The sequence below is a fragment of the Lepidochelys olivacea genome (assembly GCF_965140295.1).
Source record: "Lepidochelys olivacea isolate rLepOli2 genome assembly, chromosome: 8".
In the NCBI taxonomy this organism is placed as follows: Eukaryota; Metazoa; Chordata; order Testudines; family Cheloniidae; genus Lepidochelys; species Lepidochelys olivacea.
Window position 1 is genome coordinate 24,724,214 of NC_140418.1, and position 72,089 is coordinate 24,796,302.

General features: G+C 37.8%; 1 protein-coding gene across 1 annotated transcript; it reads left to right on the forward strand.

Moving 5' to 3' along the window:
* Window positions 1-1,427: 1,427 nt before the first annotated feature.
* On the forward strand, window positions 1,428-57,275 carry GABRA1 (gamma-aminobutyric acid type A receptor subunit alpha1). Its single transcript, XM_084635661.1, has 10 exons — window positions 1,428-1,656; window positions 3,775-3,863; window positions 7,868-7,980; window positions 16,342-16,409; window positions 22,081-22,301; window positions 24,910-24,992; window positions 31,123-31,266; window positions 39,701-39,853; window positions 44,927-45,129; window positions 54,527-57,275. Exons 2-10 carry the CDS (start codon window positions 3,790-3,792, stop codon window positions 54,833-54,835), a joined length of 1,368 nt encoding a protein of 455 aa, XP_084491787.1. The 5' UTR covers window positions 1,428-1,656; window positions 3,775-3,789; the 3' UTR covers window positions 54,836-57,275.
* Window positions 57,276-72,089: the final 14,814 nt, after the last annotated feature.

A 72,089-nucleotide genomic window follows, 5' to 3' on the forward strand; every position in this document is an offset into this window, starting at 1 on the left:
CTATCAAAGCCCCTGTAGTGTCCAGAAAACCTGCAGCCACTGCTATTGAGACTGCCGTGTTCCAAGACTGAAAACCTCATTGATTTAAAAAAGGACCAAAAAGTAGCTTTTTAGGTGACCCCATTTCCCAGGCGTGCAGCAGGTTGATCTAAGAAGATGGTTATGCTAGTTATTGAGCAGGGCACTCATCAGCCTTAGGACTTCTCCTCACGGTTTACTATACCGATGCTAAACACGGTGTTCACTGAGGTCCTCGGCAGGACCATGGAGAGCTCCCAGTGCTTTGCTACTGGATGGACAGCTCCTACCACCTATTGAGACCGGTCCCCTGTAAGCCCTCTCCTGCATCACACGGCGACTGTACCTTGTTCCTAAGCAAACCCATTCCATTCATAAAATCTAAAGATGAGCCCCATACTCTGTTCTGCAAGCAGGGGGATGTATATATAGACTCGCGCGCAATCTTTCCTGGGCTATTATTGTGCCTTATTGGTCGTCTTATTTTGTTATTATTTTGCTGGGCTGTAAGGGATGCATGCTAAAACAGTGACATTGAAGAGAGTGGGGTGGGGCTTGGTAGGCAGGAGATATTTGTTCTAATTGATATAAAATAATCGCATCTCAGCTGTGTTTATGGTAAATGGCACAGTCTGGAAACAGAACGGGATCCAGATTCGCGCCCCCCCCAGCCCCCTCCCAATCTATCTATCTAGACACACACACGCACACACACACACGAGTTTCCATACACGGCTACTCCCCCAACCCCTGAAACAGCCTTTAAATATGTTCCTTCCATGTCGTCAACAGCAAAGACCACTCTAGACAAACATGTCACCTACCATTAAATGTGCATAAAGGTCTGGAACCCCCCCCCCCCCGCTTTAAACTGATTTCCTACGGGCTTCATCTACAGTGTACATCTACCTATGCCTGTATACATATATCTAGACACACAAACATACTATACTGCCTCCTCGATATTTCCTAGCTCGCCTTCATTCATATTTATGCAGCTATTAAATATTGGATCAAAGGGGGAATGCTAACGCAGCTCGGTTGTATTTTTAGTGAAAGCGCCTTAAAATAGGGTGTTTTGTAAATTGCAAGTGTCATAAGATTCCAAGTGTAATCTCCCAGCCCCCCACCGTACACACTCCCCCCGAAAATAATAATAACACTGCAGATTGTAGAAGGATTTGAGTCTGCAGCCAGAGAGAACGGGATTAGGGCGAGAGTACTGGAAGTTAAATTGTGCTGCATATAAAAATATGGGCGGATTGGTCTCTAGATGAGAGCTTGGTACCACCTTCCTTTCTAAAATAAAATCTCTCTGGCATGAAGTCACAGCCTCTTTCACATCCGGTTTACCCTGGGACGTATTACTACTGTCTTGGTAAAGAGAAAGCTTTTGTTGTGTAGCTGCGGTCTGAATACTGGGGAAAGAAATTTGGGTGTTAAATCTCTCACACCGAAGCACCGGCAGAATCCATGATGGCTGAGACCGAATGACTTGAGAAGCGGAGCCGGGGAAAGCAGCATAGCCTCAGCCGCTCTAAAGGCTCCTTACCTTCCAGCAGCCTTGATTTCTTGAGCGATTTTTCTCTGGCAGACTTTTTCAGGAATTCTGCGAACCTGTGCCCAGAGGGGCTCTAGGTAAGAGCTGCTTATTTATCGCTAACAGACCATAGATCGCTCGGGTTTTTCTGGAATCACATCTAAGTATATAGGTGACCAATTTTTTCCCCCTAGCAGGTACATTTCAAACCCCCCCCCATTCTTCCCCCACCCCCCAACCCCAGGTTGAGAATCCGCAGCGATCGGTGGGCATTTTTACATGAACAGATCTGAAAATAGTCCCTTAGAAAAAACATTTTTCGGGGGTTGGGGTGAGGGGATGACTTTCTCAGGGAGAGGTGGGGAAAATACAAAAGTTGAAATGCAGGAAAGAAAACATGTCTAAATCTGAGCCTCAGAACAAGGCATATCTCTCACCATGGATCAAGAAAGGCATTAAAATGCATCTTTTCCAATGGACGCTACTAAAATGATCAGAGATGTGTAGGTCTTTCTCCCATTTTGAATAGGAAAACTGAAGAATATTTAAAATAATGTCTGGGGTGGGGGTGGGCAGGTGAGGTTGGGGGAACTGGAATTGCCTAATGCTCTTTTAAACTGTATGTTTGCATTTGCTTTTTTAGGCTGATAGAAACTTTACTTCTCCAGCAATTATAATGTCTCTATGGTTTTATTTAAGGGGGGTGGTTGGGGAGCCCATCTGATCACAGAAGATAGTTGAGATTGATTCATTTTTGTTACACTGAGGAACCTTTTGCAAAAACAAAAGTTAACAGTAATAGGAGATGGTGATTTTGAGACTACAGATATTATCTTTATTATTATAGGGGGACATGATAACAGTGAAATTTAAATCGACTATCTCTATGGTTGTTTTCCTGTTACATCCGACTCACCTGTACCACATCCACCTAGATTAGCTCAAACCCACTGATTGTTTACCTTCTGATCATTTCACTATAAACACGTTAATTGCATTTCATTGCTCATCTGATGCTCTGTAATGGTATTTTATTGATTTAGATTGTCCCTGAGAGTGTGCAATGGATTGGGGTAGAATTATTTAAAGGTACAACAATAGGAACATATAGAGTGCTTCATTTTCTCAGATGTTTTAAATATTCCAATTCATTCCTCATTTTGACTCTTAGGGGAAAATAGAGGTTTTACATTTTTGCTTTTTTAAAATAGATGAACGCTGGAAAGTCACTGGATTCCAGCACATAAAAATATAGAGAGAGACCTGCAGCAGCATCTAGCCAGCCACTTGAATGTTGAACATTGATTCCACAAATACCAGTGAAGTTTGTTTTTAAGCTTACTGGGGGGGGGAAATATGTAGGTTCTACTCACTTTTTACTTTAATTACAATCTGTTTGGATTAAATCATAGGATAGTAAATAAATAAATCAGGAGCCATTTGGAGAGGCATGTAAAAAGACTCTTTATGCAGAAAATTTCCTAGTGTCAACCAGTGAGAATGGCTAGAGATTTAGAAGATGGTATGTAGGCATTTAGCACATGGTTTGATTAATAAAGTGTGTCCTTTAGCCTGACTGAAGTATTAGTGTGCATACTTAGCAGCAGATCGCAGAATAAGACTCCAAACATTACACTAGTTATACAATGATGCTTCGGTAAACAAGAGACTAGAAACAGGAATGTCTCTGAAGAAAGTTGTTTCCACAATACTCAGGTAAAGCACTTATAACCAGGGAAACTGCTCCACTCAGTCACTAGCAGAGATCCTAACTAACACATCTGCACTCAAGTAGGTAAAAAAAAGAGCAAGCAACAAGCAATTATATTTGGTTATTCTCAGATATCATGAAAAACCTCGACATTGTTAACACGGGAGGATACTGAACAGTGGCCTTTTAAACCTATTCTGGGGCCAAGCACTTTAATTCAGTAATCCATTTTTTTAAAAGTTGAAAAGTAATATAATCAAGATTAAAAACCAATGGCCATGTATGTATAAATAAACAGTAATATTTCCAAGTCCAGAAAAGGAAGGCAAAGAGGTGAATGGATGGGACATCATTTTTGTTTTTACTCTGAATGACGTGCCATAGCACTGTGAGGTCGTTGACTGACATCAGATTATTTAGCTAAAGTTACTAGAGTCCTGTTGTGTTTTCCCAAATGACTGTTTTAATGCAAGGGTTGTTGATTGTTATTTATTTTCCTTTCCAGCTTTCAGAGCCCATCATGAAGAGCATTCTAGCACTTTGTGACTGTCTTTGGGCCTGGACCCTGCTTTTGAATACACTGTCTGGAAGAAGGTGGGGAAAAATATTTTAAAAGTTTTTTGTTTGTTTTTTTATTAAAAAAGACATTTGGAACCTTTACTTTGTTATAAAGGCATAAGAAACAACTATCACATGCACTGGGCTCTACTAAATGTATTGGAGGAAGTTAATCCTTGTTCAAATCCCAGCTAAATCTAAATAATGAAGAGTGAAAGTAAACTACAATTTGTTTACTTAACATCTTTATGCTAAGATTAAGAAAGTCTTCAGCAGAAAGTATCTGAACCATATTCAAGCTAAATTATCAATTAAATACATATAAAATAATATATTGTCCCTTCTACTCAAAGATAAAGATTATGAGAGTTTATTCTATATTTCAATTGTGACTGTGAATCAAATAGAAAGGAAAGTGTAATTAAGGCATTTTATTTCAGTATTCTGGGCCAAATCCTGCTTTCACTGAAATCAGTGGCAAAACTCCCATTGGATTCTGGATTGGGTCCTAATTTGTTAATAAAACTGTTTTGTTCTTGCAAATCCTTAGTCATTAAAGTAGTTCTTCCTCATGAAACTGGCCCTTGTTGAGTGGTGAAGAAGGCTAACATGCCTAAGAATTTGCAGGATCAGGCCCCACCACAGACCCTTGGGTTTGAAAGTACATGCTGTTTAATCTATCTGTTAAAAAAAAAAAAAACTTTGTGGAGAGTTAGCATTAGTGCTAGTACCATTCATGATCATACAATTATCTTATTTGATTACTAAACCTATGGGCTAAACTTGAGTATACTTGAAAAGGAAAGTATAATCCAAAATTCACTGGAGGGGGGATCTCAGATATATCTTTTATTGTATTTTAAAACATTAAAATCCTATCTACAATCCTACCTAATGAATAAAGGTCATTATATTTTTCCACTGTCAATGATAAGCCTTAGAAAATATTTTGTACACACGTTCCTATGTCTTCTTTTACGTCTTTTATTCAGCAGCTCTAGAGAAATTTATCTCATGACCAACCAGAAAAGCTTAGATAGATACAAGAGGATAAAAAGGTCTATTTTGCATGAGTGTTTCTTCTAAAAAATAGAGATGTAAACAGTGTACGTATACAGTTTAACATACGTTTTGAACAAACAAGAAAGATTAAAAAAAAACTTGTTGAAAAATCTGTCTAAAAAGTAAGAATTTAAAGTATTCTTTGGGTATTTCATTTTGTTTTTTCATTTGCTAGTGTATTTTGGGAAATTATGTTTCACTGGAAATATATTAATTGTGTATATTCTAAAGTAAGAATTAAAATTCATTTGACTGCTTTTGAAAAATTATATGAAGTGTCACTATTATAATGACCTGTAGATGGAGTTAGTGTACAGTGTTTTATTGTACAGTGGTGTAATATGAAACCACAGTCACATAGAGTAACTTTGATATGTTTCTTGAAAATATACACACCCTCATTAAATATATCTGTTTATGAAGTCATTTTATCCAAAGCAACGTCACTTGCCTTTAATTCTAGTTTTTTGTTAAATCCTTGGCAAGTATAGTATTCTAATTAAATAAAATGTCTCTTATGTGGAAAGGTTACAGGTTTTCAATCAGATGGTTCTGTTCACAGAAAATAAAAATCAATGTTGGAGCTATTTTACCAAGAATGGTTTCCTGAGTTTGGATAATTTACAGTGGAAAAAATCACTGTTACTTGGAATTGATAATGTATTGTCTGTTACACTTGTGCAAACTGCTCATGTTATGCTGATATGTCGGTTAATTAAAACCAAAACACCACCCAACACATTTGCTTTTGGAAAAATAATGTGAAGAATAGATAAATGTACTTAAAATTCCACACCCAGAAATACAATTAATGACATAATTATGTTTTATCACATCCTCTCAGATTACATTGCCATTTGTCCATCACTCTTTCCCCTCCTTTACCCCAGGGATACACATTTATTTATTCTCATCAACCTTACAAAAGTGTACTTTCTTCTACCTTAATCTTGATGACCTTCTGCTCTCCTTGAGATATGTATGCACAGCAGTTTGTTTACTGACAATGAGTGTTTATATAGAATTTAATCCAGAGAAGAGTCCTGTACCACAGCTCTATGTAATGCATTTGGGAATGGATCCTTTAAAATATAATGCATATGGGGGAAAAGTGTAATACACCAGCGTAATTTGTTAATTAACATATAAGTAATATCTGAAAAGATGTCTGAAAATATTTACATCGGTCACTTATAATTTAAAATTATCAATTTAAAAAGGAACCCCAATCATACTAGAAATATTTTATGTTTATAGTAGCTGAAAGGAAACATGCTAGAATTTATTAATAATTTTTCATTAGGAAAGGTATTTGTCATTTTATTCTATTAATTAAAAACAGAACAGTAGATATCTTTGTTTAAACATTCTTACTAATAAAAGGAACATATGGCCCTCCAAACAATACATTAAATAAAATGGTGGTTAAAACGCTGTGAATATAGGTTCTGTTAGTTGTTTGAATCTGTAGTTTCCTTTATTCAAAACCTCTTTGGAAATTAACATAATAGTGATTTTTTCTGTCCCATGGAACAGGTCATGCAAACAGATTCTCCCCTCCCCAACCCCCATTTTTATGTATGTGGGATGTACAAACAAGACTAAATTGATGAGGTTAAAAGAAATAATAGGGTTTTTTATAATTTCATCTTTTACATAACCATTACTTCCTTATAAAACAATCCAGGCTGGTTAGAACAACTAGGGCTGGCAGAATGCTGACCCCCTTTACTAATGTCCATATAGGAAACATGCTGGCCAAGAGTGTAATAGTTTTCAGCAAGATGATATCACCCTACAAAAGGTGTTCTGCATCATATTGGTTACCTGAATCAGTAATAATATATGTGACAAAATTGTGTGCTGGAAAGCAATTTGGGTTCAAGGGCCAAATTCCACTGGGTGGACACATGCTTAATGGGAGTTTCCCATGGTAATGGATGGAGTAAGGATTACAAGATTTGGTTTCAAGGCAACCATATAGATGATTAAGGAGAATTAGTCATGACCTGTATTTGGCAAGGACTTTAGGTAGTTAAGAGACTGATTCTGATCTCATTTACACCTGTTTAATATCACATTAACTCCATTGAATAGAATAGGCTTCATCCTGATGTACACCAGTTTAAGTGAGAGTACAGTAATCAAGTTCAAAGACTTTGATTCTGCCATCCTTATTCAGACAAAACTTTCCACTGCCTTCAGTGGGACTTCTGTCAGAATTAGGACTAAAGCACTAGGAAACTGGGAGGGAAGGTTTACAGAGAAAGGTTTCCTTGTCGACACATAGCTTGATTACGCACTTGCATGGAATAATTGTAGTTGTTCTTCTTATATAAATCTGCTAATGGAAAAAGGAAAGCAAAAATGTACCAGCATAAGAAAGTGATAAATATGTATGTCTGTTAACAACAATTTCATCATATTGTGTTCTGGCTCTGATCCAATAGTAAGTTCCGCACAGTTGTCAGTTGGACTGCATGCATGTTTAGGAAGGACACATCTCTGTATGTTTAAATTTTCTCTTTATTTTAGCAAATATTATCAGTATTGAAATTCCATTCAGTCTTAATTTATTATGTATTTATTTTCATCGGAGCCCTTGATAACCATTATAAATCTAACACATTATAATTTGCTGATAAATACAAATGTCATTGTGGAATATAAACTGAAAAATTATAGCCACTAACGAATAATGAAGTAAGAAATAAAGGACCCAAGTTTCACGTGGTTTCTATTTGTAAAAATGAACTGGCGTTGACCTAAGCTTTTATTGCAAATGTGTTCTTTAAAAAGAAAATGTTTAAGAGAAAGGACCACGTAATGCACTATAATCTGGTATTATGGAAGAGATTTTGTCTCCATAAATCAGTATAAGCAAGATGAAGCAGATTTTGTAGGGGTTTTGTAGATTTTGTTTTGTAGGTTTACTGGTAAATTGATGATTTATCATGTTAACTGCTCTCTGATTTCAGCTATGGACAAACTTCATTACAAGATGAAATTAAAGACAATACTACAGTGTTTACCAGAATACTGGATCGTCTGCTGGATGGTTATGATAACCGCCTAAGACCAGGATTGGGAGGTGTGTGATATTGTCATTTTGAAGGTTGCCCCTTAGAGCAAAATTAAGTTTAAAGTGATTGTTTTTACATTCATATTTGTTTTGTATGTTTATGCAACAATTTTGATATACAAGGCATTTTAGTAAAACATCCATCTGTATACACTCAAACATACACACCTTTTAAATTATGACAAAATCTGTGGTTCTCAGTTCAACAAAACATTCCCTGAGTTTTGCATAAATGAGAAACAAAAAATTTGACCCAGGACTTGACTAACTTCAGTGGGCTATAGATCAGGCCATAAAAGCCCGATCTCTTAAAACAAACAAAGAAACTCCCATTGATTTCGGTCATAACAGAATATGACCCCAAGGGCTAGATTCTGCCACCCATACTTATACAAATGTCTCAGTAAAGTTTATAGGGTTTTGGCTAGGTAAGGGTATCAAGATTTGGCCCACCAGTCTTTGTAGTTACACAATGCCTATTACTTTTTCAGTTTAATGATCCAAGAGTTAAACTGCCATCCTTTCTTGTATAACAGTGGTGTTAAGACTCTACATTTTTCTTTAGCAGGAAATACACTGTACCTAGACTCCACAAACAGAATAGGAAATCTGCATTCAAATTGATACTTGTTCCTGTTCTGCTATAACACACTGATCCATCATTCGGTCTTATATGATGGCTTTCCAAGGAAAAGGTTCTAAATGTACAGGCATAAACTTGTTCTTTGCAATGATTTTGAACTGATGATCTTTGAGATGCCACAATTTGTTTTCCTTTCCACTCTCCAGGAAAAATATCCCATTTAACTTGTTTCCCCTCATCTATTAGTTTTCAATAGAGTTCCAAACAGAAGTATTTATTGTAAAGAACATTTTTCTCTAAAAAAGAATGAATATATTATCCACTAACCATGCAAAAAGAATCAGATATAAACAAGTAATTGCATTCAGTTTGTGTCTGTTAATTCTTTTGTTTTACCAGAGTCCTTGAACAATGGGTCAAATTCATTGACTTCAGGGATGATTATCTTCAAACTTCAAGAACCACAGAAAGAAATGTATTGTTCTATATTAAGGATTTCAAATGTAATTTTGAAGCTAATAGGCAACAAAACAAGTAATCACTTTGTCCACTTGATGTACTAACATTTTGCCTGCTTTCATGTAAATCCTTGGATTAGTCTAGAAATAAATATTCCTTTATCCTTGACTAATACCACTTTAGATTTCAGTCAACTGCTATAGTAACTGCATATACCATAGAAGGCAATGAGAAAGGGAATATATCATAAAACCTGATATCAGATGATCCCCCCCACCAATACAAATATTTGTGCACATTCTTAATTGATTTTTGCACCTACCATGAGTTACTTTAAAATTTTCTAGAATATGAACATAAATTGATACAGGGAAAGAAAAAAGAAATACACTCCTTTTCTTTGTTGAAATTGTTAATGGGATAAGATAATCTTATAATAATTTATTTTAAATGCAATTTGTCAGAGGGTGAAACCACCAGATATTGCTAGTGGGTGAACCCTAGTTTGTTTGTATACATAGGTCTATATCCTCCAGTACTGTTTGGAAACAATGCCAGTGACTACGGGCCTAATGGCATGAACAACTATGGGATGATCATTCCAGTGTAACTGGAGTCTTCCACTGGTATAGAGTCAGTATCGTACCTCCTACACCAGCTGCTAGTCCCCAGCTACTATATTATCTCCTCTGAGTCATTCACAGCTGGGCTGAGTTTGAACAGCCCTGAGTTTTCTCCAGCTTACACTGGGAGACCAGCCTGGCACAGAGCTGGCCTAGGATTCAGGTAGCACAAAACTAGCCAAGAATTTGGGCTATAGTATTTATTTATTTTGATCATGTAATATTTTTTAGTTGCGTGAATATCTTAACATCTCTACTCAAAAGTATTTCTGAGAATGACTGAAGAATCCTGAAGACTATGATAAAGAAAAAACATAAGAACGTAAGAATGGCCATACTGGGTCAGACCAAATGTCCATCTAGCCCAGTATCCTGTCTTCTGATAGTGGCCAATGCCAGGTGCCCCAAAGGGAATGAACGGAACAGGTAATCATCAAGTGATCCATCCCTTGTCTCTCATTCCCAGCTTCTGGCAAACAGAGGCTAGGGAATCATCCCTGCCCATGCTGGCTAATAGCCATTGATAGACCTATCCTCCGTGAATTTATCTAGTTCTTTTTTGAACCCTGTTAAAGTCTTGGCCTTCACAGCATCCTCTGGCAAGGAGTTCCACAGGTTGACCGTGCGTTGTTTGAGAACATCTTTTTTTTCCAAAATAAGTCCAAAATATACTATAATTGTGGGCAATAAGTTGTATGTTTCAAGCAAAAAGTAATACAATAATATCTTCCACTGCACTGCATATTCATCGGGGAGCTAGGATAAAGACTGGAGCACTGGCATGATGTGAGCGGTAGAGCTGCTGGATTTTGTACCAGTTAGAGTTTTTTTCAGTATGTGTGGCTTCATTCCTAAGTCCCACCTTGTGTTGGAAACTTTCCTTTATTCAATCTTCTTCTGGGATCTCCCTTTCATGGAAAACCTAAACAGCACATATGCTGATTTAATGTGGGATATGGAGATTATAATTGACAACCTTGGTAAGGCCACACATAATGTAGAGTGTACAGCTTTGAGCACTTTGACATTTCAAAAAAGGTTGATAAGTTAGAAAGAATTAAAAATATTGGAGCAGATGTCCCATTAAGTTAAATCATGGTAGCCAAATATGCACATAATAGAAAAAAAAATGGCAACATGGATATGATTTCTAAAAAGCAGCTCTACATTTTGCACTTGCAATTTCCAGGTTGTAAATAATTGTGGTACAAAATGAAGAGAGAGAAGGTGGGTGAGTTAATATCTTTTATTGGACCTATTTCTGTGGGTGACAGAGACAAGCTTTCGAGCCACACAATCGTTTAGATGTCTGCCTCTCTGACATCTACAGTAAATAGCAGCTGTTTTATGTCAACATACTTGGACATAAAACTACATTTGCAGTTATTTGTGCCTGGAAAAATCTGCAAACACAAAAGGAAGGTCAGGGGAGACTACATTTAAGATCAGCCTAGTGAATGTCTATACGTATATGAGGGGTAATAATTTATTGGAAGTGATGGGGCAAGGAATTGCATGGAGGAGTAACAGACTGGAAAAGGGAAAATCAACTTAGACATTTGGAAAAAAATTAAGAGGGAAATCAGTAAGATAATAGAATCATTTACTAAGGGAACTAGCTGAGCCCCATCACTAAACATGTTCAGAAGCAGACTAAATACAACAAATTGGTTCCTATGATCCTTTCACCTGCATGGTGTAAAACAGATCAAAGGTACACAGATAGCAATGGAAGGGAGGCAACATATGGACTGGAAGTGAAGCCTTGCCCTTAAGTGCCCAGTAACCCATCTGCCTGACCAATAAAATTTTTAGGTTCTGTGGTAATTTGAGTGGAGTGGATAACTGTCTGTGGGGATAGAGACAGGGAGTAGCTGCTTTAAGTGCCACTAGAGAAACCTCAGATTTTCCAGGAGGAATGAATGGTCCATTAATTTCTGATCTGGGGCTACTGAACACGGAGGCTGAGGCTGAGGACAGTTGACAGTTTTGGACTGGGAAGCAAGGCCACAGACTGGGCTGTGCCAGTAGTGGAAAGGGGAGACTAGGTTGGTATGCAGAGGGCCAGGCATTCTTCACAGATGCCCTGAGATCTATAGGGTGAGACCACATTCACCTATAGGGTTTTAGGCTGCTCCTTCCACACATGCGTGCATTCTTCCTTGCCGCTTGACGGATTCACTGGGCTCTGTAACATTTCAGCCTGGCACAATTATAAAAGTAACATGTCCCCTTCATAAGGTCTTCCATGGAAGAAGACATTAGTGGATTGTACAAAACAATCTTGCAGAAGTATGGGAAGAAGAAGGGTGGGTTTGACTGGAAGATCTAGCCTGATATCCCTTATGGAGTCTGATCTTTGTAGTTATTGCTCAAACATATATTAGAGATCCCATGTGGGTTACTGTTGCTCGAGTTCTATTCTATCCTTACGTTAGTCTACACTTCATTATGTAGCAAAATTATTTTGTGTTTGTTTCATGCAATGGGTAAAAGTTATTTTGTTGATTACTGTTTTGAGGCTCTAGTAAGAGTTATTGGGTCTAGATTATATGCTTGAGCTTCCTGAACACTAGCTAGGTATAATTACTGTAAAACCATATATGTGGACAAAGCATTCTGTGACTCTGAGAGCTCCCCTACCCCAGGACAAATTATTTTCACAATGTACATGATGTCTAGAGTATAAGCAATGACAATAAACTTTCCAAATACAGTTTGATAATAATGTTGTCAGTAAATATTCACGTTAGAGATCAGGGCAACCTATAGTAATTGGATCTGAACTCACCCACAGTTTTGGTTTAGGCCATATCTGAGTGTGAAACTGTGGTCTCGATCCATAGATGTAAAGGCCAGAAGCGACCAGTGTGATCATCTAGTCCAGTGGTGGGCAATCTGCTGCGGGCCACTAGACAGTTTGTTTACACTTGCATGGCCACCCGCAGCTCCCAGTGGCTGCAGTTCACCGTTCCCAGCCAATCGGAACTGCGGGAAGCAGCGGCCAGCATGTCCCTGTGGCCCACTCTTACTCACATTGAGAAGTCCAATTAAAATTATTTGGTGCCACTAAACGTGAATAAGGGTGGAAGAATCCATCCCTCTGATCCTGCCATTGTCTATATCTTTCAATAAAAAAAAATGCTGAGAATTATTCTGATCCTTGTCCTTCCCTATGTCTGAAAAATGCCTCAATGGGTTTGATGATCTATCAATGCTTTATATTTTGGTCTAAGTCACAACCTTGGCATGCAATGTGCCAAGGATTTGTTTGGAAGCTGTTAATTAATCTTCCACTTCTTGAGAATAATCTTGCAATCATTCATTCTCTAGTGAATTGCGAAGTTATATTGCTGTTAAAAATATCAGTTACATAATTCTCCAAGGAAGTGGGACATTTTCTGTGTATGCGTGTAACACAGTAGGCTTATTTCCTGTTTGCACAATGTTCATTTTTCATTTATTTCTCAATTTATGAGCCTATCATAAGCCCAGAAAGTAACAAAATTCCTGATAAGCTAAAACAAAGTATTTTACTTCCATATCTGTTTGTATTTGAGCCAGAAACTTATTTTACTCATTACTTTTAGGGTTTACATTGGTTTCATCTCAATATCATTAGTAAAACAACTGCTCCAGTTGCAGTTATGTTATACTGGATGATGTTTGTTTATATCTTGTGGGCCACATCCTCAGCTAGTGTACACTAGTTTACATCTGGTGAGGTTCTGGTCCAATGTCTATTTACATGTGTTCTGCCATCAGGCAGAGGCCCTTTTGAGTGTTCTGATATCTAAGACCAGCACTGAAATGTACGGCATATAATGAATTACAGTTGGTTTTAATAGTTTGCTGAGCAATAATCATCTGAGCCCTAACTCTCTGGTGTCTTAATTTTCTTTTGGACGGTTTCCTTGGTGTAAATATAATTTTAATCCAGTGAGTCAAATACTTGAAGATTCCTTTTTTGTAATGGCATCCTCAAATGGATTAGAGATAGCATAACAGTTCCTTCACTACCTCATCCCACTTCCTGGAAGTAGGGGTTATGGTCAGGACACTGGGGCATGTCAGAACATCTTTACAGACATTTGATCTATAGAATAGTTTGTGGCCAACAACTAAAGGTATTATAATGCTGGGAACCTTTTCAGTGATGTTTCAATGCATAATGTGGAATCTGAATCTTCTTTTGCTGCCGGCTGTTTTATCTTCAGCACATAAACTTTATTTGGTAAGAGGTAGAGGCTGGAAGTGGGAACAGTCTCCATCCAAGTTGAATATGTCTTGTAATAACCATGTACTTCTTCCAGTGGTTGAGGTTGTGCACTTCTTTAAGATTAAGCCAAAAGCCAATTAGAGTCAAGGGAGTCCTTAAATTTATTTAAGACAATTAAATTGCTTGCAGACCATGTTGATAAGGGCACAAATCCATTACACTGGGTGGTTAAAGAGGACATTTCACTATCCAAATGCTTTTGTCAATGGAGTCACTGTGGTATTTACATGTTACTCAGTCCTGATTATAAAAGTCTTAGAATTCAAAAGACATAAGGAAATTAATCTACAGCTGTAATATTATGCTATGTGTGACTACGAATAGCACATGGAAATTTCAGTCTTTAATTTCTTTAAATAAATATTTGAGATTGACTTTTCTGCTATTTAAATTCTCTGCTGACTTCCTAAAAAGATGCAATAACATTGTTTGTTACATTAGCTGTGATGATGTATTACATCACAACTAATATTACATTTTGATAATTAACCACTAAAAATGTGTGGCTATTTTAAAATAAGATTTTAAATATTTAGAAGTTTTAGTTATTTTCAATTAATATAAATAAAATTATCGTGCACAACTATTGCTTTCTCTTCATAACTTTTGGTTTCATGTATACAGATTTTGTGCTTTGTTAATGCTACTGTTTTTATTGTTGAACATGAGTTTATTTTTGCTACTGTCCTATCCCAGGTGCAATTAATTACGTTTATTAAAGAGTTAGTCCACCAGAGTTCAACAAAATGAAATCCGTTTGAACTTGAAGAGTGGTCTCTTAAATCAATAATTTCTCTATTATATTGTTTTACAACTTTGAAGGAATATGTGTATAATGTAAAATGTATGTGATATCTATATAAAATGTTTCAATGTGTCAATGAACAGGATGTGGGTGGCCAGCTCAGCGGTTAGAGCAAGAGTCAGCGTTCAGGAATTGGTGCCAAGGGTTAGGATCAGGTTACTTGGGTCCTAAGCTGGGGCAGGAACTATTGCAACCATGGGCACATGCTTTGAGCAGCTGCTCAACTGTTGCTGCTGCTGGGCTTAAGGGCCGGTCTGCCGACTTTTCAATCAATCAGACTGTGTAGCCAATCAGGCAGTCTACTACAGGACAGCTGCACTTGTTAGGTTGCCCAGAGATTGCCTCTGCTGCAGGCCCTGATTCCTGACACAAAGTCCTGTGACAAATGTCCTTTATCATGGACCTTTGATTACCTCTCTTGCTCTGTGTCTAATTAATCTATTTTCTCTGGGACTACTTCTAATATTCCAGGCCTCTCAACAACTGACATTTTACAACTGTCATTTTATTTGAAATCTGAGAAATGTATTCTTCCTTCTTCTACATTTGGAAATTCCCCCCAAAACTCATTGGCTGGAGGTCAAGGATAGGCAATATTTAGAACTGAATATAGATTCATAGTTTCCAAGGCAGAAAGGGACGATTGTGATCATCTCATCTGACTTCCTGTACAGCACAGTCCATAGCATTTCCCCAAAATAATTCCTAGAGCATAACATCCAATCTTAATTTAAACATTGCTAGAGATGGAGACTCCACTAGACACACATAGACACAGACACACACACAGTTTACGTAAATTTTAGAGGTTTCTAAGTTATTATTAATCTTTTTTGTCTCCCTTAAAGGCCTATATAGCTGTTCTCATGATCCAAAGGGAACCTGGCAGTAGGGATGTTGAATGGATTCAAACAGCACTGCCAATAACAACTTAAACAAAAATCTAAAACGTTGAAAAAACAGCTGTTTAAAATATGAGGCACATACAGAACCCATGAAGATGTGGTATAATGGTTTAATTGGCATTTGTTTGGAATGGCTCACACTTGTCTTTTTCACTCATGAGTAATGCAGCCAACTCAAACCCCTGCTGATAAAAATACCTTTATATCACATAATACTGTATTTGCTCTGTCTTTTTCTCTCTCTGTCTCTGTGTATTATATAAATATGTAACATACATGCATATACATAAAAGACAAACAGAGGTTTAATTAATGTAAAACTTCATATGGACACATAAGATAAGTTTTGAGTCCAATATTAGCTATTGAGTACTCTTTATACTGTTGAAACAAGCAGGTGTATTAGTCAAAGGTTCATTTAAAGAGTTAATTAACAGCAGAACTATGACCTGTCTGCAAAGAGATTTCAACACCTAGCATAAAAACTCATGTCTCAAAAAAGCTGTACGGTGACAGCGCATTGAAAAAAGGGTTGCTGGAAATATTAACTGTGAAATTACATCTATAAGCAGTAAATTATCGAGCCCACATTGTAGACCAATTTTAGAATAGCTAATCAAAGCCAATAAATTTTCTATTCGGGTGAGAGTTGTGGTGGTTAGATCTAATGAGGGCTGTTGATAGACACTCACTGTCCTAATTTCCTGCTTCATCAGAGCGTGTAACTGAAGTGAAGACTGATATCTTCGTCACCAGCTTTGGGCCTGTTTCCGACCACGATATGGTAAGTGCCATTCTATATTGTTACAGTAATAATTTTTAGGGGGGGTTCTATAATAACATGATACCTAACTTTCATTTTTTATATATATTTTGGTTCCAAAATAATGTCAGCTTTTGCACTTTACCGTAATTGTTAGCTATGACTGCATTTAAGTGCCCTTAAATTAGCAACCTCTGTGACTTGAATAATGGATTTATAACAGGCAATATTCCTGCACCATAGTATAGACTTCCTCTCATACTTAATCATTTTGAATGGATCAGTACCCTTGAGAGAATGATCACTCAGTCCAAATTGGCACACCGCTGATCCAATTGTCAGAAAAGATCATTATTTTAAAGCATGATAAACACTTAAGCCTACAGACTGAGGCCCAGGCTGTAGAACCCATGTTTTTAAATTAAACGCTGCTGATCAATTGGAAGTGAATTTCCTAGATATTGGCTGGTCAAAGAAGATTAATGATGAGAATCTGAATCATTCCTTTATGGTATGGATATCAAAGCCTAATTGCTGCATAATCACTAGGGAGTCACATGTTCAGAAACCTCTAGCACAGCTGCTGTAGGTGCTGGCCTTAAACTTAAAAAATGATGTAAAAGCAGGGGTAAGTTCCTTTACTTTTTTGCATATAAATGGAACCTTGTTCCCTTTCACATGTGAAGGGGCACTATTGAGAAGCCTTGGTCTGATGTATGGCTACTAAACCTTGCTATATCCTCACCATCTGTATAAAAATGAGTACTGGAAATATCCTAATAAAGTAGGCTTTTATTTTTTCCCTATTTAAATTAATCATCTATCTAATTGAAACACCAACGGAACTGGAAGAGAAAAATATAAGTGGAGGAACTAACACATCAAAGTAACTGATTCCTTTGGGTGTGTAAATTGCTGGGTGTATAAATTAGACCAGTCTCCAAAGTTACAGCTGCACTTACACAGCAGTTAATTAAGGTTCTAGCTGAACAACGTAGCATTCCATGATGGGATTATAGATAAAGTGTTTCTCCAAAAATTAGTTATTTTTCATGTGCCACTTTTTGGTACTTTGCCCAATGCCACCATTCTAATGTTGCTCGAAGAGGATGATAGCATTTACACATTACAACTGATTTGAAAACTGCAACAGATAGTTCTTTTAGGATGATATTAAAGCAGGCAGATGTGTCAGTGTGTTGGGCTGCACAAACTAGTTGACTGCCCCTTTAGATGCTCAGTCCTTTCCAGTGAAAGGTAATTCAGAAGAATGGGTGGATCAAGTGACCGATGTTCTCAGTGCACACACACTAAGATGGGAAGCAGCTGCTTTCTAGTGGAGAGTGGGGCATACCTGCACAAAGGCTGCTTGTATTGAGTGGATAACTCTAAAGCCGAAATAATAATTCAAAGCAAGTAATGCATTTGGTGAGTTTTGCCTTTCTTCCACTTGCATATAAACTGCAAACAGATTGTGAAATTCTTACATTTATTTGTTATTTGAAATTATAAGTAAATTACTTCAATGGCAATTTCTTGGACTGCAATTTGTTTAATCCTGCTATTAGTCACAGTTTGCACTCTGTTGATAAATTAGATAAGTCGCTTCAAGTTGCTTCTCTTCCCTGATTGGCTAATTGATATAACCAGCCAACACAAGGCAACCCAAGTATTTTTTTTAAATACTAGTATGAAATTTGAAATTAATCTTCAGTAAATAGTTAGGCTTTTAAACTAAAAATGTAGCAGTTTAGATTTCAAAAGTGATTTAGGATGCCTCTATTTTTGAGTGCTCAATATGGGACACCTTAAAGGGGCCTCACTTTCAGAAGGTGGCTGCCCAGCACATTCTGAAAATTGGGATCCTTTAAAATCTCTCAGGTTCAGCACCCCAAATCACTAGCCACTTTTGAAAATCTTAGCTGCTTTTTGCAAGTTGGTTCAGATGTTCATAGGAAGCAAACAGTAAAGGATAATGAACGTGATTCAATCAAAAATCATTTTAAAATTAGAATTAATATTTATGAACATTTTCCCCACTTATTTGCTTGGATAGACTATTGTCTGAATGTGGGTAGCCAGTTTCATTGTGGAATTCCAGCAGTGGATGCCACCCTGTTGAGCAATACATTTGGGGATCTTCTCATGGCATAAACTTAAGATCAAGACAGCTTGTAGGCTTATTGATATATATATATAGGACTATGCCAAAGCTGGACTTTCTGTGTTACTAAGATTTGGTTGATTCAAGTGATTTAATTATTGAATACAAGTTGAAGCTAATTTGACACTTGATACATGTCTATCTTTATATGACACTTGGCATTTGGGTAAAAATATAATACTAGAACCTAACATCATCTATTTTCAAAATTAAGCATCGGTGTATATTAAAACAAAGAACTAATATATCAACATCAATATATCTGAATTTATGTGGCACGAGGAACCACGAGGTATGAAAAATAGGATAGTTCCTAAAAATAATTTTATAAACATACACCACAGTCTTAATTTTCACTACACTAATCTTGGGCAAAGACATGCATTGATTTGTTAATAAAATGAAATTTACAGTAGAGGCTTAGAGTTTATGAACCAGTATCACATAGGCAGGTGTATTTCAATGTTTAAGGAATTGTTGCTAGTTATGTCACCTATTGCTCATCTACCTTTCAGGAATCCAGTAATACTGTGTAGCCTGTTGACACCGACCCTACTACTCCCTCTTAGAAACACCTAATACTAAATTTGTATACTAAGTAAAATGAACATGGAAGAAGAAAGAGAGATGGAACACATAGCATATGGTTACCATCACCCCAGTCATTTTCCTTCTATGGTCTGTCTCTCTTTCCCCAAATCTTCCATGGTTTTTTAGATGCGAAGCTCCGCAGGGCAGAAATTCTGTCTTCCTATATATTTCTATAGCAACTAGCACAATGGGGCCTAGCCTTTGGGTGCTCCTGCAATATACGTAAAATAATAACAGTACAAACAAACAAATAATAATAAATAATAGCCAGAGAGAGGCAGCAGATAGGATTAGGAAAACACAGAAAATATTAAATCATTTATTTTCTGGACTTTACAGGCCTTCCCGAAAGCAACAACCCTAAAATATTTGGCAATTATGTGAATTATTGTGTGGATACAAAGGGTTAATTTATTTTTCTCTGATTACATTCCCATTAATGTAAATGTGACCAATCCTAGCTGTGAATGGTGCAGTCTGATTCTTGTCTGGCTTGTTTAACTACATATTTACTAGAACTACAGCAAAGAGTTTTGGGAACTCTATTTTCCTGCTCTGTTAAGTCATGTCCCGTGCCACAGAAATCACACCCATTCTGGTGAGAAGATCTGACCATTTGATGTTAAAACTGGCTTTCTGATAGCTTTCATCTGAGAAGAATAGCTAACCCTAATGAAGTGTGAGCATAGCCAAAGCATGTTCATTTTTAAACGTCAGTGAATGCTCTGGGAAAAGGTTTTGCGGGGTAGAGGAGCCTATAGTCAGGAAGGGCAGAGTGCCTGACTAGATCCATAAATACTTCCTCTCTGCTTTTGTTCCTCTTCCATCAAATTATTTGGTCACACAACTGATCTTCTCTCAACTTCAGATCCCCCTGCACCAATATCCAGTGACTGATTGAGCTCCTTAGTCTCCTCCTTCCAAACTTTCACGTCATCCCATTGTATTCCCTTTCCTCAGTATCAGATGCGGGTGAACAATTGCTTCTATGCTGCAAGGCTGTCGTTTCCTGTGTTTATCTTTCACCACGCGTTTGAGTAGGAGGAAGTTTTGGGTAGAGCTCGGAGAACATGATGAAAGCTCAACAATCTCCTGTCACCTGCTGCTCATAAGCCACTGAGCCCTCTCACCTCTGCTTTGGTACAAACATTGGTGTGAAATCCTGACCCCACTGAAGTCAGTGGCAAAAGTCCCATTGACTTAAGTGGTACCTCATGTGAGCCTTGATCCAGCAAAACCCTTCAGCATGTACTTAACTAGAAGCATGTGAGTAGTCCCATTGAAGCCAAATAATCCTGCCCCCAGTTGTGGGATGGAGTAGGAGTCAGTAGGTGACTGAAAACAATAAAAATATTAATGTGATTAGAATTAAGCACATGCTAAAATGGCTTGCTGGATCAGGGCTTAAAGAAACATTTAGCCACATGTGACTAAACCATTTGCCTATGTGCAAGGAATTTGATTATGAATATCATACCAAGATAACAGATGAAACACAAAGACATACTGCAACCTTTCCCATCTAAATAACCTGTAATGCAGCTGATAGTTTACTGATTAGAAAACATCTCACAATGGTTTCTGCTCCATGAAATACTAACATTTGTTAAAAATAAATGGAGGAGTAAAGGTGGTCTGGTATGCGGGAATCTGGTGTGGAACCTAATTTCTTTCATTATTCTTTCCAGAGTGTCTGTCTTTCCTGATTGTATTCTTGGATAAATGTGTAGTTCTGTTACTTGTATGTGTAATATATGTCTATATATTTTGAGTGATGGCAGTGATTTTCCTTCATGGTTTGCCATTGGTTCTTTGTCAAAAAGTCTAAGGGGAGACTCAGTCTTCAGCCAAAAACAATGGATGATTGCACAGTGTAATTTTAAATCGTAGTGTTTTTCAATAGCTTCATAATAATCACAGCATCATAGCAGTTACAGATGGAAGAGATGTTTAAAGTCACATAGTTTAGCCTCATGTCAGTACACGATTATTTCCTAAAAAATAATTATCATACTTAATCATCATACTTAATCAATTATGTGATTTATTGTGTGGATACAAAGGGTTAATTTATTTTTGCAGTGCATTGTTCAAATATGTCCTTTTAGCCATTATTATTTCTAATATTAAATCTTTTCTATCATTCCCTGTTGGAAACTATTCCATGATTTTATATATCTTACTGTCTGATATATATATTTTTATATATTACAACTGTTTTGCAATTTCATCCTATTGCTTCTGGTTATGCTGCTTTGTGCCATGATAAAAAAAAAATCATTCCTTAATGAGTAATGGTTACTGTCAAGGATGAATTCTCCTCTCATTTACACTGATGTAAATCAGGAGTAATACCCTACTTTCAAACTATTGTAAATGAGGAGAGAATCAGGTGTCCCGTCCCATCCCCCATCTCCTCAATTGTTGCCTAGGCAAGCTACAAGTTTGGTCCAAATCTTCCCTTGACTTCTCTCTGTACAGTCCAGTGATTCTGTGCACTGAGCTCTTGCACTCTTTCCTCATAAATCATTTCTGCCATAATTTTCAGTGATCTCTTGAACTCCCCCACAACTTGGCTACATAGGGCTAGAATTGAAGGCAATATTCCAGGTGCAGTCTCACAAAGGTTTATTTTATACCAAAAGACAAATAGTTTCCAACTCTATTACATAATGCTTCAGCATATGCAGTCAAAATATCATATCTGTTGTAAACTCATATATTACTTGCTGTCCATAATGCTTTCTAAGTTTCTTCCTAACATTTGTTTAGTTTAAATGAGTACCAAAGCTGTAACCATCTTAATAACAATCTTTAGACATGCTATACTGGTCTCATAATCTTGCTCTTACAAAAATGCTAAACGTTTATCTGTCAAACACTTGTATGGAAAAATATGACATCTTGAGAGTTTTCCTGTTGTATGAATTGCTCTAGGAATATACAATAGATGTATTTTTCCGTCAAAGTTGGAGAGATGAGAGACTAAAATTCAAAGGACCCATGACAGTCCTCCGGCTAAATAATTTAATGGCCAGCAAGATTTGGACACCTGATACTTTTTTCCACAATGGAAAGAAATCAGTGGCTCACAACATGACGATGCCGAACAAACTACTACGAATTACAGAGGATGGGACACTGCTGTATACAATGAGGTAAGAATAAGAATACAGCATTTTTTCATTTCACTTGAAATTACTACTTTTTACAGTACAATTCCCTCAAACAGAATGGAGAAATATTTCTTTTTGAAGATAATTGTATGTTTGAATATTAGACTTATTAATTATTTTCACAATAGGCCACACAATAATTGACTTAAATTCAGGAGTTTACAATATAATTTTTTTTCTCATGCTATACCATGGCCATTTTTACACTCTCTGCTGTGATTTTTGAAAGGCACCTAAGGGAATTAGGCCTATAGCATCAACTAGCTTTTAATGGACCTGAAATTGGAGTTGCTTTTGAGAATCCCAGCCTAAAAGCACAATGAAGCCTGAAAGTTTGCTACTCACATTCTAGTGAACTGGGCCTAAAATGTAAAGATTTTTTTTGAGTACTATGGAAAACAGACTCTGAGGACTAGAAAAATGAGGGCACAGAGGTTTTTGCACACTTTCCTTGTTCCAGGGGAAATATAGGACATTATAGTCTAAAAATGGACATTCATTGTTTTAGACATAACAGGAAAACCAAGTGGTCTGAAGAATTTGTGAAAATATTGGGGAACATGTTGTTTCATTGATAGACATTACTCTTTTTATTAGCAATGTATCATTCTACTCATGGATAATTTGGATAATGATGAACTTGTGCTAAATGCTATTCAGCAAAGTAAATAACAAATTAATTCCATGCATTGTTATAGAACACAAAGATTTGGACTGAAAAGCTTTATAACAAACAATCGGAAAAGAATGTTGTTTTCTGGTTTGCTTGTATTCTTGTTTTTGGCATCTAGACAGTTGCCAGTCTACAGGTTTTGTCTATGATTCAAAGTATAAAATAATTCTTTAGACTAATCAAGCTGGTCAGATTGATACTTGTGTGAGTACTGAGATTTCTTTTAACACCTCTAAAAATGTTTAAAAAGGGGACAGGTGTCCCCAGTGTTTTGAGAAATCCAAATCTCCATGCTCCTGGGAGCATGTCAAATATGTTCAATTTATTCTGAAACATCTTTCAATACTGTCTAAGCTGGAGTCAGACCTTTTCGGCTGGCAGGGATACAAGTTCAGGTCAATTTTTCTTGTCTCCCCAAATTCTTGGATGTTGGGAACCTAATACACAAGAGCATCACTTTGCAGTGCACTGTTCAAATATGTCCTTTTAGCCATTATTATTTCTGTCTTCCTCACCTTTCACTTGTAAAAGTGCATGCATGCAATTGCTATATGGTATTCAATCATTACAGTCCTTTCCTTGCTGATGTGTGGTGCTTGACTTTTTCAGGGACAATATAAATCCTGTTGTCATAAGCCTTCTCTATTTTACCTGTCTTAGTGAGCAATATTTTTGCATCCAAGCCGATCAGATCTTTATTTTTATCAATCAGGAGCTTGAATTTATCCCAATATAATGCACCAACAACAAGGTTTTCATTTTAAGTACATTTCAATCCTCAAACCACATTAGAACCATTTCAATAAGGTCAGGATTTTACCCCAAGTGTTTATGTTGTTGAGAGATTACAGAAGTATATAATATGAAGGCAGTGAAAGTTTTGTCAGAGTAAGAAGTATGTGATCTATCTTAATATAATTTCTTAATGTCTGAACCTTATGTTATATAATGAATGTCTGACTCTGTTGGGTTGTCATTATCACCAATACATCTCTTTAACAAATTGGTACTGGACATTCTAAAGAACTGTGCTTAAAATGGGAAAAATGCATCTATAGAACTCCATTTCTATTTCATGTTCAGTGGAACAGTCAATTGCAATTTAAGAAGTGGGTGTTCAAACTTTCTGTGTGGCCTCAGGAATCATTTACTGTGGCCTACCAAATAAAATAATTTTGAAAACTTTATGGGGAAGTCTGTTTTCAAACCTACACGGCCAGTTCATTCTTCCTGGGTTGTCAACTTTCCTGCAATGTTTGCACCAATCTATTGATTTTGGTTCATTACCAAACTGAGGCAGATGTCAAGAAAAAAAGGGCCTAATATAATGCCCATTGAACTCAGTGGAAAGCATCTCATTAATGCCAGTGAACCATGTGTCAGGTCCATATTGTATAGTATCTTTTATATGAAATGAAGGCTTATTTTGCAACATCTGATGCCCGTGGCTGATGATATTAAGTAACTGGAAAATTGGCCAAACAAAAAGCTACTGAAGAGGAAACTAAACAAGCTCTTTAACATGTTGTCCATTATTGTCCTGATACTCCCATTACTCAGGCAAAACTCCCGTTATTGTTCATGAGAATTTTGCCTGAGTAAAGACTCCAGGAACAAATTAAACAATATTAGAAGACTTGTGGAAGATTTCAGGCCAGTCAAGCAACATCTAGAGCTGAGCAAAGATTTACAGCAAGACTGAAAAAAAAAGTCACATTTTAAAAAAGTTGTTCCAAACCGTCTTTTAGAAGTTTGTGAACGATGACAAGAATTCTTTGGATTTCTCTTGTTACTCACTTAGCAAATGTATTTTATAATTGTATTTATGACATATTCTTTTATATAATTGTATATATAATTTTGTTTGTTAACTGCATGAACCTATAATATTTTCTTTTGCTTATGAATCCATTGTAGATTGACTGTGAGAGCAGAATGTCCAATGCATTTAGAAGACTTTCCAATGGATGCACATGCTTGCCCATTGAAATTTGGAAGCTGTAAGTTTATTTTTAACTCAGGTTCCCCCTTTTAAGGCCACCTTACAAATATTTCACATCAGATCAGAGCAGAAGATTATTTAAAAATCTTTCCCATTTTTTTTAAATGAACATTTTCTACATGACTAAATATAATCCAACATCTTGTCTAGGCATCAGCCAAAGAGATAAATGGCTACACTCCAAAGACGTAGTTGCAGCATGGCATACAGAAACCCACTTTAAGCTTGACTGCAACTGAATTTTAGTTTGAGAATGAGTAAGATCAGTAATATAGATCCATGGATGGATGAACTGATTCAGATAAAAGTGAACCTCTTCCCCCCAAATTTGCACATTTTTGAAATCAAATACAAATCAATTCTTTTCTAAGATGTGCAAATATTTCCATCTCTTTTTAAAAATTGAAACTAAAGCAGAGGTATAATGAAAAGAAGGTGATCTTGTCGCACTTCTGGAGATAAAGCTGTTACAAATCTCATGAGAGAGTCCCATTCTTTCAAGATTTCTAGCTCAGATGAGCAGATTTATGGGTTGAAAATTGAATCCTGTTAATGTCAATTGGAGTTTTGCTGCTGTCTTAAATGGGACCAGGATTTCACTGAAGAAGTTTAGTTTAGGTAAGCATCCTGGCTGAGACCAAACTCTTGACTCTTTTGAGAGTCATCCATCACAAATATTCCCATTTTGCAGATAAAGATATTATTTTAAAATAATTTAATAAAGTACACATATCAAAAAGCTGAAGTGTGAGAAAGTGCTTGGATCAGAAAAAATAACAGGAGGATTTTATTTCATCTAGTTCAACATAAAAAAAAGATGACAAAATGAGTGCACATTTAATAGGATACAAATTGTTTCCTCAATGGCTATTTCTCTTTCCAGTAGAAATGGGTCATTTCACTGATAATGGATAATTATTCATTCAATTAATTCCTCACTGGGTACCAGACAATGTGATAATTTACTTTGAAATGAATGGTCCTATATTTACTCTAAGAAAGGATTGATCTATAGCCTCTAGGCAGCTACCAGTCTTCTACACACAATTTTGAATAGTGCTGGGATTCAGAGAATAAAAAGCTTAGTAACTTTTAGTGCAGCTGGCCAGAATTTGGTACCTTTTGAATGCCAAACTTTCTTTCAGCTCTTCCAGGAAACATTTCTCACTATCTCCTGTGAATCAGAAGAAAATAAATAAAACCTCCAACTATAATAGGGCATGTGACTACAAGTGTTCTGAAAAAACTGAGCCACCAGGAAGCCTACCAAATATGTTTAATTTGTTTTGAATGTTCTTTCAAGAGTCTCTATTCTAGTCTAGGCTCTCTCTGGCTGGCTGTTTACCTTACAAAGTGTTTGGATTTTCAGATGTACAAGGCAAGTTCTCACAAGCAAATGGGAAAGGAATTCTCTGTAGATACAAACAAAATAAGGATGAAAGCAGGATAGATAAAATGAATGCATGTACAAATATAGAATCCTTAATACAAAATTAAAATAAAACAAACAATAATATCTTTAGATGTATTATTTATGGCTCTGATCATGTTTCCTCTGCCCTATACTCTGCCCTATACTTCATTATTTTTATTATCATCAGTGTGTATGATTGCTCTTCAAATGAACTAACTAGGGAGTAGGGGTCAGATCCTGCAGTGATGTCAATGGGAGTTTTACCTAATGACTTCAGTAAGAAGAGTGTCTGCTATTTGGAGCTAGATATGAAGTGTGTTTGTATGTTCCAAGCTTCCTTCACAAAACTCCATGACCAAAACACACAGTGAACTTTAACAGCCCTGCTACTTCAGTCTCAGACTCTTGTGCAAGGCACTATCAAATATATTGACTGTTTTGTAAAATGTACAAGAAATGGTATCCCTTTGAGGGCACAAAATGAATTTCCTCTGAGAAAAGGAGTGCTGCCTTCCTGGCATCATTCCACTTCTGCTGCTCTGAAGCTCCCTGGAGACTGGGCTTTTGTAGTTTTGGAGGCATGAATAAAGGTTATAGCTAATCTGTGCAATATCATCTCAACACCAAACTTGCAGAGACTTTGTGAATCAGTTAATGGTGATCCAGTCATCATTAAGATGCTTGGTGAAGTAGAACCCCCACTTTAAGCTGGCTTCCAAGTGTGGTGGCTAGAAAAAGCTAAGCTACCAAGTCGCTGGCTTATATAGTAGCTTGGAGTTATTGTGGGGGCACAGGTCCTCTATAAAGAATTCCCTGGTCTTCAGGGATCTGAAATCACTACCTGTTCCCTGAAGAAGGTGAATCATATCGTGGGGGTGAGATGGCAAACATTTCTTCCTAAATGGCATGATAAGGAGAAAACTTTGACAGTTTCCAGTATGCTACACTCATTTCCCCAGAGAGGATGATATGGCCCTAGGATTGGAGCTAAGGTCTCAGAATTAGAACTTGTTAAGAATTTTTTGATGGAATGTTTTTTTCCTAGGAAAATGCTGTTTTATCAAACCACCCCCCCACCAAAGTTAGCAAAAATGTATCAGTTTTTAAGGTTTAGGATGGATTTTCTGGCCAAAATGAGAGCAACCAAGATCTCAGAATAGCCAATAGCCTGGTAGTTAGGGCACTCACTTTGCATGAGGGTGACTCAGCTTCAAGTCCCTGTTTTGTTTGACTTTATCCTGACTATTGGCTGTTCTGGGGTATAAAATTCAGAAAAAAATGTAAAAGGTCTTTGGTTCATTCCATTGTGGAACAAAAACAAATGTCAAAACCTTTAAATTTGTCATGAAACAAAATTCTTGTTTTCTGACCAGCCATACTTTGACGTTAAAGCCTAGTTTATTAGCCCATTGTCTCCCTGAATCTCAATTTTTTTTCTTCTATTTACCTTGCTGACACCCAAGCCTGGGGGGTTTAAACATACATAGATAGAGCAAAATGCATTCATGATGCAGTCTCATTTCCATTATTACCATATTAGTTTCAGCAGTTTCTGAATTATCTAAGAGTATTGGAAATCTTTTGCCATGCTATCCGGTGAGTGATACAGTTTCCAGGTCATTTTTATTTGGAAAAGAAACGTGTTATCACACATGAAGGTGGGAAGATGTCTAAACTTGACCATAGTTTTCTGTGGTGAGATTTATACTCAGGAAAAAGGAGGCCAGGCTTTACACTTACCCGTAAGTTGGGAGGTCTATTTCAATACTCATGGACCACCAACACTGCATATTTTGACTAAATCACATAGCGTGTCTGAATGAACCTAAGAGAATATTAGCCTGAATAAAGGCTTCTCGTGGTCACAAAAACCATTCCATAAACTAAAATCTTATTATTACAGCTAATGGCTTGACACAGCAGTGATTGCCCAGCAATGTCTGGATTGAATTGTGCTGGACAAGAGCTTTTTCATTTCCTCCATCATTATATACTTCTTTCTGGAACTGATTCTAGAAAGGTCTCACAGCAATGGGGGTGGCACATATATTCCATGGATTCTGCCCATGTTGTCAAGGCCAGTAAATGCTCCAAAACTAAAATAACTTGCCAAAATATCATCCTAAGCAGGAGGAGGTTCCAGTTGACTGCGGCACTTTATAACAAATGCTTAAGAGGCTTCTGGAACAACAGAAAGGCATATGCTGGCAAGGACGATATCAGAAAGGCAGATGTTCTCCTCACCTCTATGCACAAAATCTGATTGTCAGTTCAGTTAACATTTTCCATTCATATAAAACCAAAGTCACTCAGGAAAGCAGCAGTGGCAATAAGGGCATAGGTCATATGTTGTCATTTATCTAATACCTGCATCTCTACCTTCTGGGGGGGGAGGAGTTACAAAATGAATTTGAAATCAAAGCTGACAACTCTCTTCTCCACACTGGTTAGGCCTCAGCTGAAGTACAGTGTCCAATTTTGGTCACCAATGTGTAGAAAGGATGTAGAGAAACTGGAAAGGATCCAGAGGCGAGCGACAAAGATGATCAAAGGGATGGAATGCAAGCCATATGAGCAAAGGCTGAAGGAAGTGGGTATGTTTAGTTTAGAACAGAGGAGATTAATGGGGGACATGATAGTGGTCTTCAAATTCTTGAAAGGCTGCCATATAAAAGATGGAGAAAAATTGTTCTCTTTTGCCACAGAGGGCAGGACAAGAGGCAATGGGTACAAACTAAAACACAGCAGATTTTGATTAAATCTTAGGAAAAACTTCTTAACTGTAAGAACAGTAGGACAATGAAACAGACTGCCCAGAAAGTATGTGGAAGCTCCTTCACTGGATGTTTTACAAAGGAGGCTGGATAGCCACCTGTCTTGGATTGTTTAGACACAACAAATCCTGTATCTTGGCAGGGGGTTAAAGTAGATGATCCTTGTGGTCCCGTCTAATCCCATGGTTCTATGAGTCTATGAATCTGTAATACTGTAGTTATTTGAAAAGACAAACTGATTTTCAGAAGGCAGAGAACCCAAAACTCTCACTGACTTCTAATGGAGTTTTGGGTTCTCAGCACTTTTGAAATTCAGACCCTTGTCTTCCAACCTGTCCTCATACTCCAGAATTAGTAGAGTGCTTTCAATTGAGGAATAATATTTTCACCTTTCCATTATGCTGATACAGATTAATGGGAAAATGTTTGCATGTATGAATTAATTGCACAGTTACTAGGACATGATTTTGCATTTACCATGGTTTCCAATAAAGTTACCACTTATTTACATTGTTACTTTGAAATAATGTACGCTATTAATGGCTGATCCAACTCCAGTGGAAGTCAGTGCACTGACAAATGGCAACGGTCCCTTTAATGGTGCAGGAGCAAACCCCATAAAATTCCTTTTATCACCACTCTCTATCAACTCCATCTTCTCAGCTTCCAAGTACATCTTATGTACTGATACAGTAAGCTATTAGCCCACAAGTGAGGTCACGTAAATAAGATGCCAGGCTCTCCTAGCCACTTGCCACTCCCAAACTTGCACAGACATGCTCCCACACTAAGTGCTCTAAGTGAGGTCCATTAGATTGCAGAATACTATACCAGGAAAAATGATGGATGAATCATTTACAACATGAAGAGAAAAAAATATTCACATATAGTTTGATTTTTGCTTAGTGACCTAGTCATTACAGGACACAAATACTTGACTGGAACATGCAATGCAATGCTATGTGTGTAATACCACTGATTCATTTCTGTAACACACTAGACTTAAACTGGATTGCAGAGAATGGGAAGAGAGTCTATAGTGAACTGCAAAGCTTGTTTTCTTTCTTTTTGTTAAGTATATAAATGTAAGTAAGTGTGAACAAAGATAAGGACTTTCAGCACTCTCCAGAGATAGCAGGTATAGAAAAAGATATTCAGCATAGTTCAGAGTCATCCAGGCCCAGGCAGTCTCAGGGCTTGTCTATATGAGCAGTTAGTGCATGGCAAGCTGGAATGTAAATCTATCCCACACTATCCTGCCATGCACTGTCTATGCCGACCCTACTGCCAAGCACTAAAAGTTCCGTAGTGTGCTTTGATCTACTCTAATTTCAAAGCGGGGTAGATCAAAGCACTCTAGTGTTCTGAAGGGTCCACACAGACAGTAAGTGCATGTCATGCTAGTGCAAGATATATTTACACCCCAACGTGTTGCATACAAACTGATAATATAGTCCAGCGTGGAGGCCTGTCTGGGCTTAGATGAATTTGTGGCCTCTGTGCCACTTAAGTCTCATAAAACAGGGTGAGTGGGAAATGATGGTCTACAGATGGGGTGTCCATGCAGACGGTAGAGTTCTAATCATGCTGACGAAAAGGAGACCATTGAAGCTTAGCTGGGGGAGGTTTATTTGGACCCCGTGGCCCAACCCACAATGCATATAGGTACAGAGGGATCTGGCTGCTGTCTCCCATCATGGTCTGGAAGCTAGAAAAATGGAAGTGGTCCTTGGCATGCCCATGAATGAAGGGATGCAGATTTAATGCCTCATCCCCGCTTGGTGTTTCCTGCACAAAGTCTGATATACTCAGGCTTTTCAATATCAGGAATGGGATGGGGAAGAGATGGATTTCTTCCTCTTGGATTTAAAAGGCAGTACTCTACCTTTGCAATATAATGTAAAAGGCTAGGAAATGAAATATTTTTTCTTTTAAATTAGATGCCTATACCAGAGCAGAGGTTGTGTATGAATGGACAAGGGAACCAGCGAGGTCTGTGGTTGTGGCTGAAGATGGCTCTCGATTGAACCAATATGATCTTCTGGGGCAAACTGTGGACTCTGGAATTGTTCAGTCCAGTACAGGTGTGTAATAAAGCATTGTCTTGTTGGGCGTGAGAAAAATTTATATTGATAAGATGCTTTAACCTGCCAGAACAGAACTTAAAAAGTAAAAGAGATAAAAATTGTAATGCAAAGTGATTGTAAATAGGAGGGCATTGACATCTAAAATGGCAGTGTGTTCTGGTACAGTAAATATCTTCACACTTGAACTGATGGTTAAAATGTTTTATCAATAGGAAGCCTACAATAGTGACAAACAGTATCTAAGCAGAAGAAATATAGTAATGTATATCAAAAAGGAAGTATTCAACTCATTCTTATCATCTCTCTATCTTCTCACTGTTATAGTTTCCTGCTATGAATGGGGGAAAAATTACAAGTTGTTATGAGAAAGGACAATATCTTGCGAAGAAATATTTTTTTCATTATAAATCACTGTATATGGAGCTTATATGCCAGATAAAGGGCCATATAAGGGCAGAAGGCAAACCTGTTTGTTGTTTTAAATATATCATGAGAACTGAAGCACAGTTGTGGTTAGAATTAACAAAAGTTCCATAATTACAATAAAGTAGGCTTAAAATGGACTTCTAATATTAATAACAGAAAGACAAAATTTGAAATATAAGCACTCTAGAAGGGTGTTAAAATCTCATATTTCATCTCCCAAACAGTTACTTTGGGTGCAAAAATTTTGTTTTACAAGCGTAAATGCTGATTGGAAAGTCCAAATGTGGGATGTAGAAGTCTATTAAAAGGCACCAACTTTTATTTGTTCACCCATGAAATCTATGATGGAAGAATAGGCTTTTACTTAAGGAACCTGATCATGAGTCAGAAAATCTGGGTTCAAGTCCCAGCTCCACCACAGACGTTATTGTCTGACTTTAGGGAAGTCATTAAATATTTTTCTGTGCTTCAGTTCTAAATATATTATTGTATCTTAAAAGCTCTGAGATCCCCTAATTGAAGTTACTACAGATAAGTGCAAAGTATTTTTATTTTTGGTGCTACTTACAGATGTTTAAATCTGATCTGTTAATTTCCAGTGCAAAACTATTTGCTGTCAGGCATAAACAAACAATACTCACTCACCATCATAGTATCATATGGCTATGATTTCTGGGCAGAATGAAAAATTTTGCTCTTCCACTGCTCAGCATTCATTTCAAATAGCTTTAATTTATTTATTTTGGCTAGTTCTTAAAAGCAGTATTAAGCTGAAAGTTGGGTATCAACAAGCTATGACACTGTTGATGGGATTGAATGGTCAATGGATCATAAAGAATTGCTCCATTAGGAGAAGTACCCACATTATATTGAAAGTGACAGAACCAGTGGATCAATTACAGTAGTACATTTACACCTGAATAAATAAAGAGCTTTTTTAATGTTATTCACAAAAACAGTGCACTGAGAGTGAGCCCTCTAATACAGTCTTCCCGTGACTACACAGCTTCGGGAATTTACAAACAGACCTAGTGAGTCAACTACATTTCAGAACAAAAAAGGATCTGCTAGGATACTTGCAGGTCCACTCTAGAAAACTAAACAGAATGTAAAATTCAAATCACTGCTCAAGAATTATTTCATCAGTTCCATCAGGAATGATACAGCTTAAGCAGAAGAAATAAGGAGTTCAAGTGTGCAATAATATCAAAACAAAATTAAGAGAGCTGTTTAAAATGTATTAATAATGGTTGTTTGTTATGTAGTGCTAAAGGCGTACAAGGTGCTTCACAGGCAAATAAAAAGACAAAGGGTGAAATCCTAGCCTAATTGAAATCAGTAGTAGCTTTGCCATTTACTTGTGTGGGGCCAGAATGTCACCCAAGGTTTCTGTGCTAAAGGCCAATAAAAGTGATAAACAATAAGGATCACATCCTAAGCTCCTTACTCTAGCCACTGCTGCCCTGTCTTGTAGAACTGACCTCAACAGGGGATCTATGGGAGGAAAATTCTGTGAGACTTCCTCATGATGTTTCATCTGAATTTCAGTACCTAGTAGATGGGTAAGAAGGAAAGCTAGATTGCCCTCTCCCTCCCCGAAAGGACAAAGCAGAGGGTTCTGCCTCATTCCCATGTATCTTGGGAATGCCAGAGGCCAGGGATATTTCTGAGGAAGTCGTGTGCCTCAAGCCTTGCTTTTGGATGTCCTGCCCCCCTCGAGATCCCAGACAGTGCAGATTCCAACGGGGTCATGATGCTTGGCAATACTCCACATGTGGCTCTTTCTTTGACCACCCACAAAAGGGGTTTCCACAATACAGCATGACCTCTACAGCATAAATCCCCTTTAGGACTTCATGAATGAATGATTCTTGCCCTTCCTAGGCCCCATTTTTGTCTCTGGCTCACTTCCTCCCCACGTGTGTATCTGCGATCCCTGTGGAGGTCTTTTTGCAGGGTACCAACAAGGAAGGGATGGAGCCGTAGAGGAATTTAACCTCTCCCCATTCTACAGAGAAGGGCCAGATCTGAGTGCAGACGTAATAGAGAATGACTGAGGACTCACATTTTACTTAGCAAAACTCTCACTGAAGGGAATAGGATTTTACCTGAGTAGAAAATTATTAAAGATCTCTGGCTTTGAGCCTGTAGGCTCTGAGAGTGATTACAGTGTCATTCTGACAATATCAGAAAGGAACAATGCCCCTTCGCAAGAGACCAGAGTTGTGACATAAGGAAGGTAAAAAGAAATTCAAGAAGTACTGAGACAGAGATACTAAGGCTTCTTCTACAGGGAGAATTGCTAAATTTACACACTCAAGGGCCAGAACTGGGCTAGCTGCACCTGTGCAAATCCTTTGGTATAGAAGGGCAAAACCAATTTAAACCATGATTTGTTCCAGTATAGCTTAACAGGCTTTTTCTGCCTATGCTAAGTGATTGTTGCAGTGCATCTCCAATGGCTGAAATCTCTGGTGCAGAAAAGCCTAATTGAATCAGTTTTGCCGCTTAGGAACTATTTTGACCAAAATAGTTGACTTTTTCCTCTGCCCAATGGAAGGTAAAAAGGTACATAAAGAGTCAGAAACTTGGAAAGATACTTAAACCATGTAGTTAATACTAGATATAGTACATGATAATTCAATACAAAGGAGATAGGTACCTTATAAATACTTAAGAAAGACAGATAATAGATCTTTAAACAACCGAAGACAGACCTAAGAAATGTAATCCCACCACGATCATCATTTTTGGAGCATTCTCATAGGTAAACTGAATTATATTTGGAGATATTCCATATGGTTTTTTCCTACTTCCTCCTGCACAAGCATAAGTGGCTAAACATATAGCTGAATTTTGTACAGTGGATACCTTCTGGAACAAAGACCTGTTACTGTACAGATGCAGGGACATTACAAAGGACTGAAAACAACAGTTATTAAATCCTAAAAATAAGCCAGTTAAATAATCTTCTTTGCACCAAAGTTGCACATACGACAGAATCTTCTTCAGTTAATACCTGATAAAGGAATACAGTTGTGGAAGAAACAGATCTATCATTCACAAAGTCACTGTTTCACAAAGATCTGTAAGTGGAATCTTTTCTCCATAACACTTGCCTTAAACAAAATACTACTGCAGCTCAAACATGGTTAATAATCAAATATTGTTTTTGCTTTCTACTCCACTCAGTTATGGGAACTACCATCTCCTTGAAATGTAAACGTGGGAGTTACTGCAGCAATTAGAAAAGGAGTACTTGTGGCACCTTTGAGCATAAGCTTTCGTGAGCTACAGCTCACTTTATCGGATGTATTCAGTGGAAAATAGAGTGGGGAGATTTATATACATAGAGAACATGAAACTGTGGGTGTTACCATACACGCTGTAACCAGAGTGATCACTTAAGGTGAGCTATTACCAGCAGGACAGCAGGGGCGGGGGGGGGGGGGGGGGAAAGAAACCTTTTGTAGTAATAATCAAGGTGGGCCATTTCCAGCAGTTGACAAGAACGTCTGAGGAACAGTGGGGGTTTGAGGGGGGGAATAAACATGGGGAAATGGTTTTACTTTGTGTAATGACCCATCCACTCCCAGTCTCTATTCAAGCCTAAGTTAATTGTATCCAGTTTTCAAATTAATTCCAATTCAGCAGTCTCTCGTTGGAGTCTGGTTTTGAAGTTTTTTTGTTGAAGAATTGTAACTTTTAGGTCTGTAATCGAGTGACCAAAGAGACTGAAGTGTTCTCCAACTGGTTTTTGAATGTTATAGTTCTTGACGTCTGATTTGTGTCCATTTATTCTTTTACATAGAGACTGTCCAGTTTGACCAATGTACATGGCAGAGGGGCACTGCTGGCACATGATGGCATATATCACATTGGTAGATGTGCAGGTGAATGAGCCTCTGATAGAGTGGCTGATGTGATTAGGCCCTATGATGGTGTCCCCTGAATAGATATGTGGACACAGTTGGCAACAGGCTTTGTTGCAAGGATAGGTTCCTGGGTTAGTGGTTCTGTTGTGTGGTGTGTGGTTGCTGGTGAGTATTTGCTTCAGGTTGGGGAGCTGTCTGTAAGCAAGGACTGACCTGTCTCCCAAGATCTGCGAGAGTGATGGGTCGTCCTTCAGGATAGGTTGTAGATCCTTGATGATACGTTGGAGAGGTTTTAGTTGGGGGCTGAAGGTGATGGCTAGTGGCGTTCTGTTATTTCCTTTGTTGGGCCTGTCCTGTAGTAGGTGACTTCTGGGTACTCTTCTGGCTCTGTCCATCTGTTTCTTCACTTCAGCAGGTGGGTATTGTAGTTGTAAAAATGCTTGATAGAGATTCTTGTAGGTATTTGTCTCTGTCTGAAGGGTTGGAGCAAATGTGGTTGTATAGTAGAGCTTGGCTGTAGACAATGGATCATGTGGTGTGGTCTGGATGAAAGCTGGAGGCATGTTTCAACAGAGCCAGAAGAATACCCAGAAGTCACCACAATCTTGCAGAGTTTTTTGATGTGTACTCATGAGGTTTGGATTTGCCAAAAATTCCATGCATAAACAGGTGGCTGCCTTTTACACATATCCCTCCTAGCTTCCAAGGTTTACTGGGTGTTGGGGCACTACAAACATTCTCCAAGATATAGGATTTTTAATTGGACCAATCCACCTGATTCTCTCTCTTCTTTTCTGCCACTCTCATAGCCACTACTTTGTGCCCTCATTTTCAGATCTAGAACAGGATGGTGGTTACTTCCAAACTGGCTATAGAAAGGGGTTTGCATACGTCACACGTAGTAGGACTAAAATATCCTTTCAGTGTTCTGACTATTGTATGATGGCAAGGGAAGAATCTGACCTAACTATATCCTTTACCTTGCATGTAGCTGTCACTACTACATTGATTTAGCAAATGTTATTTATAAATAACTATTATTGCTGCTACTAGTACGTTTAATGAAAGAGGAGTCACTGAAACCTTTTTCATTTTTGAGATGCATGTGAAACTATTGTCACTCCCCAACAATCATTGCATTTCTTATCGATGTAGCAAGTCTTTAAAATGTCCTTTATTTTCTGCAAGGTTTTGTGAAAAGAAAAACAGATGCTTAAAGGACGCATACAAATTTCCATTTACATGGAAATCATTTTGACACCTTGAAAATATTGTTTTGCAGTGAAAATCATCAGTATTTGAGCTCAATAACTGTTACATTCTTATTTCTTTATGCTCCATGTGTTTGCTGAGAGGACACTTTTCTAAATGAGATTTTATTTCTAGTTAGTTATACTGTATAAATATTACTATTGTGGTTTAAAGGCCAGAAACTGGTTGATTTCTACCTACAACTATAAGAAAATATAAAATTATGGCTAATGATTTGTCTAACTTAAACCACCTGTCCCTTGGTATTACAGCACACACCTATGTGTGTGCTTTATGTTCTATTTTGAAACCTGGGGACCATTTAAAAAAGTAAACACAGAAAATAGGATAATAGCTCTGAAATAGCTGTTATTGACTATCTGTCATGTTCCCCAGTAGAGCTATGTTGATTTATACCAGCTAAATATCTGAACTTTGATTGCTAGAGATAAACCTCATAAATAAAGTTTGGGCTTGGATCTGGATCAAACCTTTCCCTGCACTTGGATTTAGGGGCTGGAGGTATTCAGATGTGGTGGTCTGGTTCAAGCACAACTCTAGTTAAGATTGTTTTAACCCTCATGTAATAAGTAAAATGAAAAACAAATGGCCCATTTATAAAATAGATATTATTTATCTAAAGGACTGACAAGGTTCCAAAACAGAGTTTTAAAAACATGTTAAAATTAAATAAAACAATATGAATAGGACATAGTGTACCATATGAACCAACAGTCTATCAAATGTCTTAAAGTCAATGTGATTTAAGCACGTGCTTAGATTAAAGCATGTGTTTAAATGCTTTTTCAGAATCAGGGGCTAAAACTGGTTAAATATATTTTTGATAACTTATGAGCAGTCTTTTTCCTATACAACTTTTGGCCTAAAGTGAAGCATATAGCTGAGTTATAAACTTCTGAAAACATAGTATTATCGGGGAATAACTGATAAATGTCAGTGGACAGTAGTCAGTAGTTGTAGTGGATGCCCCTATACATTTCAATGAAAGAAAGCCCACAATATACAAGAAGCTAGATGTACAGAGAATAGCAGAAGAGCGATACACTTCTCACCGTTAAATCAACCTCTCTCAAAGGGCTGCTGTCTTTTAATAATTAACTACAGTCCATTGATAGTTTAGATGCATTCAGAGTTAATGAAAATGATTTTATCTTGTAACTTAATAGCAGGCATTACTGTCAGTCTGTGTGGTCATCAGCAATATGTCACTTACAGTGTTACCTTTGGGTAGCTCAAAGCAGCTACAGTAGTTACCAAGCCCACACTAATCCCAGTCTTTTTAATTTCCTTTATGCTTGGAATCTTGTTCTCATTTTTCACAGGTCAAAAAATACTTGGATAATTTAAGCAGCCAAATAAAGCTTCAGAGTACTATGATATGTTAACTCTCTGTCCTTCTTAGCTTGTACTCCACAAGCAATGAATTAATGCTTAAATACCATTGTGATTATTCTGTATCTGATTACATTAAAATAGCTTCCCCCTGTCATATTTTAGATTAATTCTTCTTTACGAGCTATATTGGGCACCCTTCAAAAAAACGGACACAGACAAAAAAGAAGATAAGTGGATGATAAAAAAGGAGGGTGAGGTCACACCAGTCATCTTACTTAGTTTTTACTTGAGTATAATGCTCCTGCCAGTTCTATTTTGGAGATGACTTTCTCTTCATATATCCTTTCCTCTACCACTCAGCTCATAATTGATCCCCCCCCCACTCTGCCATTGTATTTTAATGTATATTCAAACATCTTAGGAGTATTGTCACATCTTATTTATAAGCTTCCCTCAGGGTTATATGTTGGGCAAGAATGTTCACATGAATGTTCTTCTAGAATCTGAATTAGAGAAAAAGGGCATTTGACATGCTTGGTGCATAAGCGGTCAATGTCTAGACACAGTTTTTCAATCCAATTTAGGATTTTCCTTTGCCAGTGCTGTTGCCAGTTGTTTATATTTTAAAAGAGAACCACAGTAATTTCATGCGTCATCTCTTATTTAGGCAGCAGGGTTTTGTTCAGTTTCAAAGCCACGTGTATCTTTTCTAAGCTAATATCTATTGTATTGCGAGTCAGTCTATACTGAACATTAAGTCACATTAATACGTTTTCAAATCTTTTGGGAATATTGCTTTTCAAAATATTGCATTTTCAATAATGTCTGTAAATAACAGAGTGAAATTGAGGTATTTTTTGCTGTATTCTGGCAACTGAGGTTTATAAAACCTTTTGTATGGTTCCAAATTTCACAGGAATGCTGTTTCTTTATGTTTCTGCAACATCCAAAAAAGCTAGTTATGGACAGAATTCTGTCATAATTCATCAGCAGCCATTTACTTTTAGGGAAAGTATTATTATTGGAAGGTACTGAATTAATAGAATTAGAATGTTAGCCTTCTATCTTCAGAACAGGGAGAGCACAGGTTATGGCAATGCAAACAGAAATAAACTGGACTAATCCTTGTGTCCTTAGCCTGATCTGGATGAACCACTTCTAAGCATCAGTCGCTAGGGTTCATTTAATCTTTGAACATTGTGTACAAGGGTATTGGTTATGGTGGTTTTCTGATTTACGATGAGTAAGGCTCCCATTTCATAAAGGACACTGAATCAGTTAACATTAAGTTTTATTCACTACCCAGCTGGGCTGAATTTAAGATGAAAGGCCCCTGCACCATCATCAATTCGTTATTAAAAATTTTCTTCAGACCTAAACCAAACTTGTCTCAAACAAAGTTGTTAATAACAGTGGACAGGAATGATGAAGAAATTGTTACTCATGCAAAAACTTGGGACACAGATTCTAATCTGTGCATATGGGAAAGAGTCTCACTGTCTTTTATTTTTATTGGTTTCTAGGGGAGTATGTTGTTATGACTACCCACTTCCATTTGAAGAGAAAGATTGGTTACTTTGTCATTCAGACATATCTACCATGCATCATGACAGTGATTCTGTCCCAGGTGTCCTTCTGGCTTAACAGAGAATCTGTACCAGCAAGAACTGTATTTGGTAAGTGAAAAAAACAAATAAACAAAACTTACTAGGGTCATATGCTACATATAGAAAAGCATCCTTACTTTAATATATGATGTGACATTGGAGAACTGGATAAGAACTATGTTTCACTTTGAAAATATTGCAACAGATGATTTTTTAAAAGGTCCAAACTAATTAATTTATTTAAAAGAATAAATAGTAAAATGCTATATATCAAAAACAAAAATGAAAAATAATGACATTATGCTAATCTGGATTCAGATCTGAACATCTTTGCCTATCTTGATTTATATAAAAAATGAAAAGGAATATTCAAAGGGTTTAGCTTATATACATCTTAATATTACTAAATGTAAATGTATACATCTAGGAACAAAGACTAGGCCATACTTAAAAGATGGGGGAACTCTATCCTGGGAAGCTGTAATTCTGAACAGGATTTGGAGGTCATGGTGCATAATCAGCTGAAAATGAGTGTGATGTTGTAACCTAAAAAGCTAATGTGATCCTGGGATGCATAAACAGGGGAATCTTGAGTAGGAGTAGAGAGGTTATTTTACTTCAATATTTAACAGTGGTGCAACCACTGCTTTAATACTGTGTCCAGTTCTGGTGCCCACAATTCAAGAAGGATGTTGATAAATTGGAGAAAGTTCAAAGAAGAGCCATGAAAATGATAAAGGGATTAGAAAACATGCCTTATGCTGATAGACTCAAGAAGCTCAATCTATATAGCTTAAAAAAACAGAAGGTGAAGTGGTTACTTGATTACATCTATAAGTAGCTACATGAGGAACATATTTTTAATAAATGGCTCCTCAGTGTATCAGAGAAAAAGTATAACATGATCCAATGGCTGGAAGTTGAACCTAGACAAATTCAGATGGGAAATAAGCTGCAAATATTTACCATGTAAGGTAATTAACTATTGAAACAATTTACCAAGGGCTATGGTGGATTCTCCATCACTGACAATTTTTAAATTGTTTTTCTAGCAGAAGTACTCTAGAAATTATTTTGGGGGAAGTTCTACGGCCTGTGTTATGCAGAAGCTCATACTAGATTATCATAATGGTCCCTTCTAGCCTTAGAATCTATGAATTATGTAATGTACAGAAAAAGTTTAGATGTCAGCTGTCAGACTAGGAGAAAGTGTGCATTGACTGTTTCTCATAAAGCAAAAGTGGTTAATACAGCTTTTGGCTTGGATTTTCAAAGGGAATTTAGTCAAAGGGAGTTGTTCACCTGACGTTCTTGCCCCAGTTGAAACTCCCAGCTTTAATAACTCTGTGGGTTGATCTCATCTGCAAGCTCCTCAGATACTGTTATGGCCCAGTGCTGCTACGGAAATCAGTGACAAAATTCCTATTGTCTTCTCTCTGAGTGGAATTCAGGCAGGGATGAATGAAAGGGATTCTATGATGATATAGTCACACCTGCTTTTGGTTCCCTGGGGTTTTTGCTATTACATTTTAATACACATTTTTTAAATTAGAAATAAACAGCTAGAATATTCTTTGGGGCTTTTGTTTAACCTATTTCACATCCAAAATCAAGATAGATAGACAGACAGACAAGATGGGTGAGGTAATAGCTTTTATTGGACCAACTTCTGTTCATGCAAGAAACAAGCTTTTGAGCTTCACAGAGCTCTTCTTCAGGTCTTCCCCAATATTGCAAACAAATAGATAAATAGATAGATCTAACAACAAGCACTTGATTAAAGAAAAAGGGAGGTGAGAGTTCTCCAATATGCTCCAGTTCTTTTTGTGTTGCTCAAGCTATAATTGGCCAGTTGAGAATGCCTCTGGCAGGAGTGGAAGGGCCTAAATGCAGCAGACCTTGTTTCTGCACCAACAGCTCTCCCTCAGTGCAGTGCAAGAGCATGACAAAGAAGAGGCTCCAAAGGACGTGTGGAGGTTAGTAGCAGGAGGAACTCTGCCTTTTAATGGTGGCAAAGGAAAGCTGGAGATCTATAACCAAATTCAGACGTCAGTCTAAGGGCTTGATCATGAGAAGCACCTGTAATTCCAGTTGTATTACGCCTATTTTCACTTACCTCTCAAAATATCCCCATTAGTTGCTTTTCCTGCTCCAGCCCACTTTCCCAATAACTCTTCAGGTGAATCACACCAGCTTAGGCATCCTTAGATTCAGAGAGCCAAATGCTCACATGGTGTGTAAGCTCCATGTTGGTAAGTAGATATGAATGTAGAGAAGTCCCTAAATGGAGTATAGGAGAGTCTAATTGAGTCTAATTTGTATAAAAGGGGACCTACAAACTGGTGTGAAGTGCAACACATTCAAATCCTTTAAACGCACTTCTGAAATTGGTATCAAAAGTCTAATCTTGGCAATTTTGTCACAGAGTAGATTGGGCCCCTTAAAAAGACATACATTCAAAGATTGCTGCTGGGAATATTTACATCAGTTATGTGTAAAAAAGAAATGGAACCTCATTTTCTTCCATTTTGCTTTCTTTTTTTATTGTTGACAATACCAACTTGCTGGTTCATGATGTTGTAGTTATGTTGGCCATAAATGGGATACCAAATTACCCCATGTATCAAAAAAATAACATACAATACACTATGTTATTCAGGCAGCTGTTTTTAAAGCCTTACAAAACCCCTTCAAGAATGTAAACATTTTAAAAGTTTTCCTTTCAGAATACAATTATTTTGCTGAATACTTGTGTGTTTTTTTACATATGTTTGAACTAAGTCTAGAGTTCTGTTTCTATTTTTTTAATCTCCTAACTTCACTGAAGAAAAGAGATGTCTCTGAATACTTCACCTGAGCATATTCATACATGCACCCACACAGAAAAGCACAGCGTATATAGATTTATAGCCCTTTTTTAGCACTATAAATAAAAACACAAACTATAGCATAGCAGGATTTACTGTACAAGAGCAACAAAAAATCATTAGTTATAAGTAGAAGAAGACCTTATAAATTCCCCCAAGGAACAAAAACCACATCATCATTAGGTACCAATTATTCAAGATACTGTCATTGACATCTAAATATATTTTTAATTATCTGGCCCTTTTCGATCTCTGCATATTTTCATTAGTGCTCAGTACAGTCGATATAAACTGTAGCAGTGATTTAATACATGAAATTGTCTGCAGTTGTCAAGGTAACTTGCAAATGTGATTTGATGTAAATTTTGCACTTGCAAAAATCTGTAGGCAATGTGATAGCAACGTAATCCTCCTACTGTCAGTAAAAACTCCATGGCTAGTTAAAGAAAAAATGTTCTTCCAGCAGGTATGAAGCTTTGCTCCTAAAAATGCAAATTACATTGCCATGGGTCCTACTTAACCTCTTTAGTGTTGCCAGAGCATCACTGTGTAATGGCACAGAAACCTGTACAAAACATCAGTTCAAATAAATGCAATATCATAACATGCAGCTTAGTCTATTTTGGGCTACATTGAAGTAGCATATTTTCCAAATATGTTTGCTACTTCATTCAGCCCCGAACAGGTTAATCAGCAACAAGAACAATTTATATCCTTTGTTTTTATGGGAAACATTGTATGGCACTGTAGCAGTCTTACACAAGTAAGGTGGAAAGTATCCAACATGCCTATGTATGCCTGGCTGAACTTTGCATAATTTTGAGTTGTTTTATCTGCAATTATAACATGAAATGAAAGAATTGACAAGATGGAAAAAGACTTGCAACCATCCACATGATTACTAAAATGCTAGGTGAGATCAGGAACTGGATCATAAATTAACTCCTCCTCTAATTCTTTTGCTGGAAGAGGAAATTATGTTAGTCTGTAAGTCCAGACAACAATAGGGCTGTGGTGACTTTCTTTTTCCTGTTTCATTCATGTTGGAAGGATGGTCGTTAAGTCTGATTTTAAAATAATAATTCTGAGATTTTATTCAATCACTGAATTTATTTACAATCTAAGAAAACAGTAAATCTAATCTCATGCTGTGGGACATAATGCACCCATCTAAATTCCTTCCTGACCCTCAAAGTTAAGCAGATTATATTTCATTTTGTCTTCGTCTGAGGCATTGTTGCACTGGCTACCATCACAGGCAGGATGCACGACTACATGGACCAATGACTTCTTGTATATAGTGTATATATTCTGAGATATAGTGTCCAAACTCCTGCCTAGAAGAAACACAAATATATCATGCAGTTTGTTAGATATTTAATATTACAGATGGTTCAGCAAAAGGAATGTGATAACGGTAACCCTGATAAACACATTTATCCCTCTTACTCCAAACTCACATTATTTTCCTTTTCACTGTTATCTGCTTGATTTCTAAGTGGTCCACCATTGACTAACGACAATTACTTGAATGTAGTCAATGCCAACAATAATCCTTTGTCATCCACTCAGGGCTGTATCTGTTGGAGCAACAATATCTCCTAAAGCACAAACCTCATTGTCTGGCTATGCCAAAAGACATTAGATATGGTTTAATCAGGTCACAACTTTATTATTAGATGTCTGGGATGAACCCGGCGGATAAAATGTGCAGTGGAGGTGAAAACCCCCACAATTCACCTGGGGCACGGGGGAGAGGAGTGCTTTTTTCAGCCCCCCCCCATTTCTGTTCATGTCCCTCCAGCAGATCCTCTGCCAGGACCCTCCAATTCCAGCCAGTTCCTGGGGGGAGGGAGGGCAGGCCCAGGCTGACCTTTTCAAACCCCTCATTCCTAGGCGGTGAGTCATCCACCACGCTGACTGCTTTTCCAGCAGTTTTACATCTCCCCTCCCACTCAAAGCCAGAAAGCATTGCCCTCTTCTCCTGGCCAGCCAGACAACCCTCCCCCAGCCCGCTTAAAGCCTGCTTAAAGTGAAGGGCAGTGACTTCCATATGTCAAAAGATCAAGATAAAGCACAAACCAGAAGGGTACCTCCAAGATTATTATTTCCACAGCAGAACCTGAAATTTGATATTCTTTGGCTGGGAAATATATTTCTAACAACAAAAGCCGGTGAAAGTATTTTTCCTATTTTATTTGTGAATCCACATTGATAGGTAAAAGACAAAATACAGTACCTGATCTAAAGAGATGCTGACGTTTTTGCTTTACAGGAGTGACAACTGTCCTCACAATGACCACCTTGAGCATCAGTGCAAGAAATTCCCTTCCAAAGGTGGCCTATGCCACTGCTATGGATTGGTTTATAGCAGTGTGCTATGCATTTGTGTTTTCAGCACTCATCGAATTTGCGACAGTAAACTACTTCACAAAGAGAGGTTACGCATGGGATGGCAAAAGTGTGGTTCCTGAAAAGGTAACACCTTTACTAATAGAGTTTATGAGACATACATTCATATCTATTCATGGCATTTGTGTTGGATTCAGTCTGTATGTTTTCTAATGTGATTTAGATAATCTACTGAAAGAGGCTCTTTACATGGATATTGGGCATTTTCTGTTCAGGATTTGCTGGTCACACTATGTGCTGAAATCACTTGTTGTATGCAAATTACTAGCATGGATAGTGGTTACATTTTCATTTTTAGAGCACTACCAGGATGTGCAGCATTGTGTGGCAAAGAGAGGAAGACATAATCTCTGTCCCATGTCTCAAATCTGAAAGATACAAGTTGGCTGAGGCTAACACTGTGGCACGAAGGGAAAGCTCATACCTCCAACACTCCCCACCCCCTTCCTGTCATGTCTTTATATGGCTCCCCTAACTGTAGCACCTCCCAGTTATTTAACAGTCTCTCTTTATTTTTCCTTTCCTTTCCAGCCTATAGTAGGAATAGATTGACTAGTTTATATGTTGTGTGTTTGAGTGAGGACTCAGTGGATCTGTGCAGTGTCTCTGAGCCTGATGCAGAGCTCACTGAAGGCAGTGGATATATTTTCCTTGATGTCCACAGGTTATGGATCAGGACTAATTTTGAAAGTTTGTGTGTAGGAAGAAATAGATTAAGAAACTCACTGCACAAGAAATCATGACCATGAACTTCAGAACTTAATGCAAAACACTTTTATTTAATTTAGTTTGCCCGCATCAAAGTCCAGGCCCTTTGAAAGCTCTGTCTGACACACTGAAAAGCCTTCCCTTATTTAATGATTATTTAATTGTGACGTTAGAATGTAGCTTTCATGGCAGACCATGTTTTTGAAGGATAAGGGAGGTGATGTCTGAAGTATCTAGGTCCAATACCATGGAGACCTTTAACTATACACCATATTCAATGGGGAGCCAGTGAAAAGAGTGGGGTACTATGATTGCTAAGTAGACAGACTACTGGGTTTTGTAGCAGTTGGAGCTCGTTCAGGTTGTGTCTTCATTTCTTAATATAAGGTGCAGTGAGCAAGCCTAGAAGTCATGACTCTGTGGATCACCATCCGCCTCATCTCTTTCTGAAAGTATGGGGTGCAATCTCTGCCAGTTACAGGTGGAAGTAGACATTTTTTGCTGCCATGGCTCTTTGGGCTCCCAGTATCTCTGGGCAGTCTAACAGCAACCCAAGATTGCAGACAGATTTGAACTGGAGGATGATGCCCTCAGTAATGGGGATGTAATAGAGGAGAAAAGTTCTCTGAAGCACTTGTCTCCTCTATTACATCCCCAATTTTGAGAGCATCTGAGTTATACCAGCTGAGGATATGGTCTGGTATGTATAAGTTTGCTTATACATATTGCTGTGTAAAGGATACACAGAGTGGGTATTTTCTGCAGGCACTTGAATACTCCAGGCACTTAATATGTAAGTTCAATAACATGATGGAGAAGACTGAGCATTGTGGGACCCAGCAGGAGAGGTCTTGTAGGGGATGCATCTCAGACTTAAAGGTCATATTGTGTGCCATCAGCAATAGCTGAACTACAAAGGAATCTCAAACCAGGCTCCACAAGAGTGGAAGTTACCTATTAGCAAATATATCCCATCCTTTTCTGTGGAAATCAGAATCTATGTGTGGGGCTTTATGAACTGATAAACAACAACGAGAACAAAGTGAAACCTTTTCATTATTATTTCGTCAGGATTCTTCACTCCAAGCACCTCATAGTAACACAAGTGAAAAAAAATATGTGTAGATGATGCCAGGCATGCATGGACCATGTTTAGTAAAGAACCCACTTCATGCAATGTACAATTATACAAAAACAAGGGGGATAGAAGTGACTGTGACAACTGTAGAGGTTTCTTCCTGTTGAACATCATCAGAAAAGTTGTCACTCGCATTGTGCTCCCTAGGCTGCAATCTCTAGGTGAAAGAATCTATCCTGAAAGTCAATGCGGTTTTCACTCAGAACACTCCACCATTGATACGATATTTTTGGTTAAGCAACTTCAAGAGAAAGTGTAGAGAAAAATGAATGCCACTCTACATAGCCTTCATCGATCTGATAAAGGCCTTGGATATGTTCAACAGACAGGGCCTTTTTATGTCCCCTCATATTTTTGAACTTTCATTTCTTACATCAAGGTATGAGGGCAACTGTGGTGTATGAAAACAAAGAGTCAAATGTTTTTGACATTAACAGTGGCATGAAACAGGGGTGTATCTACTTTTCATTACTGCTTCTTCATGTATTTAGGGACAGCAATGATAGCATTTATCAACATTGCAAGATTTAGAGTGAAAACCAAGATTCTGAGAGATTTCCTGTTTGCAGATGATGTGGCCTTGGTTGCCCATAGTGAATCTTCCTTGCAAAATCCCTTGGGTAGATTTCATGCAAAAGCTTCAGGCTGACAATTAGTTTCAAGAAGACTGTGATCATGTACCAAAGATTTACCCATTCTGGAGGCTAATTCGCTTAGTGTTGTTGACAGCTTTTGCTACTTGGGTTCTACCATCACCAGAAATCTTGACTTTCAGACTGAATTAATAGAATCGAAAAAGCAGCTAAGTATTTCAGGCTTACAGAAATACACATGGAATAATAGCAAACTATTAACTAAGATGAAGATGCAAATCTAAGAGACTTGTGTGCTGTCATCCCTGCTTTGTGGTTCAGAAACCTGGACTACTTATGCCAGGCATATCAGGAGACTGAATGGCTTCCACATGAGATCCTGAAAATAAAGTAGGGAAACATATTACCAAACACAGAGATGCTGGACTGCACAGGATTGACCCACTTAGAAACCACTGCTAAAAAGAGGAGGTTGCAATGGCTCATTCATGGCAGGTGAATGGCAGGAGACCATATCTCCAAGAATATTTTCAATTGTGAGATTTGAGACAGCTCTAGAAAGCACGATCACTCTTTTTGGCAATACCATGATGTGTGTAAACATGATATGAATTCATTCAACATCAATGTGGAAAGCTGGGAGGAGTGTGCAGGATCCTTTCCAATTTGGAGGGAGTATCTGAGTAGGTGCAGCTCAAAATGAAGTGATTTGGATCCAGAAGATGGAAGTAAAGTGAGAAAGAAGAAAGCAGCATGCTGTAATCATGGATTCTAACTCAGACAACACATGAATCTGTAAAATTTGTAACAAGCTTAGTCACTCTTTAATTGCACTTGTCTGCCATAAGCGGATTCATCAGGCACCTGATTAGACCTCTTACACGTACACCAAGATCCAGTTTGGATTGACGGTTGCCAATATATTTCATGCCTGGTTCTTGCCTATTCTACACATGAACTTTTCTCATAATACAATGGAATATTCAATTAAATTGTAAAATGACAGATTTAATAGTGGTATTAGGAAATACTAATACTTTTTTAATATCATGAGTAATTAACCTGGGTAATTCATTGCCACAAAGTGATACTGAATTCAAAACAAGAATTAAACATATATGTGTATGTTGGGCCTGATCCACAGGCTATTGAAATCAATCATAGAATCATAGAATATCAGGGTTGGAAGGGACCTCAGGAGGTCATCTAGTCCAACCCCCTGCTCAAAGCAGGACCAATCCCCAACTAAATCATCCCAGCCAGGGCTTTGTCAAGCCTGACCTTAAAACTATCTAAGGAAGGAGATTCCACCACCTCCCTAGGTAACCCATTCCAGTGCTTCACCACCCTCCTAGTGAAAAAGTTTTTCCTAATATCCAACCTAAACCTCCCCCACAGCAACTTGAGACCATTACTCCTTGTTCTGTCATCAGCTACCACTGAGAATAGTCTAGATCCATCCTCTTTCAAACCCCCTTTCAGGTAGTTGAAAGCAGCTATCAAATCCCCCCTCATTCTTCTCTTCCGCAGACTAAACAATCCCAGTTCCCTCAGCCTCTCCTCATAAGTCATGTGTTCCAGTACCCTAATCATTTTTGTTGCCCTCCGCTGGACATTTTCCAATTTTTCCACATCCTTCTTGTAGTGTGGGGCCCAAAACTGGACACAGTACTGCAGATGAGGCCTCACCAATGTCGAATAGAGGGGAATTATCACGTCCGTCGATCTGCTGACAATGCCCCTACATATACATCCTAAAATGCCATTGGCCTTCTTGGCAACAAGGGTACACTGTTGACTCATATCCAGCTTCTCGTCCACTGTAACCCCTAGGTCCTTTTCTGCAGAACTGCTAGCGAGCCATTTGGTCCCTAGTCTGTAGCAGTGCATGGGATTCTTCTGTCCTAAGTGCAGGACTCTGCACTTGTCCTTGTTGAACCTCATCAGATTTCTTTTGGCCCAATCCTCTAATTTGTCTAGGGCCCTCTGTATCGTATCCCTACCCTCCAGCGTATCTACCTCTCCTTCCCATTTAGTGTCATCTGCAAACTTGCTGAGGGTGCACTCCACACCATCCTCCAGATCATTTATGAAGATATTGAACAAAACTGGCCCCAGGACCGACCCTTGGGGCACACCACTTGATACCAGCTGCCAACTAGACATGGAGCCATTGATCACTACCCGTTGAGCCCGATAATCTAGCCAACTTTCTATCCACCTTATAGTCCATACATTCAGCCCATACTTCTTTAACTTGCTGGCAAGAATACTGTGGAAGACCGTGTCGAAAGCTTTGCTAAAGTCAAGGAACAACACGTCCACTGCTTTCCCCTCATCCACAGAGCCAGTTATCTCATCATAGAAGGCAATTAGATTAGTCAGGCATGACTTGCGCTTGGTGAATGCATGCTGACTGTTCCTGATCACTTTCCTCTCCTCTAAGTGCTTCAGAATTGATTCCTTGAGGACCTGCTCCATGATTTTTCCAGGGACTGGGGTGAGGCTGACTGGCCTGTAGTTCCCAGGATCCTCCTTCTTCCCTTTTTTAAAGATGGGCACTACATTAGCCAATGGAAAGGCTCCCACTAATTTAGATGGGCTTGGGATGGGGCCCAATGTGAACATTCAGAATTATATTAGTTAGGATTTTAAAGACATATATAAACCCTTATATTTCAGAGCAGAAGCCATACACTAATGGAGAGGTTTTTGAAGAAGCTTCCCCTATAAACATTTTAATCCATAATTGTCCACTATGGGTTTTGGATTTTTTTGCAGCTCCCTCTGAATCACTTGCTACTGTTCCCTCTCAGAGATAGGATAGTGGTCCACTATACTGATTTGATATGGCAATTCATACATTCCTTAGGACCATATAGTAGCTTCCATAAATTTGTTATAAAATATCAAAGTTTTTTTGAGAGAACAATAAAATCTCTTTAATTTACATAGGCAAAATAGAAATTTCCTGATTCATCTTGTACATAACACTGATCCTATTTTAATCTAATTCATGCTTTCATACACATTGACTATTATCCCTTTTGTTTCTTCAAACATATTTCCGATACATTTCCAATGCTTACCACCAAGGCATCTGCTGGAAAATATGTAACGTGTCATTACATATATTATTTAAGAAATCTGCTTTTAAATGGCTCTTACTACAAAATTCCCTTGATTTAAATCTTCTCCTCTGTACTAAAGAGACACTTTCTCAAGACTTGAAATGAGACAATGAGCATTGGAAGAAATATAGCTATTTTATATGAAATTTAAACATTAACTAAAGGATTTAGAATGAATTATGCAAAATGTTCACATATGAGAACTGAAGATAGTGTTGTAAAAACAAAATCTTTGCAGCATTATTAGTAGAGCTGAATGAATGGGGGCGGGGTGGGTGGGAGAGAAGGAAATCCATGAACATCCTTTCAAATTTTAAAAGGAATTTCAATTTGACTGGTTGGGGTCATGTAAAGGGGCTAAGCCGGGGCTCGACCCTCTTCGGGGTGGCAGGGAACCACACCGGCTTGCTACACACAGTTAACTTTGGGGAATTCGTCCAGCCACCGGAGTCTTCCTCAGCAGCCCTTGCGGTAACTAGAGTGAGCACTGTAGGTCCGGGCCCTGAGTCAGGGCGGGGCACCAAATAGTCAGTAGCTCAGGCCCTCAGGCAGGGTCTGAGCAACACAACATGTGTGAATTAGCCCAGGCCTTCAAGGACCTGGAAGAGGGGGAGACTGCCACCCACGAGTTGGGTAGCAGAGGGGATGCAGGCCCACCCACTCCACTGCGTCCCAGCCCGGGGCCCTAACAGCAGCAAACGACCCACTGCTGGGTCAGTGGGGATCCTGGCCGCAACAGACTGACATGGGTTCTGGCAGAGTAACAGCCAGACTAGGGTCGGCTGTCCCTGGGCTACTTCCTAACTCCCCTCCTTCTGGTATCTGGGTCCCGGCAGTGTTCTCCAGGGGCTCCAGCACCGTGGGTTCCTTGGGGCAGTGGACAAGCGGCCAGCTGGGTAACTCCCCTGGATAGCTGGCGCAGGGCAGGTCTGGTAACTTCCATGGATAGCTGGCGCAGGGCAGGTCTGGCCAGTCTTGGTGTGGACCTGTGGCCGTGGGGTTTTCCCAGTCGCGGGCTAGGCTGGCTACATCTGGCCTCCCCGGCAGCTGGTCCTCTAGTGAGCTCTGAGGGCCCGCCTTTATACTTCCAGGTTGTGCCTTTCTACTTCCCGGGCTCCGCCTGTCCCACTGAGGGGTGGGCTCAGAGCTTCCTGGCTCCACTCACTCTGGTGGCTGGAGGGGTTCGACCCTCTCCAGGGCGGCAGGGAGCCACACCGCCTCACTACAGGTCATATTTGCTGTTTGTTTAGTATTGAAACTTCAGTAGAGTGAATATTTGGGAAAAACCAATATTAAGCTTCAGTTCTTGAATATTCACCAAAAATAATCAAATTGTGTAGTTGAAGGCAATATTAATAATTCATGCTATTTTGGTTAGTTGCATAAGTCATACAATCAGAGAATAGAAATAAAACCATGTTACCTTTGTAACTAATAACTAACATAACAAGTAAACATTTACAAAGAACTGTATGTGAATGATTTACATAATTATTTGCTGAAGAATATTTCTAAATTAAGTCAAATAATAACTAGACTTTTCACTGCAAAATATTTGCTCAGCTCTCCTTATTAATTATACTCGCAAGTTCATTATAGTTCCTTTTAAGGGTAATTTAAAAATACATTTTAGTGGAGATCCAGTTGCACTGAAATTTTGAAATCTTTTCTGTTCTGTGTAGCAAATAGACTTTCATATGGCAATGATATTGGTGTCCTAAGTAATCAAGATTTATGAAATGATAACCCTAAAATCATACATTCCATTTGATGTGAGACTAAATTAAACATTAAAAATCCCATGAAACACAATATTCAAGAATAGTTTAAAAATATTAAAGATTGTATGGCTCTTGTGTTCCCTAGAAGTTAAGGATCCCCTTATATTCTTCATATTAACATACCGAAGATATTCTCTGTACACCGTGTACTGAATTAGCTGTCATGAATGCTAAGGAAAAGGCAAAGCCAAGTAAGGCAAACTTGTGATGGACAGAAGTTTATAATCTAATATCACTCAGGGCTCTGATTAGATGTCATATTACTTTTTCATAAACTTCAATGGGACATAAAATATCGAGATACTTACTGGAGTTAGGCTTTGCCTAGCTCACATTCTTCATAAAATGTAAAACTACAAAATGACTGTTCTATTAGGTTTCTGTGAAACAGTTATTCATTTAGCTGGATTTATTACTGCTTACTAGAATACTAGGGCTGTTTCTGTTCTGAGCAGGTAAGAAAAAGTGAAAAAGAAAAGAAATATGAGAGCTGAAGCTGTTGATGGATGAATGACCAAAGGACTCCCTGATTTTGACTCTTCTTTCCTTTTGAATTAACTGTTTTTCAGCTGCTTATTCTATTTATTAGGTTGAAATAGTCTGAGACATGTGTGCTGAAGGGAATTTGAAGGCTGTTCCTCAGCCTCAAGGATATGTGTTGATTTGGTCTAACTTAGAAATCTTCTATTAATTTCTCATGGAGGGAAAATGAGAAATGACTCTCCTTTCTCCTCCCTATCCCCCTTTCCTTTCCCTCTGTTTGCATACTTTTTTTGTTCTTTTCTTTTTCTGTTCCCCCCTTATTTTTGGGTGGGAAATCAATAAAATAGAAATAAAATATAAATATATACTGAATTATATTAGTTAATAGAATTAAAACAATCCGTTAAAGGTTCTTTTTTTTTTTATCTATACCTTCTCTTTACTGTTCCAGGAACACGGGATCAGATTTTTGGCTCTGCCCCATTATCAGTTTCAGACACAGTTTAGAGCCCTTCTGAGCCGTAGGTGTTGTTTCCATATAGTCAGGGATAGCTGAAACACAGTACAGTAGTACTTCTCTCATGCTTCCTTTCCCTTCAACTCAACCTATGCTCTGACTTGTTCCTATATAAAGGCTATGCTGTAGAGTAGGACTGCCTACAACTTTATGCCAGCTGAGATTACCGTAGGCCAGATGATTTCAAGCCAGTTAAAAGGCTTTAAGACTAATTTAAATGGTCAGAGTGGCACAATGCCTGATCAAGGACCAGGATCACATCCAGTATGTTTAAGATAACTCAGTCACTTTCTATTGAACTATAAGCACTTTTAAAAATATCAGCATTCTAGGATGGTCCATAAATTTCAGTGCGATATATGGATATTTTTAAATAGACTGGGAATATACAATTTTATAGCTCCCACACATTCTGAATGAAACTCCAACCATTGCAAGTCAGCTAGTCCAGTGGTAACCTGCAAAAGGCATCATTAAGTCTCCAATATGTCCAAGCCCTTAAACACATGCTTAAGTTCCAAGTATTTTGCTGAATAGGGAATCAATAAGCTGTTTGTTGTGTTCCTTTTAAACAGGCATTCTCTCTCAGTGTGAGGAAGATGAAAATGATATGTATGATAAGTTGTGTTAGAACTCATAATACATTATTTATCTTGGTATCTGAATGACAAATTTGGAAATAGTTTTATAATGGTGGCATCCTTGGTATCTCTCAAACTCAATATATTTGTTTTAGTCACAAAGCTCATTTGATTCAGAAGACAATGAACTATATTTAGTTTTCTGCTGTTTGATTAATATTGCAGATATTACAATACACTGATTTGCTTACTATCAAAAATAGCATGTCCTAAAATGTATCTGTTATTCTAAATGTTTTGGGGAATTAATTAGTTGATTTATTTCTAGGAAAAGTAATTAAACTGAGAGATTCTATCTTGTTCTTGAGTACAATGTTTTACATAAATCTCACATACACACCTAACATCTAGTTAGTCCAGTTTGAAGTATATTTTCAATATATAGCAACAACACTGTATTATGGTACATTATCACAATATTAACTATTGAAAACGTGGACAAGAATAAAATTCATGTTTTTCTTTCCCCAGCCAAAGAAACTGAAGGATCCTCTCATTAAGAAAAATAACACATACACAGCAGCAGCAACAAGCTACACCCCTAATATTGCCAGAGACCCTGGGCTGGCTACCATTGCTAAAAGTGCAACAATAGAACCCAAAGAAGTTAAACCAGAAACAAAACCACCAGAACCCAAGAAAACTTTTAACAGTGTCAGCAAAATTGATCGACTATCAAGAATAGCTTTCCCACTGCTTTTTGGAATCTTTAATTTAGTCTACTGGGCAACTTATTTAAACAGAGAGCCCCAGCTGAAAGCCCCAACTCCACATCAATAACCCTGTTAACTCATGTAGTTTTGTTCAGTCTTTTGCACTGGGGATTGCTTTCAGTATGACACACAGTAATTCCCATTTGCTTCATTGCCTCTGTCTTAAAGAAAATGAAGGTTTCCTTATATTAAAAAAGTATATATATATTTTAAAAAAGTAACCCTGTATACTAGGGCCATAACAATGTGATGTGTACACCTGGGAACCATGATTCTGAAGAAGGGAGAGGAAAAGTTCAGTAATGAAAATGAATTTGAAACCATTTGTAGATAGCTTATTACTGAATATCCCAACAAAGATACTGGACATGTATGTGAAATATTTTTATGCAAAATAATTGTGGGGGAAAATACTCTATGATGTTCATGTAGCACACACTGTAGTGTACTTACCATTTACAGAGCACTATTTATGTTGTATTTTTTCAAGGCTGTAACCCTTTCAATTTTGTCAAATTCCATGAGATACATTATATTTCCAGCTCTTCTCCCCACCCTTCCCCCCAATCCCCAGTCACTGGTCTTATAATATTAAATGTTCTTTAAAGAAAAGGAAGTCTGCATATTCTAGGAACAGTTTATCACTGTACAGCACATATGATTCAATGGTAATGAATGCTTTCATCTGCTGTCTTAAGGCAGTCTTGTTGTAAGCATTAATTTGTCACTAGAAAGACATGAAATCAGTTGCACAATTAAGTGCAGAATTCAAATGCCCTTTACCCCATGTGTAATCAAACCAGTACCTGGATGCTTTTATAGGTAGCTTTTATTTATCAATATGTTTCAGAAAGAAAAAAAAGTTTTGCAAGCTCTAGATATGTTGAATGTATTCTTTTATGAAACAGTACATTAAAAAGCTTTAGATTAAAATTTATGGAGAGCAGAAAGACAAATTATAGTATTTAAATAATATATGTAAATATGCAGCATGAGATTGTACTTTTTTTACTTTTTTAAAGTTGTGTTCTTAAAATATTGTGTAGGGTTCATCTATCTTAGCTCTTAATATGTTGTTAAATGCTAAAGGAAACATATTTAGAGCCTGCATTAAAAAAGTCCGTGGTACTGGAAAGACTACAAAAGGAAAGAAAGAGCTTGGAGTTAATTTCATTTGTAAAGTGGTTAAGTGTACAGTAGTTTGCAATTTGACAATGCCATCCAATGTATACTATTAGATAAATGACTGGTCTGCTCAGGTCATGCATAAATACTAAAAAATGGAATATATTTAGTAGGTAAAACTGGTAAAATACTTGTTAAGACAGAAAAATCATCTGTATATTACTGCTATATTTGCTGATACATAACTGTTACAATAAGTGATGTAATATATGTAGCATTCAATACAAAATCATACACAAAAGAATGTACAGGAAAATAGATTTTATTGAGTAAACTTACTACATTTCATTTTTACTGTAGCAATATATTTGTAGGAACAATATGTAAGGGCTTTAAATACAAGATGTCCATTTTGCAGGTATGGTATTCCCTTTAAAACAATTCTAGTTAGTTTCATTACTTCTGAGAACTTCTTAGAAATATAAATTTCAGGTAAGGATTTTTCAAAGAGATTGAGAGATTGATGGATTTTTTCAAGCGTTAATTCAGAATCCACACAACACGGTATTGAGTGAATTTAAAAACAATGCCAAATGAACAGTCAGCAAATTAGTTAATGAGACAGTCAAGTTCCATAGTTATGTTTCAGGCAATGTTTTATAAACTCTTTCTCAATAAATCAAGAGGTTACCACTCACAATCTAAACAAAAAAATTGATGTTTATTTAGAAAAGAAGTTTTTTTTAAACAATACTTCATTGTCTAACATTTAGTCCTGTCTAAACTTGATGAGCTAATCTGATGGGAGTTTATTAAAGGGGATGTTTCATCTTCTGGTTCATGTGTAGATATATGTATAGAAAAAAAATAAAATATGGCTCTTTAACTTCTGTGTACTTGTTTATCTTGTTATTTTTGGCGTTAATCTAGTGTGTTCATTTAGGGTATTTTATCTTCCTAGCTATTCATAGCTACCTTTTGGTCTGCATTTTGCACATTAGATGTGAATATTACTTAATTAGTCTGCTTTTTGCTATGCAATGACTGCATTATATCACCTCTTAGTTTGTTAGTCTATGTGAATAGTATTATACTGTATAAATTTGATTGCACAGTTTATCAAATATAAAGTATTCTCTATGTAGCTTTTTTACAGTGCTTTGCTAAACCATGTAATAATAGTAAGTCTTCCTTGAAAATAATGATACACTCTTATAGAGGACAGTTCCTGTTTACTCCTGGGATAATTTTAAAAAGATGACATTGAATGTTTATTGCACCTCAGTGCAGTAATGTGGCAATAAAATCTAAATCTAATAGAGGTTGTTTATGGCAGAAGCATGTATTTGCTTTACAGAGTTTAGCAAAAGCTCTTTATTTTATGTCAGACTGTAATTCTATTATAATAATAAAGACAAAAATGTTCAATAATGAAAATGAATGTTTTACTTTTTGGTTTTTTAGTTACTGCTCTTTACTATATGTTGCGTGAGAAGCTGCTATTCATCTCAGTTTCTGTGTATTCAGAAATGAATGACATTCTAATGTTTGTAAGTGTCTGCACGATGTTTTTCAAGGGACACAAGCAATATCAGAATAGTTTCTGAAATACGATTTTATATTTTTTTAAAAATAAAGAAGTCTGAACAGTGTTCATCCAAAAAGCAATAAAATGCACTAGATGAACAAGTAATTTAGGTTCACTAATATGGTGATGGGTATGATACAGAGCCAAAATAGAACAGGATAGTGTCACAGTTAACTTTTTAAAATAATTACTGTATGTGATAGAATATGGATAGACTAACCAGATAAATGATAGGGGAAACAAAACAAAACAAATGCAGGCAGTTTTAATACAGACCTCATGGTCTGGTAAAATAAAACAAAAACAAATAAAAAATGTAGATCCAATAGATATTTTGGGCGAGATCCTCACATGGTGTAAATTGATGTTCTTCATTTATTTTAACTGCTTGTGTATAGGACACTCTAGCTAATAATTATACAGTGGACAAGTCCTGAAAACTTTGCTGAAGTCCTCATTATTACATACATGAGAAAAACCCAGGTATAGGAAAAGAAATTGAATGGAGTTTGAAACCTCTGCAGTTTTCTTGAATTCCTTTTGCAGGGGAAGCAAAGTCTTCACGATTAGCTCATCTGTGGGTGAAGGGAGATAAATCCATGGATTCCCTGATATCCATGTGGATCTCAAGGGATCTGCAGGAGGAAAAAGACATCCACATGTTGTTCTGCCCCACATAGCGACTGCCTGCCCCTGGAAGGATAGCTCTCATGGACTATTCTAACTGTGCTAGCCCCTTGACCCCACGTAAGGGGAGTCCTCAACATGGAGCAGAAAGCAGGGCAAGTTAATGTAGCCTCTGATCGTATTCATTTATTCTTTCTCCAGCGTATTTAGAGTTAGGGAAATCCAACTAAGCTCCCCATCCATAGTCTATCTCCCCCAACTCCATGGAACTGGAATCCCATGGAACCCCAACATAGGACTTCCTGCAGGATTGAAGCCACAATATTGGAATTGGAGTTGCTATCATGTTACATCTGATTATAGTTTGGGGGAGGGATAGCTCAGTGGTTTGAGCACTGGCCTGCTAAACATGACGTTGTGAGTTCAATCCTTGAGGGGGCCATTTGGGATCGGTGCAAAAATTGGGGATTGGTCCTGCTTTGAGCAGGGGGTTGGACTAGATGACCTCCTGAGGTCCCTTCCAACCCTGGTATTCTATGATTCTATGAATACCCCACACTCATGGGCACAGGCTCTCTTCCATATGAAGATGAGGAGGGGAGCATGGGGCAATCACTTTTTACTCATGAAGCTGCAGAAGCAGAGGGGCGGTTGCATCTTTTGTCTTTACTCAGACAACCTTAAGCAGGAGTCTGCCTGAGTTAGAATAGAGTGAAAATGAATAAGAACATCAGGATTTTGCTCCTAGAAAATCAGGGTGTGGTACTCAATATTAAAGGGCTAAAGAACAACACCAGCAACAAATAGATTCACAGAGTATCATAAAACGTTCCTGGTACAACACCATGATATTCTTGGTTATGTTTGTTTTGTAACATTGCATCAGTGGGCCAGATTTTCTCAGCTATACCCATGCAATCTCCTTCAAAGCTGCTGCAAGCATGTAACATAGCAAAAAATGGCCCAACCTGAAAATAATTTGTGTCTTGTCTTCTATGACTCTTTTCTTGGCAGGTTGGAAAAAGGACAAAAAGGTGTTCCTCCTCTCTGTCCCTTCTCCACCCCTCTTGGCTGGAGAGTTGGAGGATGGCTCTGGTCCATTGACTCAGCCTTATTCCTTGTGTGTCAGACAGTATAGGGGTTATTCTGCTTGTTCCAACCATATTTGAGGATCACCTAAAGAGACAATTTGGTACCTCAAAAAATTGTGTGAAGCTATAGAACCACAGGATAAGAGCCACTGGAATAAAATCTTCATATGAACAGCCCTTCCCTGAGGCTGGTCTCCTTCTCTCTGTCTCCTTCCACTCACCACCAACATGGTAAATAATATGAGGTTAAGAAACACATTAGCAGCTATAAAATCAGACACACATACTTCAGGGAGCAGAAGTATAAATAGAAAACTTCTTTCAGCTTGTCTTGTGGATCTGAATGGCTGTCCAAGTAAATTAGCATGACTGGGGAAAGTTAAACTTCCTCAGTAGATGAAACAATATCTAAGCAGTGCATTAAAACAATAAAAACTTCAATATTTCTTCAATCTTTCTATTGCAGATTAGCAGAAAAATCCTCCTGTTATACATAAATATGACATAGCTAAAATAAAAATGTGTCTGCAGTCTTAGTGCATTAAGTTTCCAATTGTAGAGTATTTTCAGCCTGTCAAGGTGTTGCTGTCATGTTACATCTGATTACAAACACTGTTATATGCAACAAGAGAGCTAAAAGCCTCCAAATGACAGGATTCTACAGGCTCATTTTTGTCTATCTACCAGCCCATCTAAACAGACAGTATTACTTCACTGAGGTTGATAAACTCATTTGATTAAACTGCTTTAGGGCTTCTGAAAATGTTCTGAGTGGATTTTGCACTCACAGCACAGCTCTCTCTTGCACATATTTCATCAAAGGAGTAGAGTCATTTTACCTTAAAAATCTTCTGAAGACAGACAAAGGGCACTGGTTTTTAATGTACTATCAAGATAAGAAAGACATGTTCAGTGAACTCTGGCTTTCTGAAGTCAAAGAGATTTTGAATCTCATCCATAAAAATAGAAATGATTCATTTCCTGTCAGGTCCCCTCATATGTTTCAGAATTAAACAGAGGCTGTGCAGGTCTGTCTGTGAAGGACCAAAATATCTGAGTTTGTCTACTCTAAAGGCAATTGTTGTTGATATTTGCCTAGAATATGCCTCCCTTGCATGCCTCATTGAGGCTCACCTGTGATTTTATTGGTCGTTCAGATCTAATGCAACCACCTACCTCTATCTTACTGAACAAAATGCAGCAGATGTATATTAGTGTAAAATTGCTAAAAACAAAATGAAAAAAACCCTCATCAAAACTTCTACTCTACTATTTCTCCACTGTCAATTACTAGAGTACAGTACCTCCACATAAATGGGATGTTACCTATCAGATGTTCTCTCAATTGTAATATAACCTGTTAATGTAAGAAATTTACCACAGGGCTATGGTAAATTCCACTCTGCAATGAAATAAATGAGAAACTGATATGTTGAAATAAAGCCATGAAGTAAAGTTCATTGAACTGTAATAGAGAGATCTTTATCTTCAATCATAATATATTTTTTAAATTAAATGTCCTATAAAAAGAGAGAACTGGATTTCAGCTGAGGTAAAAGACATTTTAAAAAACCGCATATCTCCTCACTCAGAAAAAAATAAGACCATAATAAAATCTTTCCCAGTAGTTGGCTTATTTCTATTTTCTTACAATAGTAACCAACAAAGCAAGAATGGTTAATGAAACTTTCTCAGAAAAAAAGAGTAGGCAAGTTCCTCAGTTGGTATAAATTCCGTAAGTCCATTGACTTCAGTGGAGCTATGCCAATTTATACCAACTGAGATCTGGCCGAGAGTATTAAAGTTTAATATTAACTGTCTCTTCCTGTGAAGAAATTTGCCAGGCCAGAAAACTGACAGGAAGGGAGGATTGCCCAGAAACTCAACTAGAGCAAGCTCAGAGGGATTATGGCAGGAGAAGAAGAGGTTGTGGTATCAGTCTCCCAATGGTGTGTATCCTTGGAATTCAGGGAAAGGGCCCCAGACCCATGGATGTAGAGATGACCACATGAAGGACTGACTCCACATTCTGCTGCTCCATCTATTACCATGGATATCTCAAAATCACATGAAGATAGATGAGAAACTTGGTGGAATTGACTGCATTTTGCTTCTGAATTCGCTTGAACATGAATTCGCTTGAAAGTGAAAGAGCACAGAGCCATACAGAACTGAACTAAGCCTGACTAAGTCCTGTTAAGTCACAATATTTGTGAGCACCTCCTTTTTAAGTATCAGAAATACAGTAGATGCCATAAGTAAACACTGCAGCACACTAAAGGTCAAGATTTTAATAGCATCCACTGTGCAGTATCTCTAAATACAATACTTCAAACAAAATGAAAGCCAGAATTTTCAGAAGTGAGTGCACAGAGTTAGGCACCTCAATCCATGCTTACGCACTTACTGCAAATGGGCTGCCTATTTTCAGAGGTATTGACCCTCCCCCTCCTCCTCAGTTCCAACTGATTGCCAGGGAACTCCGTGAGTTCATTCACTATGGATCTCCTATTAGTGTAAACTGGATGTTCTCTGTACATCAGAGCATTGCAACTCTGCAAGCAATACATCTTATGAGAGAGGACTACTTATCCTATGCCCTTTTGACTGAGAAAGCTGGGTTAGGAGGCAAATACCCTTCCTTCACTATATGTTTTAGAGTTTTAGAGGACGAAGGATCTTCTTTTTCTTCCGCATGAAGTTCCCAAACAACAAGTGTTAGGGTTTGTCTACACAGAGCAGTAATAAGCACTGTGGGTGTCTGATTTTTAAAGAGCATTGTGTTGCACTTTAATTGTTTCATGTAGACCCTGCTGGTGTTAACTAAAAATTCCCCAGTACATTTTAAAATAGTGCTGTTTGAAGCAGTACTACATTAAAGTGCAACAGGGACCGTTTAGTTCCCCAAATCAGCTGTGTTTATACAGACCAATTAATGTACAACACTTTAGTGCACTTTTGAAATCACATCTGCACAGTGTGAATTACTGCTCTGTGTAGATGAGCCTTAAGACTCAAGCTATCTAATTAAAAACAAGATTTATTGAAAGAGAAAATCAGGTAAAAACAAGAGAAGCATTGTAGATAACATCTAATTTGACACTCTGAAAAACTCACCTACATGTGATTCTTAGCTCTAGTTGCAATGGATAAAAAAATAATAACTTACAGCTGTGATTTTCAGAACTTCCCCACATTGGCCTACTCTCCTCAAAGTCAATGGTAAAACTCACATTGATTTTGATGGGAGAAAAGTTAGTCCAATCTTGAGTGCTCTTGAAAATCTCACTTATATTTCTAGAAAGTCCTTACTCTCCAATGACTTCTTGGTCATCCAGCCTGTCAGTTTCTCATCCTCTTGAACCTCTGGGATTTCAAATAACTCCTTCACTTATAGTTCATGATATTGGATTCTGTGCTTCTCCTCTCCCACTTGCTGAGTTGCAGGTGACTGTAGTTTGAGAGAGAGGCTAGGGGAATGGAAAGTGTAACAAAATATTCTTTTCAAGGTGGAGCTGCCTCTTGCTAGCTTTAGAGGAGGCAGATGCTTGCTGTGTATTAAGACTTGTTAGGTTGTTTTGACAATGTGGTCTCACATTCAGACACCTCTGATGCTTCAAGATTATTAACACTGAAGGGTTTACTGAATTCACTATCAGAATGAGGTTACCATAGCATATCAACAATGCAGTGTGTGTAACCTCTTGGATAAGAATCAAGTTTTTAAGGGGTGAATTTTTAATCCATTTTTTCTTCAAATTAAACAAAATTCAAACTCAGGGTTTCCACACTGAAAGATTAGTGTAATAACTAGAGCTGTTGATTAATCACAGTTAACTCACGCAATTAACTCAAAAAAATTAATCTTAATTAAAAAAAATCGTGATTAATTGCTGTTTTAATCACATTATTAAACAATAGAATATCAATTGAAATTTATTAAATATTTTGATGTTTTTCTACATTTTTAATATATTGATTTCAATTACAACACAGAATACAAAGTGTCCATCCTCACTTTATATTATTATTTTTGTTACAAATATTTGCACTGTAAAAATGATAAACAAAAGAAAGTATTTTTCAATTCACCTAATACAAGTACTGTAGTGCAATCTCTTTATTGTGAAAGTGACTTAAAAATGTAGATCTTTTTTGTTACATAACTGCATTCAAAACAAAACAACGTAAAACTTTAGAGACTACAAGTCCACTCAGTCCTACTTCTTGTTCAACCAATTGCCAAGACAAACAAATTTATTTACATTTATGGGAGATAATGCTGACCACTTCTTATTTACAATGTCACCAGAAAGTGAGAACAGTGAGAACAGGCATGCACACGGGACTTTTGTAGCCAGCATTGCAATGTATTTACATGCCACATATGCTAAACATTCGTATGTCCCTTCATGCTTCAGCCACCATTCCAGAGGATATGCTTCCATGCTGATGCTGCTTGTTAAAAAAATAATGCGTTAATTAAATTTGCGACTGAACTTCTTGGGGAGAATTGTATATGTCCCCTGCTCTGGTTTACCTGCGTTCTGCCATATGTTTCATGTTATAGTGGTCTTGGATAATGACCCAGCACATGTTGTTTGCTTTAAGAACACTTTTGCTACAAATTTGATAAAACACAAAGAAGGTACCAATGTGAGATTTCTAAAAATAGCTACAGCACTCAACCCGAGGTTTAAGAATCTGAAGTGCCTTCCAAGATCTGAGAGGGACGAGGTGTTGAGCATGCTTTCAGAAGTCTTAAAAGAGCAGCACTTCAATGCAGAAACTACAGAACCCGAACCATCAAAAAAGAAAGTCAACCTTCTGCTGGTGGCATCTGACTCAAGTGACGAAAATGAACATGAGTCAGTCCGCAGTGCTTTGGATCATTATCAAGCAGAACCCATCATCAAAGCATGTCCTCTGGAATGGTGGTTGAAGCATAAAGAGAGAAATAAATCTTTAGCGCATCTAGCATGTAAATATCTTGCGGCGCCGGTTACAACAGTGCCATGTGAAAGCCTGTTTTCACTTTCAGGTGACATTGTGAACAAGAAGTGGGCAGAATTATCTCCAGTAAATGTAAAAAAACTTGTTTGTCTGAGCAATTGGCTGAACAAAAAACAGGACTGACTGGACTTGTGGGCTCTAAAGTTTTATATTGTTTTATTTTTGAATGCAGATTTTTTTGGTACATAATTCTACATTTGTAAGTTCAACTTTCATGATAAAGAGATTGCACTACAGTTCTTCTATTAGGTGAATTGAAAAAAATGCTTTTTTTGTTTTTCACAATGCGAATATATGTAATAAAAACTAAATATAAAGTGAGCACTGTACACTTTGTATTCTGTGTTGTAACTGAAATCAACATATTTGAAAATGTAGAAAAAGTCCAAAAATATTTAAATAAATGGTATTCTATTATTGTTTAACAGTGTGATTAATCGTGATTAATTTTTTTAATGCACGATTAATCACAATTAATTTTTAAATAGCTTGACAGCCCTAGTAATAACAGATTATATCACCTCCCTGGCATACTATGTATCATCTTTAAAATACATATTTATCCTATTTTTGTATATTAATTGCACACACACACACACACACACAACACCATTCTTAGAATAAGTTAAGAATGCAGGCACATGTCAAGGTTCTGAATCTATATTTAACTGGCTGTGTTCTCAGATATCAGTGGAATTGTACTGATTTAGACCAGCTAAGAAACTGGCTCATCCTCTTTCAAGGATGTTTATGTTAAAAAAATATTAGAGACCCAAGAAATTCAGAGTTAAGGTTGCATTTCCAAGAATAGCTTCACTGCCCTGATAGAGCTAGGAGAATGCAGTAGTCTCAGATTATTTTAGTAAGTATTGCATAGTTTGGTTTTAACAGTTTGTCTTAAGGAAATGTGTGTGTTTGATTACACATGTTTGTTCATTAAAAATATGCAATGCTTCTTCATCTGAACTTCTCCCTCTTATGAATGGAGCAGAGGCCATGCCTGCTTTAAATCTGAGAGTGGTTTTCGATAGTGACAGAATGCATAACCCAAGTATTTTGGATGTGTGTATAGAAAGCGAATCTGTAGTGGAGTACGTTTTAAAGTAAGTTTACTATAGCAAATCTGTAGGAAGTACATATTCTACTGCAGCATTACAACAATTTTGCATCTAATTGGGACTCTAGGGATCTCGGTCGCCACTTTAATTATAGAAAAGTATACCACTGCTACATACACTTGCACTGGGTTTTCTGACTGTACGCAATCCACATTTGTTCATGTTAATGTATGCACCTAAAGTGACTAATCTGACCAAAGTTCTGCTTTATACTGTTCCTCCAGTCAAAAAGAATCCCAAAAGTATTTCAATAATATAGAAATATTCCGTATTAACTCACCAGCGACTGAAGTTAACCCATATCTGGAATGAGGGGAAGAAAAGAAAAGAAAAGAAAAGAAAAGAAAAGAAAAGAAAAGAAAAGAAAAGAAAAGAAAAGAAAAGACAGCAATAATATACAACAATTTACAATAAGAAGTGAAGAAGAATACTATTAGTATCTGTGGGAGTAATTTAAACAGGCAGCATTTATTTACCCAATTTGGATTTGTGCCAGGAACCTGGGTCTAACATCCTACTCTTGCAAAAAGTGCCATTGGATCTGAAGTAGTAAACAGTCATGACCTTAGTTTCATGTCTCTTCTGTAAGAGAGAAATTGTTTCCTGAAGTCACATTCACACTAATATTGTGGCTTGAATAACCATCTCTTTGCTATCATTATTATATAATAGAGTTTGGGATTTATATTATAGACTATTGTGCAGCTGTGTGGTACCATGAATAAGATAAGTTAGTGTCATAAGTTAATTATCATCCCATCACAACAAGCTACAGTAATAGCAATGGAAATACCAACTTGAATTTCTAGTATCTCAGTGATGCTGTGCAGTATTTTCATCACATTATTTTGGAACCAGACAGTGTCCCCCCAAAATTTTTTTTTAAAAAAAAATCAATCCCAAGCATAACCTTTGCTTTTTTACAAAGTAAAAGACATCAAAGTCAAGAGCATTAATTTTGATAAAGACTTAGGTTCAATAGGTAGGAAAAAGTGAAACCTAAGCAACATGAAAATGCAGTTGGAGAAAACACCAATTAAATATGGCTGGTTCAAAAAGTAAATAAAAGGAAGTCTATAACTAAACTATGGCATGACTCATCTATTTAGAAATATCTAGAGATAAGGGTCAATAATAATTCTCATGTGTAGTATAAGTCTGCTTATTTATAATTAAATGTAGTGTACTTAATACCAAGAGTACTAAGACAACAGCTGTTTTACTACTGCCTCTTAATGCAAATTACAAAAAGAAGGAATCTCAGGAGACACTAACCAACGATAAAAGGTAAATATTGTCTCTAAAGAATGTCAGACAAGCCATTATATCTAACAAGTAATGAAGGTTATTAGCTATTGTTTTGTTTTATCTGTAAAGCAAACATTCCTGCCAATTTTAAAACTAACAATAATAAAAGGATTTATGACATCTGAATTGTAGGGTTGGTGGGAATAGGGAATTATCATTCATTCACTTTCAAAATATAATTATACTTGGATAGTATATTACTAAAGTGGAAGGGCATGCTAGGAGGTCAGATCATTGCACCATGTTGAACATAATGCCAACAGAGCAAAAACTGTATGTTTAAAACAACATAACTTCTTACTACTATTATTATTTGCACTATGGTAGCAACAAAAGGCCTCAAGAAAGATTAGGGTTCCATTGTGTTAGGCATTGTGCAAACATCAAGTAAGCTACATTCCCTGTCTTGAGAAAATCTATTCTAGACAGACAAAGGATAGGAGAATGGAAACATAATTATACTCATTTTATGGAGAAAGATTAAGTGACTTGGTCAAGGTTACACAGGAAGTATATGACAGAACTGTGAACTGAACCCAGAATTCTCGAGTCCCAATTCAGTACCCTAACCACAAGATCATCCTTCATAGAATTGTTGAATCATAGAAATGCAAGACTAGAAGGGACCTCACTATGTCATCTAGTCCAGCCCCCTACACTAAGGCAGAACTAAGTATTATCTAGGCCAATGTTTCCCAAACTTGGGATGCCGCTTGTTCAGGGAAAGCCCCTGGCGGGCCGGGCTGGTTTGTTTACTTGCTTTGTCCACAGGTTCAGCCGATCGCAGCTCCCACTGGCCGCGGTTTTCTGCTTCAGGCCAATGGGGGCTGTGGGAAGCGGCGGCCAGCACGTACCTAGGCCTGTGCTGTTTCCCGTAGCCCCCATTGGCCTGGAGCAGTGAACCGCGGCCAGTGGGAGCCGCGATTGGCCGAACCTGCGGACGCGGCAGGTAAACAAACCTGCCCGGCCCGCTGGGGGCTTTCCCTGAACAAGTGGCGTCCCAAGTTTGGGAAACACTGATCTAGGCCATCACTGACAGGTGTTTGTTCCATAAGCTCCCTGGGCGATTTTTTCAAGTGCTTAACTAGCATTACAATTCAAATGTCTCTTGTCCTTCTTTCAGCATAGCCAGACAATGTCCCTTGTTGCAGTTTAAACTCCTTATGTCTTGTCCTGTTATCAGTAGATAATGAGAATAATTTATCACCCTCCTCCTTTTAACAGTCTTTTACATAAGTGAAGACAGTTATGTCCAACCTTGGTCTCCTTTTCTCTAGACTAAATAAACACTGTTTTTTCAATCTTTGTATGTAGATCATGTTTTCTAGATCTTTAATAAGCTTTGCTGCTCTCCTCTGGACTTTCTCCAATTTGCCCAAATCTTTCCTGAAGAGTGGTGCCCAGAACTCAACACTATATTCCAGCTGAGGCCTTATCACGGCCGAGTAGAGTAGAAGAATTACTTCTCATGTCTTGCTTAAAATACTTCTGCTAATATATCCCATAATGATGTTTGGGGTTTTTTTGCAACAGTGTTACATTGTTGGCTCATAGTTAGCCTCATCTCCATCTGTATTCGTTTAGAGAAACTTTTAAAAAAATAGGAAAAAATCAGAGGTGCTATCACTTAAAATGGGTCAGAAGGATGGAAAGGGACAAGGAGTGATAATGGAGGAGTTTTGCAGTTGTGTTACGGAGGACACCAACAAGATCATAAAATGTCACAGGGTAACACTCTTCCCAGTGGCTAATATGCAAGCAGTCATTAAGATCCTTTCTACAATTAAACTGACACCTGAAGGAAAATGATCTAAGAAGGACTGCTATTCGGTTTCATGCATCCAGTTTTAGGTTCAGTGGGTGCACATTTATAACAGGGTGCATCCAGAGTAACGCTATACAGTTGTTCCAGGTTTGCACAGATGTAAGCAAAAAAAGAATATGGTCCATTTGTAGGAATTCTCTCTGGCTGGAACTGGAGGAGGAAGCATTAGAAATCTCAAAAGAAACCTTGTTCTCATAAGACTGTCAGCCCAATTTTGCAGAGCCAAAAGAGGATGTATATCACAGTTATCTTAACATAACAGATTATGTGGCCCCCTTGGATAGCACACTGGACGGAGACTCAGGAAACCTGCATTCTAATCATAGGTCTGCTGTGAAATGAGGAAAATGATACTGACCTCCTTTGTAACGTGCTTTGAGATCTACCAATGGAAAGTATTTCGTAAGCACCCGGTATTATCATTATTTCTTGTTTAATATCTACACTCCCCCAACAGGGATTCAGGCCACATTCTGTTAGGCACTGAGCAACTGAGAAAAAGAATTTAATAATACATCGATAAACAGAAAAAATCGCATCTGATGGCTGAAAAGCAATAATAAAGTTCGGTATGTGTGCATAAATTAGTAGTCTTAGTGGTCAGGTGTGTCATATAGTGAAATCCTTGCTGATCTTAAACACAAAAAAGAAGCTTACAAGTAGAAATGAAAGATTGGACAAATGGCCAGGGAAGTGTGGGCCCCTCACTGAATGAGGGAGGCAATCTAGTGACAGAGGATGTGGAAAAAGCAAATGTACTCAGTGCTTTTTTTTGCCTCTGTCTTCACGAACAAGGTCAGCTCCCAGACTACTGCACTGGGCAGCAGGTGACCAGCCCTCTGTGGAGAAAGAAGTGATTCAGGACTATTTAGAAAAGCTGGATGAGCACAAGTCAATGGGGATGGATGCACTGCATCCGAGGGTGCTAAAGGAGTTGGCTGATGTGACTGCAGAGCCATTGGCCATTATCTTTGAAAACTCATGGCGAAAGGGGGAGGTCCTAGATGACTGGAAAAAAGCTAATGTAGTGCCCATCTTTAAAAAAGGGAAGGAGGATGATCCAGGGAACTACAGCTCAGTCAGCCTCATCTCAGTCTCTGGAAAAATCATGGAACAGGTCCTCAAGGAATCAATTCCAAAGCACTTAGAGGAGAGGAAAGTGATCAGGAACAGTCAGCATGGATTCAGCCAGGGCAAGTCATGCCTGACTTACCTAATTGCCTTCTATGACGAGATAACTGGCTTTGTGAATGAGGGGAAAGCAGTGGATGTATTTTTCCTTGACTTTAGCAAAGCTTTGATACGGTCTCCCGCAGTATTCTTGCCAGCAAGTTAAGGAAGTATGGGCTGGATGAATGGTCTTTTAGGTGGATAGAAAGCTGGCTAGATCATAGGGCTCACCGGGTAGTGATCAATGGCTCCATGTCTAGTTGGCAGCTGGTATCAAGCGAAGTGCCCCAAAGGTTGGTCCTGGAGCAGGTTTTGTTCAATATCTTCATTAACGATCTGGAGGATGGCGTGGATTGCACCCTCAGCAAGTTTGCAGATGACACTAAACTGGGAGGAGTGGTAGATACAATGGAAGGTAGGGATAGCATAGAGGTAGGGATAGAAGGGATAGCATAGAAGGTAGGGATAGAGGGACCTCGACAAATTGGAGGATTGGGCCAAAAGAAATCTGATGAGGTTCAGTGAGGACAAGGGCAGAATTCTGCACTTAGGACAGAAGAATCCCATGCACTGCTACAGACTAGGAACCGAGCAGCTAGGCAGCAGTTCTGCAGAAAAGGACCTAGGGATTATAGTGGATGAGAAGCTGGATAGGAGTCAACAGTGTGCCGTTGTTGCCAAGAAGGCTAACAGCATTTTGGGCTGTATAAGTAGAAACATTATCAGCAGATCGAGGGAAGTGATCATTCCCCTCTATTCGGCATTGGTGAGGCCTCATCTGGAGTACTGTGTCAAGTTTTAGGCCCCACACTACAAGAAGGATGTGAAAAAATTGGAAAGAGTTCAGCAAAGGGCAACAAAAATGATTAGGGGGCTGGAGCACATGATTTATGAGGATAGGCTGAAGGAACTGGGATTATTTAGTCTGCATAAGAGAAGAATGAGTGGGGATTTGATAGCTGCTTTCAACTACCTGAAAGGGGGTTCAAAAGAGGATGGATCTAGACTGTTCTCAGTAGTACCAGATGACTGAATGAGGACTAATGGTCTCAAGTTGCAATGGGGGAGGTTTAGGTTGGATATTAGGAAAAACTTTTTCACTAGGAGGGTGGTGAAACACTGGAATGTGTTACCTAGGGAGGTGGTGGAATCTCCTTCCTTAGAGGTTTTTAAGGTTTTAATGCTTGAAAAAGCCCTGGTTGGGATGATTTAGTTGGGGATTGGTCCTGCTTTGAGCAGGGGGTTGGACTAGATGACCTCCTGAGGTCCCTTCCAATCCTGATATTCTATGATTCTATGATATAGCTGGCCACCAGCCAAACCAATGCAGTGTGGAAGTAGATATAGGGAATTTGGATACAGGCCTCTGAAACGAGCAGGAGTCGGGCTAACTCTAGCTTTAATAATACGAGATTTGTAGAAGCGGGGATAGTGCGAAGCAAGTGGAAAACAACTGTAAAAGAGGCTGTTGTAACCTTGTATTAGATAAGAATAGAATGCAGACTATAAGAGAAATGGTAAGAAAAATAAGATATCATGAAGGAATATGTATAAACAATATGCAGTTGTTGCTTACTATTGCCTGTAATAAAGGTTTAAATACTTGCTCAAATTGTTTATCTGGGAGAGACCTGCCTAGGTGGGGGAAACCCTGCGTCCAAGTGCACTCTCTCCCTCTGTGCAATTGCTTGCGACAATGAACTGTTATCTGACTTGCTGCACCCAACCTTAGAGTGAGAACTGTGTTTTTCTCCGACAGCAGACAGTAGTAAGATGCAGGCATTATGACACAGAGAGGCTTTAAAGAGGAATTTAAAAGAAGATAACACAGTAGCTTAACAATTTTTTTATGTGGAGTTCTTCATAGGCATAGTAAGGAGGCCTGAGAGAAAGCATGACAATATCTGAGACTGGGGTCTAGTGTAAGAAGTTTAGGTACTTTGAAAACATTTTAGTTATGCATTTCAACATTGGGATGTTTACCTACAGTACAGGTAATTCTAAAACTGGTGTGGTTTGCGAGGTCTTACATAGATTTCCTGAATGAAGAGGAAGTTTCCATTAGTTTAACTGCCTATGCACTTATTGATTTCACACTGTAGTTTACTACATATAAACTGTCTCAGTTTGCTGTACGCATGCTGATATTCCTGAATCTGCCACTTCTGATGACCAAAAAGCTTCTCTCTACATTACACATCCTCTGTTGCTCACGCCACTGGCTACTGTAATGGAATAGGTCAAGAGGCACATTGTAAATACATGCTAAGATGCAGAAAATCAATTTTGGAGTCCAAAAGGCAAAACTACTGATGCTGGAAATTACTAAATACAACCAGTTGCCGTGGAGTCTTCAGAAAAGGATACCACGAGGGAACTGCACAGCAAGTGTGAAGTAAAATCCTAACGCAATTCACAGAGACGATTTCCCTTTCATTGGCTGTAAATATTGTCAG

Bases quoted from the DNA above. Each gene is read 5' to 3' on its own strand.
- GABRA1 (XM_084635661.1), top strand. From the start codon at position 3,790: ATGAAGAGCATTCTAGCACTTTGTGACTGTCTTTGGGCCTGGACCCTG. The intron at 7,981-16,341 runs GTGTGTGATATT...CTGCTTCATCAG, and splicing joins CCTAAGACCAGGATTGGGAG to AGCGTGTAACTGAAGTGAAG. The intron at 22,302-24,909 runs GTAAGAATAAGA...AATCCATTGTAG, and splicing joins ACACTGCTGTATACAATGAG to ATTGACTGTGAGAGCAGAAT.